The sequence below is a fragment of the Tinamus guttatus genome, unplaced genomic scaffold, assembly GCF_059628265.1.
Source record: "Tinamus guttatus ecotype Peru unplaced genomic scaffold, ASM5962826v1 Tinamus_guttatus_pri_ptg000639l, whole genome shotgun sequence".
NCBI classification, from domain to species: Eukaryota; Metazoa; Chordata; class Aves; order Tinamiformes; family Tinamidae; genus Tinamus; species Tinamus guttatus.
The window spans coordinates 2,645,981-2,718,069 of NW_028289173.1; the positions used below are offsets into that span (position 1 = coordinate 2,645,981).

Consider the following 72,089-nt stretch of genomic DNA (forward strand, 5'->3'; position numbering starts at 1 on the left):
AGGCTTATTTCTTGCCAATAAAATATTAATAGCTAAATCAATCAGTCCCAAATCAATACAACCAACTCAATTGTTCCTACTAATACCTAAACAGTCCAAATGATTTAAAATATGATAATAGATTTACCTTGTCAAGGCAGAAGCAGGAGAAAGTCAACAGTATCTGCACTCTTAGAATTCCTCTCGCAAATCTGGGAAACAAGATGTTACACAACTCAGTCCAAAGCCATCAGTCTCCTTTCACATAAGAAACATTGCATTTTACTGTCCAAAGCTGACCAGAGACCTACCCCCGCAAGTAGGTGAGACTTAATGATTTAATTTCCTCCCTTTCTTATTCAGGCAAACTCTTGTAAACTAAAGATCATCACTGTTTTGTCCAGTTGTGGCTACAATGCCAGAAGATTTTGCAGCACATACTTAACCTTTCAGCACTTAAAGTCAACAGACTCAGCAAGGTACATGTCAGTGTTTATACTTCGACTGAAAATATCTTCAGCCCACTAATTAAAATATCAGGATGCCTTGCAGGGGCGAGAATGACTCTTACCAAATACTGATTTTAAATATTGAATCAAACATTTGAACTACATCTGCATCAAGTATTATCTATCTAAAAGAGAGAATCTCTGTATTATATATAAAACTGTAAGCTATTGGTACATTCAAATAAGAATAGAGTAGATGTTTAAACACCCAAAGACAAAATATGCTCATAAGGTTTAAAATTCTTTTTGGGGGAAGAAGTTTTTAAACACTTTGATGGCACACAGCTTTTCACTGGATCTTTTAGCATTTAGTTACATTATCAACTCTTTCTTTTCTCCAGAGCCTTTATATTACATTCTCCTGGATAAAAGCCTGAAAAGTTGATCCCAGAATTATTGAAGATCTGACAAAATTATTTCATCCCCATAATGTTCTCTGCAAGCAGGAAGAGCCTGAAAAAAGACCTGTTCAGCCTTTCGTCTCAGCATGTTCACTGGAGCTTTAGGTTTTGGTTTCTCCTAGGCTCCAGTTTTTCATTTTTTAGACACGTGTTCTGGCTTAACAAAGAGATAATCTCATAGGCAAATCAATTACCTTACTGTATGTGATATTTGTTCCAGGATATACTAGTAACACATAGTATAGTAAAAAGCCAAATGTTGTATTTTGATCTCAAGAGCCTTTTTCCCTCAACTTTCCTGGAAGTCACTAGCCATTTTCAGGCATAGAGTTTAGGCCACAACCTCTAAACTTCCCAGGATTGCTGAGGCAGTGGGCAATTTTTTATCCTTACTCATAACATATGCAAGATTATCAAGCAGCATCTCCCTCCACAAGGCTTCACCTGACTGCCTGTGGAAGTGAACCTACAAAACCTGCCACTGTGGAAGTAAACCTCTTTGGGAGGTTCTTACCTAACTTAATGCTTTTCTGCTCCCTGCATTCTTTAAAACATCCTGCATTGGTCCCGTGCTTCTAATCAATCTATTGGGCATTGTGGTCCACTCACCTCAAGGCATATTGGTTTCTATGGCATTTGGTGACATGTTTTGAAACTAATGTCTGACCTAACTGAGGTCTTCTAGAAAAGCACATTAGAAAAGCTTCAAAACCATCACAGGGTTTGATGACAAAATTAGTAGCTGTGATCAAGCAAATCATTTCCTCCTGTTGGCTGAACACATACAGTCTGTAACCCACCACACTCAATATAGGCTCTTTCTCTTTCTAAGTCAAGACTCAAATAACAATCCTCAAATCTGAGGCCAGGAGAACAGTGGCGTCTCCAAGTACTTGCCTTTCTGCCAACTGTTGATTTTGAGGTCCAACACAACCACTCCATGATTTTTGGTGAACCATCAATGCAGAGCATCCATAAAAAAAAGGAAAAAATGAGTCCACAGAACTCACTTTTTATGGTATTTGAATGTAAGGGATTTGAGAGCAGCTGGGGTTGCTGCCTCCAACACTGGGAATTGTCTTCAGCTATGGCTCCTGCATACAGTTCCCACCTGTGCTACAGCTCCCACCATGGTCCTGCCCCACCATCTCCCCTCAGCCCAAAACCCAGCCCATGGCTGCTGGCCTGGGCCAGTTTAAGTCCATCATATCCTATGACAATGCCTGATATCCTCCTGGGGTTGGGGCTGCCTTGACTTCCCCAGAGGCATCACCAGGAGCTCCCAGTCCCAGTCCCCCAGCTACAGGGAGCCTCTGGCCTGCAGGGTATCCTGAGGTTGATTAATGATTCTGGGCCACAAGCCTTACCCATGGCAATATTGCAGATAAAGCACTAAAGCTGTGGTTAAAAAAAAAAAAAAAAAAAAAGAATAGGACCAAACTTATTTAGACCAATCACAAGAAAAAATATGCCTCTGTACAGTATATCTGTGAAGTGATCTCCAACTTATGTAATTATGCACTGATAGTCAGCCTTCATAGCAATAATACTGTAAACCTACTCTAAACCTCAAGTAGATTTGTTAAAGATTTGTAAAAGAAATGATATGTGAATCACTATGTAAATCCTTTAAAATAGTGCTTATTTAAATATAATTCTAGGAAGAGCAGAGTAGCAGTCACCACAAACAAAACATGACCTAAAGGCAGCCAAAAGGATTCAGTTTGGAAGGAATTCTTAAAAAAATCAAGAAATATGTGATAGAATCATAGAGTGTTTAAGGTTGGAAGGGACCTCCAGAGGTCATCTAGTCCAACCCCCTGCACACGCAGGGTCACCTAGAGCACGTGGCACAGGGTGGCATCCAGGCGGGTTTTGAAGATATCCAGAGAAGGAGACTCCACAACCTCTCTGGGCAGCCTGTTCCAGGGCTCTGTCACCCTCACTGTTAAGAAATTTTTCCTTAAGTTTCTGTAGAACTTTTGATGCTTCAGTTTGTGGCCATTACCTCTAGATCTATCAGTGGCCACCACTGAAAAGAGGCCAGCACCATCCTCCTTGCTGGCTCCCTTGACATTGATCAGGTCTCCTCTCAGCCTTCTCTTCTCCAGGCTGAACAGGCCCAGCTCCCTCAGCCTCTCCTCATAGGGCAGATGTTCCAGGCCCTTGATCATCCTTGTAGCCCTGCGCTGGACTCTCTCCAGCAGCTCCACATCCCTCTTATACTGTGGGTCCCAGAACTGGACACAATACTCCAGATGTGGCCTCACTAGGGCTGAGTAGAGGGGCAGGATCACCTCCCTCGACCTGCTGGAGACGCTCTTCTTAACGCACCCAAGGATGCCATTGGCATTCTTGGCCAGGAGGGCACACTGCTGGCTCATGGTCAACTTGTCATCCACCATGACACCCAGGTCCCTCTCCGTAGAGCTGCTCTCCAGAAGGTCGGTCCCCAGCCTGTACTGGTGTCTGGGGTTATTCCTCCCCAGGTGCAGAACCTTGCACTTGGCCTTGTTGAATTTTTACTTATGCTCAGTAAAGATACTACTGGTAACAACCTTGCAGCAGAAACATGCTCCACTCCTCCTCAAGAAAGCAAAAACAGAAAGAGCAGTTGATGTGTGTTCCCCAGAACTTACTGGTATCAGATTGTTTCCATCTTGCAAGAAATCCCCTGCAGAGGTAGCTCCTGTCTCCCTCTGAGTAAAAGCATTTGTGCAGAAAATACAGTTTGAGCCATTAAAGAAGGAAGACGAAAATAATTATCACCCTATTACCCTCTAATAACACTCTTGTCAGAAGTCAGCAGAAAAACAAAAGCCCTCTTTCCTGTAAGGCATGAATTACAGGATCCCCTTGATTTCAGACAATTCAAAGTGATGACTGCAAGAGATGCAGTTTTTGTCCAGGAGTCAGCCTGAAATAAAACACAAGATGGTTTAGCTCAAGAAGCAGCTATGACACCCAGGGGAAACACAAAGAGAAAGCAAACCATAGGCACATTTTGTTTCTTTTCTTTTTCTACTTTCCCCTCCTATTTACAAATACTGCTTTAGCTCAGTATTTGCTCCTTTTCTTTCAGAGTACACAAATCAACTAACAAGCCATGTATCCTCAACCTTCCCCATAGCTGCTATGAGCTCATGCACATGCTTGATTTACAGTAGGTCAGTGTTGCTGGGCTCACAGCACCAATGACTCACCAGCATGAGACACTGGGCTCTTAGCAGCACAGGGATGGCAAACAGGTGGCAGGATATTACATACCCAGGCCTAAAATTTATGAAGCTGAGGGAAAGGACTTCCCATAGCAACTGATCATTTCTGAGGAATACAGAAACCTAATTTGTCAAAAACAATCAAGAGAAACCCAAGGGACACCGTGAGGACTTAATAGCGAGTATTCCCTGTCCTCTGTGGCATCCCTGCTGGGCACCACTGCTCTGACTTGATGATCTTGATGGTTGTGGATATGAGAGTGGGAATAGAGGAAATTCACACGCAGGAGAGTTTTATTCACATGCAAGTCAGTAAAATTACCTTAGGGATTTTGCAAATATTTATCATCTTCCTTTTCTGTAAGATCTCATCCTATGTTCTACCATAGTGATTTTCCTACATGGAAACAGATGAATCTCGACTGCAACCCCTGGCTCACTGGCTGCTAAAACCCAAAACTCCCCAGGTAGACTTATCCATTTATGCAGACCATCAGCAAATAAGAAGCTGTGGTCTGAAGGTAGAAGCTGTGTCTAAAGTCTGTATTCCTGGGAAAACAGGGAATGAATTTGAATATGCACTTGAGAAGAACAAAGGGTACCTACTGTGGGAAGCCTGGATATGGTTGGAGCAGTCCATGATGTCACTTTTTTAATCTCTTAGTTGGAATACTCTGTGGAGCACATGCAATTTGTGCTAAAATACTACAAGCCCTCAAACTAGGGCTTTAGGCACTGTTTAAAGAAAAAAAAAGTCTTCATTCATGTTTTTTTTTAGTTAGAAATGTAGAAATGTCACATCTCTCATGTTAACATATAATTGTTTAAATTAAATTGTAAATTGTTTACTGCATGTGAATTGTGTGAAATACATGAGCAAGGCACTGTTTCCAGAACAGGAATATGTGTATCACTCACTTAAAAAAAATCAAAATATTTTATTTTGAAGGATAAAATCTCTAAATATGCAGATTTAGTTACTTAGCCAAATGAACTCCTATAATCTAATTATGTTTGGCAAACTAGAAAGATCGGCTTTAGCAACACAATTATAATTACATTAAAAGCTTATTATTACTTACTTGAGTAAAAACATTTTAGAAAAAATATACATTTTTAAAAAAATAAATTTAACTTCTGTAGAATGCATAAAGTATCCACAGAACCATTTTCCATGGATTTCCGCTTGAACCCAGACACCTGTAGACCTTCTTCTAATACTGGACAACACTGGAAAAGAAAAACTGGAATAAATCTAAAGTATCAACTTCAGATCCATTGGATTTATGAATGGAAATTAAATAGCCTCAGAAAGATCATTATACTGTGACAATTCTGCATATGAATAAGAAAGTAACAGCAACCATAAAGTATTTGTGACACATCATTTCTCAAAGCCCACAAGATGACAGTTAAGAATTTGATATACACATTAAGATAGTATCAAATAGGTACATTTCAAAATAGGTACATTTCAATCTTTCCTGGCTTTCTTTTGAAATATGGTAAATTGCTACTACTTCTTTTTTTTTTTTTCTGAATAAGACATATGATGGAAGGCTATGTGGTTTGCACAGTCAGAATAAGATCACAGGAAACATGAAGTCATACATCTCAATCACTGTGGGGGGAAGCAAACTTGAAAAGCCTCCAGAAAAAAAAACCAAAACAAACAAACAAACAAAAAACTTAACACGAAGAGGCACTTCATTATATGCCATAATTGTTCAAGGCAGAATATCTCCTATTCAGATTTTGGAAAAGCCAAACAAGTGCTTTGCTAAGCACTAAAATAAAATAAAATAAAAAAGCAATATTTGCAATATTTAGATTCCCTAAGTGACTATTTCAACCTTTCCTTTCAGAACACTGTGAGCTGGAGACCTGGGACAGCCACCTTGCTCAGGAGGCACAGAAAGTCTTACCATTGAAAAGCAATAAGGAAAAACAGAACACAATCTGTGTTTTCCCTTCGGGAAAAAGAAAAGGAAAAGGAAAAAATGCCAATAGCAGAGACAGTGTCAGAGGGATAAACAATCTCATTCTAGTTCAAGGATGGGCAGCAATAACAACATCTGGATCCTGAGAAGCAAGCCCCAGCACTCAGCATAAAACTCTGCTCAAAATACAGCTTTAGATACCCTTTCTCATATCAGCTTTTACTGAACCACGTTTTGGGAGTGAGCAATCTTACTGCAAAATGAAAACAAAACTAAGCAAAATCATCACCAGAGCTAGCCACAAAACTTGTGAGGGGATGCTGGGAGATACTGCACAACAAGAGGTCTCTAGCCCAACCTCACACGCAGAACCGGGTCAGCTCTGAGGTCAGGCCTGACTGCTCAGGGCTTTGTCCAGCTGAATCTTGAAAGGCTTCAAGGAACAGGTAGCTGGGCTGGACAGGCCTGGCAGTCTCTCTGCAAAATGCCAGACCTGAGCCCCTCGCAAGCTGCAAACTTAACCTCCCTACGGAGGGGTCAGGTCAGCATCTGACGAGCTTTCAGCAGCTCCCAGGGCTGCTGGAGGCCCATCAGGCCAGGGGAGCCCTAGAGCTGGACCTCATGGAGCCTCATGGTGCAGCACCACTCAAGAGGAGCTGAGAGCAGTCTCATGCCATCTTCAGCAAAGTTCAGTCAATCTCTCCTTGCTTGAAGATTATGGGATTTCATTACGCAGATTCCTCCTCCAAACTAAGGGGTAATGCTGCCCTGATGGAAGCAGACCCTGAAATAAACGGGGCTCATTCTTGTCCAGGGCAGCAGCCCCCAGTGTAGTTTTGCTCAGAGCAAGGCCCATAAATAAGCAGTGATGAGGGGAGCACTGTGACCGTGCATGGATAAGAGCAGGACAAATAAAGGAAAAGTCTAGAGAACAGAGTCAGGGAGCTCCAGCAATCAAACATAAGATTTATATTTGTGGTGTAGTGGAGGACACAAGGTGACAATAAAGAGTGGGATCAAGAAAATGTAATGGTACAGTTTATGACTTTAAGTGCAGTGTCTCTGATCTTTTTTTTTTACGAGAGCTTTTCTGCTCTGTTGAAATCTGTTCCAACTATTTCTTCTCCTCTCCATTATACTCAGCACTTCAGCTTTACTTTACGTCTGCCCTTCACACGTATTCCAGTCTTATTTTAATCTGCAACATAGAATTTCCTACCACTGTGCTTTATATTCTGCATTTGTTCCTCAATATCACACCTAGACCAGGAAGGTCCTGTCCCTTCACACCGTTTCCTCTTTGAGTCAGAAATAAGCATTATCTGTTTTTTTTTTTTTTTTTTTTTTTCCAGCTTTTCAGTGTGATGATAACTGATGCAGAAGTGGAAGATCAAATGACCTGAATGGTGATAAATATAAATCCACGCAGGATGTCTTAGGCAAGGATCCTATCTGATGAGCCTCCAGTTCTACTTTCTCCAAGATAATCTTTTGTGAAACAGCTACAGAGCAGGACGCTCAGCGAGGCATCAAGCAGAGACACACAAAAAAGGCACGTGCCTCCAGCGGCTGCAGTTCTGGCCCTCAGCTGAGGATGACTAATAAATAAAACTATTCAAGAATGCCAAGCTAAAACAAGCTTCTTACAAAGCAACATGGAACACAGTGTCCAATTTACCTTGCACACTCTGCCTTTCAAGGCAGATATCCTGGTGGGAGAGCTGCAGCCCTTCCAGTGGCTCAGATCATAAGGATAGCTTGCTAAGGGCAAACACCAAAACCTTCAAAGAAGGCAAGGTTTACAAAAGCCCCAATTCTTTGTGTTTTATCCTTTTTCAAGTTCTTAGTTTGACTTCTGTTTTGACAGGAAGTAAGTTTCAAAAATAGTAAAGTATATGAAGAGAAGAAAGCGAGTATAGAAGATTAAAAAAAAAAAAAAGTATAAATTGAGGTGAAAAGTAGGAGTAAACTTTTCATCTTTGACATGTCACAGCTCCAGTTTCTCAGAGACAATGTACCTGGAAAATTTACATCAGGAGTAGGAGATATCTCCCAGTTTCCATTCTACTACTTAATAATCCATAAAAGTTTATAATTTCAAAAAGAAACCTGTGTAAAACTATGTACACTTGTTTTTCCACCCTAACTGAAAGCTGGTAGGAAAAAAAAAAAAAAAAGGAAAGAGGAAAAAGATGGAAAGAGGAAAAGGCAGGTTTGGGAAGTTTAGTTTCAGTTAAAACAAAACAACAGTATATAGCTATGAAACAACCCTTGTTCACAGAGGCCATTCAGACAGGAGCTTTGATCCCATGAGAAAGCATGTGCATGAAGAGATGCTTTTAAAAAACATCAAAAATTCACATAATCATTCTTTTTCAGCAAAGATTAAGGCTCACACAGTTTTTATAGGTAAATAGATACAGATAGATACACTGTTTATTCCTTCTCCTTTGCTTTTACCTATTTTTTTCTCAGTTTAAAATGCTAGATTTCTTTTTAGAGTTTTTTTAAATTTTCCTTTCCTCTGCTCCGTAAATCATGCTTCCACAGAACATGTTGCTTTTATAAACCAAAAAAAAAAAAGAAACAAAGAAACAAAGAAAACATTGCAATATTACAATATTAGGTGCTGCCTGTTCCTAAGTTTGCATTTCCTTATGTAGGTTTCTCAGGCCACTTTGCAATTCCAGTGCTAGCATGAGGAAAAAGCAAATTTTAAAGCTTTTTTTTCATGTAAAAACCTTGTAAGCCTGAATGACAAGGAGACTTTTTCATCTAGACCCCTTCTTCTACAACCTAAGTTGCAACACACAAACACTGAGCAGTGGATTTCATTCTCCCTGAAATATACCCAGCTGCAAATTTCTAGGGGTTAATACAGGGGCCAACTCTGTTCAACACCTTAATCAATGACTCTCGGGATGGCACTGGATGCCCTCTCATGAAGCTTTCAGAGGACACCACGCCACAGGGAGGGGCTGCTAAGCTGAAGGACAGGGCTGCCATTCAGAGACATCTCGACAAGCTGGAGAAACAGGGCACCAGGAGCCTCACAAATTCCAGCAAAGGCAAATGCAAAGCCCTGCACTTAGGGCAGAACAGCCCCCTGCACCAGAAGATGCTGAGGGGTACCAGGCCGTGGAGCAGGTCTGGAGAAGAGGTTCTGGTGGATGAAAATTGGAGGCACCAGTCAGCCGTTGCCATGGTGCTCTGACCACCTGCTGGCCTCCACCAGCAAGGCAGTAGATTCAAAGGGAGTGATAACTTCCCTCTGTACAGCACTTAACGAACAGTTTGGGGCCCTCTGTACAGGGCAGACACAATTTGGAGCCAGGTCAGCAGAGGGACCCTGGCATATTTAAGGCATCGAAGCACAGGCCATGAACCAGGAGCTACTGAAGGAACTGGCTATCTTTGGCCTGGAGACATGGTGGCCAACAGAGGACCAAACTGCCGCCTTCAACTCACTAACAAGCGGTTAACGAGCCACAGTTTTCTCAGGTGGGCACAATGAAGGAACTGAGGCAGCAGCCACAAGCTGCAACTTACAACTAGATGAAACAAGAAAAGTGAGATACTGCAGAAAAGCAGTGGGACTGGTCAACCAGAGAGGTCTGGGATCTCCAATCAGAATTCAACAGGACAAGGCCCTGAGTCACCTTACTTTGAAATCAGTCCTGTTTTATTTTAAACAGGCACTTAATATTTATGGTTTTGCCTGCTCCCCTCCAAACTAAACACTTCTGTAAATTGGAAAAACTGTTTTGAAAGATGCAAAACTTCCTTCTACTGCAAACTACATCAAGGCATAATACCAGTAACAGGACCCTTGGTCTTAAATATGCAAAGGGTGAAATGTTTCACTCCCAATCGTGGCAGGCTATGTGGTTGTGGGAGCCCTAACTTCAGGAAGGGCCAGCAAACACTAAAGGCTATTTTTAATAATTCTGAAACACTGATATTTCCTCCTGTCCCAAATGCCATTGAAAAGGCCTCTTTCATATACTGGATTTAATGTTCACTCTCTAATATACATATATTTTATACACACATTGATATATAACAATGTTAATACACTTGCTGTTTTCTTTGAAAGATTAAAAAAAAAAGCTTCCCACAAAACATTTCACACTGAAGTTGAGTAAGCACTTCACAGTACAAAGTGCTCTACTGAGACTTTAACTGAGTTCTAAATTCAATTTCTACCATAAGAAACTTGGTGTTTTCTGTTTCCTGACTTTGATTAGCTCAATTGTAGACATTTTGGTTATTCTTGTTCCTGCAAATTTATTTCACAGACTCTACTGAAGACCATTCAAAATGTCAACATTGTTAGCTGAGCTGAACACACACTGCTCGGAGAAAAAATATCAGCCTTTTGGAGATATCAATGCAAGGCACATGCTACATAGTAAAACACAAGGTGGAGGATAGGTCAAACAGCTTATTTCTCGTTTTTTTTCACTGAAAAATCCACACCTGTTCCCTGTTCCTTAACTAATATGCTGATTGGAAAGAGGCACAGTTACAAATAGTTTCCTAAATGCCATCAAACTAGTCCTAACATGACAGCGTAACCAGAAAAACTTGAAGAAACACAGAATGCTTTCTTGAGTCCCTCTCCTTCCCACTTTCCTCTCTGTGAGAGCTATCAAGGAGGTACAGTAAATATTAAGAAAACCCTTTCCAGTGAAAAAATACAAAGAGATACCACACATTCTCTGCCAAGCTGAAAAACATTCCATCTTTAGAGACAGAGACCGTTGCAGGTTTCTGAACTAATGAAGTGAGAGTGTGAAATAGATGTGCCAGATGTGATGGCTGGCAGAGCTGATAAGACAGTGCTTTCTGGAGCTTATACAGCAAGGTGCAAAAACCACTTTCATCCAAACAAGTGTGGTGCTCATTCACAGATTAGCAACCCTCATCTTTCCATCAATATATTAGTTTTAACATGTTTTCCTTGTTATATGGACATTCACGTAGTTGCTTTGGTGGGCCTGAGAGGGATTGCTGGGCATATTGCCAGATTGAGGAAGACACCGGTACGTAACCCCAGCCTGGCCAAAGGAGATCACAAACACAGTTATTTTCCTGATAACTCATTTGGCAGATCAGTCTTTTTAGGGACTCTTTCTCTGGAATAACGAAATATCTTTGAAAGTACTTCTGTGATTTAAACATTTAAAAGCCTAAACCAGTAGGCACTGGATACACAGAAGGAGCAGGCTCGGGGTTTGCAAACTGTCCTTTGCCTTTTTGTCATGCCATTGCCTTACTTAAAACACCAGCATTAAGACTAACCTGTCTATCTTGTGCCCTGCACGAACTCATGTTCCCACTCTACATTTCTCACAAAAAAAAAAAAATAGGGAAAAAAAAAGTGTGTCCTTGTAAAGTCAGCTTTTACATTTCCAAACAAGATGTTGTAACTGATCTTTTCTGTGCTGTGCCATAATAGTCACTAACAGCCACAGAAAACCTTTAAAAAGCCTCAGGGTAAAAAACTGTATTTGTTATGACTATGACCCTTTGAAAACTTTAAAACAGTACTCAGGAAGTAGGAAGTCTTTCATAAATAAATAAATAAATAAATAAAAGTATCATCTAATTCTGTTCTTAAATTCACAGTTCTGGCTGCTTTCCAAGTGCGGAAAAAAACATGAACTTCATAAGAGTGAGAACTATTCTGAATACTGATGGATGAATTTTTCACTTACAATCCAAACAAACCCATTTACACATGAGCCTCATAAATGAGAGAATAACTGATTCTTCTTTGAAAATGAAAATTTGGTATTTTAGAAACTCAAATTTGATTTTTTTCCCCAGTGATACAGCAAAAATTCCTACTTATATCCAATTTCAATGATAAAAAGATAATTACAAAATATTAATCCATTTTATTAGATTTGAGAGGCACTTAATTTTGTGCTGTACACATGGGAAAACTTAAACATTATGAAACACATTTTTTCACTATTTAGTTTGAATAAAGAATAGTAGCAATATGTTAATTCTGAATACAAGTTAAACCAAAGTTAAGCCTACTAATCTGGAAAACAGTATTCACTTGCATGTGATTTCACTCACCCTTTACCATCCTTTATTTAAAACACAATCATTACATATGATATCCCTTCCCTCATAATACCCTTTCCTTCATGATCTCTCAGTTTCTGTATTTTATGTGATATTTTTTATCCTTGTGTGACCTTAAGAAACAAAATAGGAACAAACAAAATAAAAAATAAGAACAAACAAGCAAAATGAAAGACCAGCATGCAAACCTTCAGATTATTTTGAAGGGTACTTTATGGTTTTGAATTGAAAAGCACAGAGATTAGTATGAATTTTTGTCTGCATTTTTTTGTTGTTGTTATTACTATCAATTACACAGTATTTTAGAAGGTTGATAGTAATTGAAGGAAAAAAGACACTGCAAAAGTTAATGGACTTAAAAGCAACAAACTAGAAAAAATAATAATAAAATATTGTGATTTTTGTGATATTGTGATATTCATGCACTCAGCTTAGTATTTGTAGCTGCAGAGAGCAGTCCACTAATAAAAAACAACTTTCCTGCCTACCCCAACTAGTTAATCATGGGAAGACAGTCAAAAACAAGCAAAAGAAAATTGCACATAAGTTTGAAGATACAGACTATGGGTGACAAAATTAGTAAATGTTCTTCTGTCAAAAGACAGAATTCCTAAAGCAGTTTTCCAGTTTACTAGACAAGAACATTTTTCCACCACACTCACTATGGAAATGTAAGAGCAAGATAAAACATACGGGTTTGTATCAATAAATACATTTTAGAAGTATGTAGCATAAGGAAATTAATTTCAACTTGGTGTGCTACACTCAGAGAAAATCAGCCTGAAAGTGGAGTCTGAAGGTATTAAAAAAATCAGTTATGAGCTAGACCTTCAGCTCATTTGCACTGGGAATCTCAATCATATGCTTGTGCAACCACTGGTGTTGCTTTATTGCCATGGTGCTACATAAGAGTAATAAACTTCTCTACTTGGGATTCTTGATTATCTTGATTGATCACAAAGTATAAATCACTACCTTGTTGCAATATCAGAACCCCCAAGATATAATCCATCATGCCTCCATCCTACTGTTAGGCATAGTAGAAGGTATGATTTATCACAGTCATTTATGAGCATGATACTTCCTACTATTGGAATAAAAAATTAGCGACACGTTTGTCTTGTGTTTTGCTTTCCTCCGTTCTTCCACCAGTGCCTGTAACATTTTGCACTGATATCATTTGATATCCATTCTCTGCAAGGATAAAAGGATGACAAGGTACAAGACATTGGAGAAGCAAATACTGGATCTTATTACAAAATAATTCCATGGAATATTTGCTCATTTATAGAATAGTCTTATTCATTAATTTGTATGAACTAAAAAGGTCACGGTATTTGAGTACATTTAAATATAACAACATTCTGTTTTATAGCAATGCATAAAACACTCAGAAATACTACTGTGACTACCAACATGAAGCTGCATGCTGCTACTGAAGAGAGAAAGGTAGAGATTTAAAGTATAGCCAAACAGAAGAAAAAAAAAATCCCAGTCTAGACTAAGTCTACTCGCATTAAAAAGCCAATGAAAAATGTTTGGTTGTTGCCTGTGAGAAAATCTCTTTATATAAAGAGTATTCAGTGCCCAATAACAAAAAAACGCCGTGTATTTACGATAGGCCTGAAGCCCTGCAAACAGTAGTATGGGTATATGCCAACATGTTAGCGTTTTGACCACACAAATCCAATACTTAAAACATCCCACAGATATCACACATCTGAGCAAAACTGTCAACAGCGTAAGATTACTGAGAAAAGCAACCAACAATAATAGCACAGCTACTTCAAAAAAGAAAAAAAAGAAAACTTCAAAAAAGAAAAAAAAGAAAAAAAAATCAAGGCTTCAATGTGATGTATATCTCACAAGAAACCTGATAATGCTGATGATAGAGTGGAGCTTCACTGAAAACAGCAGCAACTTTACACTGCAGATTAATTCTCCATAACAGTCCAGGAAGGGATAGTAGCTTCTTTTGTGCAGAAACAAATAGGAGACTACATGCAACTTGCTTTCAAATACATATTAGTTAAATTATAAGATAAAATTGAAGCCTTACTGCAAAAGATCAGATGTCCTAAGGCTGAGGTTGCGGAAAAAACCTGAAAGCATTGCAGCACTACCTACCACTTACCTTCCCTCCCCATCTCATAGAGGGCCAAAATCTGTTGGGGTACCTCAGAAGATGAATGTTCATGATATTAGCGGTTCTCATATCATTTCTAGCACCAGAATGACATAAGATTTTCAGTTTGAGTATGAGCGTTGTCTTTAGAACAAGATACGTATAATACTCATGATTCTTTTCTCCATCCCTCGTGACTTGGTTTTAAGCCTCAGAAAACTCTGTACTCAGAGAAGATAGGAAACATGTGAGGTTATTACTAACTTGATAAGTTTGGTGATCTACAGCAGCTTTCAAAAGATGCTAAGTACTTTTCAAGCTTTATCTTTTTGTTTTAACATTTCTTCTGAAAGATTTTCTTTCTACTGTAGGCTTGGCAAACACACACCAGGCACAGCTCCTTGTCTGCATAGGCACCAGACTGCAGCAGTCCCTCTCATCCCACAACTCTCTACTAGATTCACTGCGTAGAAGGATTTAGGAAACACCCAGCACATGTAATGTCCAAAAACACATACGTAATGTCAGGAACACGCATGTAATGTCAAGAAAAAAACCAGCCACACTTAACTTCAACAGGCAATCTGTGTGTTTAGACAAAGTAGACACACACATGCTGGAGGATTGGACCACCAGAATAGTAAAATCCCACAAGGATGCTCCCCAAGACAAAAATCTAAAAACATGCACTACTGAAGGTATTAAAGACTTTTTTTTTTTTTTTATAAAGGAATACTGGTAGGTTTTACCTCAATGCTGATCAAAGAAATTTTGTACTTGTTTACCTTCCTAAATTAAAGCATTTTCATAATGTTTTTTTCCTCCGGAAATGGGATTAGTTAAGTAATTAGTTCAGTAATTTAACATCAGGTTCATTCTCTTTGAAAACGCACACATAAGGTACATTCAGTAATTCATCCTTGCTCTATTTACACATGCACACAATTATCTCCTACAATCAAAAATTACAGAACATTAGCGGGTACTCTGCTGTGTGGCACATACTGCATAATTTATTGTTTCACAGTTCACTCACTGCAAGGATGCTCTGGGGCATGTTTATTATCTGTATCTATTCATTTCTGCATATGTACAAACCTCACAGGATTTACAAGACAGACTTCAACTATTAGAGGAAATCCAGTCACTGACTTTCACCTCAAAGAAGCCCTGAAAGCAGGGGCAATAAGAAGTACTGGTTTAGAAACTACACCAGGGTTGCACCGCAGCGAAATACCTGAATAAATCTTCAGCAGATTGCAGAATGATTGCAGATCCTCCATCAACATCTGATAACACATATCCTATTAAATAAACAAACTAAATCCAGCTTTAGATGTCCTAGAGCCAGAATGACTAGCAGGTGGAAGAATAGTCTGTAAAGTATAGATAAAATATAATTTTGTCATTATATACTTGCTCTAGTCTTCTATTCCTTCCAAAGCTCCCTTTTCAAGCCACTGTTCCAGGCTGTGGAGAAGAAAAGAAGGAAATGAACTAGACAGTCTCCTTCTCTGGAGAAAAATCCACCTGGATGCAATCAGGTGCAACAAGCCCGTGAGACTGCTTGTGAAGGGGGGTGTCCAAAGTCCCTTCCAACCTTAATCATTCTGTGATTCTGTACTGATACGTAGTTACTGCATAATACTTCATACTAGATCCTTAGCTTCAATTTGATAGAAAAAAGTAAAATAAACTGAACTTGAAAGGAATAAAAACCTGAAGAAATTATGTGGTTTACAACCATCTTACAGAAGCCAAAAGAAAATAAATATTTACTGGCTCTAAGATCAGGTATTCAGCTAAAATTCATCCCGAAGAAAGATTTTTCAGAAAAGTTCTGCCCTTCCAGAAAGAGGTTTTATTGTTGAGAATTGCTGAAATAACCCCACCAACAGCTTTCTAAATGGCATTTCTGCAATCATCTTCCAGTTCTGAAGGAAGTCCTGTTGTCCTATCAAACTCCAGAGCTATCTACTTCAATATCCCCTTCACTCATGTAATTCTCTTGCATCTGAACAGCACTCAAGAACTTTAAACCTATATAGTAGGTGCTGAATGAGGATATGAAAGTTCATTATTTATTTCACATTTAGTTTCTATGCAATTCTAGCCAAATGCTGAGCCAGAACAGCAACATTCTAAGCAAACACTTTTGTAAATGAATGCCTTTGCAATTTCAAAACAGGCTTCTGTCTTTTTCTGCTTTTCTTTTTAAAAATTTAAAGATTGGCCAGACAAATACTTTTGTGTTATGGAAAAAAATAAATACAAGTTTTAATTCCCAGTCTAACCTTCCTTTTGCAGTTCCGTAAGAGCACATCAGACCAGAACAGTTCTCTTTAATATATATAAATGCATAACATCACATTCCCAGGAAAAAAACATGGAGGATCAAAATTGGCAAAGTTTTAGCCAAAATTAAACATATATTAATATACAAAAAAATACAAAAACTACAATTAAAACACCACTCTGTAAATATATATATATTCTTTTATATTTTTATACTTAATATATATATTTTACAGAGTTATTGTACTAGTCGAGTTCAGCAAACTAATCTGGAAAGTTTTGCCATTACAGAATAATTTACAAGGTGGATCTTCCCAATCTCCAACAAAGAAATGACATTTGTCATGCTCTAAATATAGAGAAGCATCTGAGATTACAAGCAAAGTATTAAAAATTCAAATGGCAAATACAGAATATTCGACCTTGAGCAAAAAAAATAATGTAAAGCAGGATGAATTGTAGATGAAAGTCTAGGTCTGGTATTTTTCCTTGTTAAACATCAGTTGTCTCATTTTTTTCCATGACTAAAGCTTAGTATCCTCAGTGAAGGAAAAAAGATACCCTGCAGTCCCATGTACTCACAAGCAATCTAAGAAAAAAAGTATAAAAAAATGATGCAATACAGTATGCCACCAATATTAACTTAAATCAGGAGAGTAAAGGATTAATCATTTCCCTCTGTCTGCTGGCCACAGACTTGCAAATGCAACCCAACAGGTGGTTCAGCTTTCTTCAGCAGAAGTTGTTGACTTAGTGCATATATTCAATGCAAAGTGAGACACATAAGAGAAAAGTTATGCACACGTAGTTAGGAGCTCTAAACGACTTTATCACTCAGAAATGAGTTAGCTGCAACAGATTCCGTGTTCTCTATGAAAATCTCATCCCAATTATGACAGTGAAATAAAAGCAAGCAAGTCAGATGTTGACCAGCATCTGAAAGGCAGCTGAAAGATATCTATAAAGTTGTGAATAGCACAGGTACAGTCTTCTCCAGAGGAAGTCTCTCATCTCTGATACCGAGAAGTATCATCAAACATTTGCCACCTCCACGTCCATGTGAGGAAGAACTTCTGTCCTGTGAGGGTGACAGAGCCCTGGCACAGGCTGCCCAGAGAGGTTGTGGAGTCTCCTTCTCTGGAGATCTTCCAAACCCGCCTGGATGCCACCCTGTGTCACGTGCTCTAGGTGTCCCTGCTGGAGCAGGAGGGTTGGACTAGATGATCTCTAGAGGTCCCTTCCAACCTCAACCATCCGGTGATTCTGTGATTCTTAAAAAACTTATGTAGGCATTTACTAAAATCAGAGTAATGACAGAGTAATGGATAAATGAAATTCTGGACACAACATTGATTTGCAAATAGGTTTATCAGGTTTAACCAGGTTTATCAGGTTTTGCAGCTGCAGCGTTCCTGATCCCTACGGCACAAGGAAGCCAAAACAAGCTGGATAACCCAAGAGGAGAGCACACAGGGACTGCAGGGACTACACTACAACAGGACGAGATGGCCAAGGCTGAGGAAAGAGCTGGAGGCAGAGCAGGGAGAACAGCAGCACGCTACCAGCACACCATGCCCTCACCCTTCACCCTGGAGGATCCTGAAAACCACATGATGTCAGGTTGCATGGACTGGGGTTACCGGGGCCTTCCAGCCCAGCTAAGAGTCTGCAAATATTTCTAGGGGTGGCTGCAAAGAAAATAATGGGACAGAAGCAAGTAGATATTTGAAGTGTTCATTGAACAGCACAGATCACAACTGGAGTTAAAATTTGAGTTATACCTTAATATGCATAACTTCAGTACTTCTGTACAATATAAGAACTCAAGAATTCAGTGATCTGAGACTTCATTTGCCCTGATTTGAGACATTGTCCTAAGTAAAGACATATCTGTACGACCTTATACATTTTATATTCAAAATTATTCTATTTTGATAATTGGCATCATCTAAAAAAATATTGATGAGAAAAGTCATGCTTCATCAGATAATGAACTGTCTCAGAAATCATAATTTCTAGAATTAGAACAGCATTTTTGAGACTAAAGTTCTGCTTTGCTCTAGGTATGTCTTGTCCTAAATTAAAATAATTTCATTTTAATGAGTTCATTTTGTTAGAGGAGGAAAAATCATCTTCAAACAGACCTTCACAGCTGATACTCAGCAAGAAGTTCTGTTTGCTGAATGTCAATGTGGTAAAAGCAACCAGGATGATATTATCCAAAACTGAAAATTCAATCCCTACCAAAACCACTGTATAGGACCTGCACGTAATAAAGATAAAGCAGGGACACATTTCAAAACTGAACAAATTTCTCATTCTGCAGGGTGACTCCACTGAGACCATAACATCTGACAGAGAAGGACAGAGAGTTTGTGAAATAATTTTGTATACTGTAGGCTATTTCCATGTTGAGGCCTAATTATATGAGCTATAAACTGTATAATAATGTATTTTGAAAGTCATAATCAATTTTTTAAAATCAGAAAGCTATAATCCATCAATGGCATGAAAATGACAGATTATGATTTATTTTGAGACTATTCAGATGTCAACTCTTTAGGTGTGCTGGGAATTGTAGTATAAAACACCCGTCAGCTCAAGTATTAAAACTGAGGCAAGGTAAGGATGAAAGTCACCCTGAAAATGTGTGTAAGTGCTATCAATGTGGAGAGGATTGCTCTTCAACAATCTTTAATTGGAGTTACTTCTCATATGGCCATCTGCATTGTAAGAGCTTTGTACACACTTTTGACCGGAACACATATATTGATGAACATGTCCACAAATTCATTCTTTGTTTCCAACTCTTACAAAATAAAAACGAGAAAACAGGAAACAAAAATGTATCTGCCTCCTGCCTCCATGAATCTATCATTACTTGCAATTAGGATCTATTCCTACAAGATATTGGTCACTAAGAGAATCTATCTAGAAATAAAGCATTGCCAAATTAATTTGCGCCTGTTCCACAAAATGTGGCTTGAATTTGAGATACCTTTGGCATGGTCCCTTCCTTTATGGAGAACTAAGCACATTTACTTCAAGATTTCTGTGGATTTTGCACTGATGCTTCATTATTCTTTCAGCAACTGAGAGAAGTTCAAAGTGTAGTTAGATGGGCTGCTGCACCCTACCTGCTTTGAGCTGGATGTCAGCAGCCAGTTTAGTTTCTTCAAGATACAGAGACTTTTTCTCTACCTCTGCTAAAATATTTTGAGAAACACCGACAATGCAAATAGAGGGTAGCAATACAAATTACAAAAATAGCAGAATTAGTATCATGTACATCATATTAGACATAGTAGATATTATTGTTGGCAGGATTTTTTTTTTAATTTCCCCTCCATGTCAGACTTCTTGGAATCAATTCATCTCACCAGACCAGTATTTGAAAGCCTTAATGAAGCTGATTTACTTCTATTATAGTATTTTTATGTTCTGATTGCTCACATTTTATGGTTCATCTTTTCCTGGATAGGGAAAGATTAGAAATTAATCTAAAGGAGGGAAGGACTCGTAGGCAGATACACTATGCATTCACATAGCTAAAAAAAATGCTCCAGATATTTATTTTATATAGCCTTGATTATTTATTCCATAACAGTTATTTTGATCGAAATATTATTATACTGCTATTCAGTTATTTCATTAGCTTAGACTGGACGGTTTTTGGGCCCCCACCGCCTGCTCCGCAAATATTCCTTTTTTCCCTGCTGGCCATAGATAAAACTGCAGCATGCAATAGAGTATTCCCATGAGGTACAACCTGACAACAAGGTTCTCTACTTTGCAGACAGTAACATCTGCAAGATTTATGTAGTACAGATAATTACAAAGCCTTTGCACTGTCTGTACCTACCCATTTATTCAAATACACACCAAAAGTAACAGGGTGCAGTGAAGAGATCCAACTGAGCCTACAACAAAAACACTGTTCTACATCCCCTGGAAGGAACATTTACTGCTGTGAATAATTCAAAGCTTTGAAATGCCATCAGCATGCAAGAAAACAGAAGATTACAGGTCAATTTACACCACAGACTCAAGTGCACTTTCCAGCTGTTACAATAAATTATTACTTTATGCATAACAAAGAGCATTTAAAGCAAACTATGTCCTCTAAATGTCTGATTAAAACCATCTCTGCTGTGTATATTGTACAGCATGCAGCAAGTTCCAAACACTGGAACATAAAATGCCCTTTGCTGAGAAGGACTATAGCACAGACTATAGCACAGAATGACCATAATTATTGCAATTTTCCTTTATCTTTTCTACCAAAAATAATAATAATTACAAAACTTACAAGCCATTCAGCAATAATGGCTTTTTCCATAACAATGAATTGCTCCCAGTTTCAATCTTACTAGAAGTTAGCTGCTATGGTGCACAACTTTCTTGACTTACAGAAGTCTGCATGTCCCACCGTTGGCTGGAATCATCTTTCATGCATCACAGTGGCCCTGCATGTCAGGTCTAATCACTTACTGCAAACAGCAGCTCCTGGCCATCTTGCTGGTCATCAACACAGGCCGAGCCATTATTGTCCATCAGATATTAGAAACGTTGTAGGGTCTCTGTTAAAGTTGTATCTCATTTTACCTCATGCCACACCTAACATACTAGCTCTTGGCCTTAGGATACTTCACATCAATTCCAAAGTGACTGGAGCCTGTAGGTTTAGTTTTATGTATTTATTTACTTTATTCAGGAGAAGGACTGTCTGAGAACCTTCACAGACTGACTTTCAGCTTTGGAGTTGCTTTTTATTATTAAATCATTTAATACTTTGTTGTGTTCCATGCAGCAACACTCAAAGATCCTCAGAACTGTACTATCCAGTTCCAGAACTGTATCAGCACAGCCCTACCCCAACATGTTCATCTCATGTTGTCGTAGCTCTCATAACTTGCACGAAGATCTCTGAATGTCCTTGCTCAATGCAGTTTCAACACCCATCTCAGAGTCATCCTAGGTATTGCATTGCCAAAATCAGCAATGTATCACATGGAGCTAACATGCCCTCAGGGAGACTTAGGTCTCCGCTGCACAGTTACCACACAAGAGTAGTGAATAAAGGATATACTGATGCACTTTTCTGCAAACCCTGTCACTCCGTAGGATGCCATTACAGCTTGCAAAGATCTTCTTAGGCTGTTTGTTTCACTAACTGCTGGTTAAACAGATGCAGCTGAGATAAGGACATCTTCAATCATTTTGAGCTTCTAAAGTTTGGCACTTAAGAAGCTTCTGTGCATTTACTTCATTGTAAATAACAAGAAAAGGTGGTCAGCTTATCTAAGATGCTGCCAGTTGTACTTGTAGGCTGCTGACTCTCACCAAGTAACAGAAATTCCAGGTCAACATGTAGGCATGAGAGAAACAAGGTCATCACCTCCAAAGCTAAGGACACAAAGTGTTTTTTCCAACAGTAACTCTGTAGTATCTCAAAGAGCTACAACAGGCTTTGGAAATGAAATGACGAAAACCTCAAAATAGCTGAAAGGAGCAGATAAACCTGGAAGAGGGGCTTTAAAACACCAAAACTACAGCATTGTCAAAGACATAAATACAAATGACCTCATCTTTCAAACTCCACAGTAAAAATAATACAGGATTATTCCCTAACAGACTTTGCTGTTTGAGCTTTTGTTGTTGTTATATTTTTTTGTTGTTAAAACCGGAACGTTTTTCTAAGTTTTTGTTATTTTGGGGCTCTGTAGAAAACTGAGCAGTTCTAAGGAAGCACCAAACAACACCAGAAATAATTGCAATTTTTTTTTGATACTGAAGTCGAACATATAGCTGATCGTACAGTGTGGGTGACAGCTTTGAAATCCATACAGACTGTTGAGTTTCAGTTCCTCAATCAAAGACTGCTGGCGCAAGAAACTTATTTCAAAGCAACCTCCTTTTTCAGCTTAGATGAAGAGTTCTGTTTTCTACATAACAATTAACCAAGAGGAACACTACAATCCATTTTTAATGCGTAACATAGGAAAGTCCATCTCTGACCTCACTCCCATGCTGGGAGTGTCCAAGGCAAGTGACTTTCTATGCATTACAGAAGTTAATGCTGCATCATATAAAAAGACGGGGATGGACACACGAATGATGATAACAAGGAGCCTGGAATATAATTCACAGGAGAGGCTAAAACTGCTAGATGGTAGCTAGAGTGCTACTGAAAAAAACATTAAAACAAAATGTGAAGAAGCCCAACGGGGGATGAGCCTGACCTAAGACTGCACGTTCAATAGCTTTTCATTGCTTGACTCTAGGGCAATAGCCCTAGCACATATAATCAAATTAATCCTGACCTACAAACTAAAGATTGCTGACTAGCATGACCACATGGGGAGAGCAGCTACTAGGAATGGATAGTTGGGGGACTATCCCTAGACTTACTACAACAGTTTCAAGATGTGCTGGCTGGAGGGGGGAAAAAAAGGAAAGGACATGAACTTCATACTACTCAGTTCAGCAAAAGCAGCTCTGCACTCCAGTTACTCTTGGGATTTCTTTCAACACACTTTCAAATCACTAAAAAAAAAAAAAAAAAAAATCTGTGTGAAAGAGAGGAAACGCACAAAATTATCTGTGACAGTAGCGTGATTATGAACCATTCCAAGGAAATGCATCTTAGGACATGTGCTTTTTAAGTGTCTGCAGGTTCTTTAACACAGGAACGCTGCTGGAAAGCCAAAAATATTCCAATGAGTGTGCTGGGTAGGAATAAACCTTCTCATAAAGGCAATGAGAGAAATAAGGAATGCGAAAAGCAAATGATGCAGTAACAAACATTTAGACTTTCTAATGCACGCTCACATGTTTAACTACTGCTGCCACCTAAGCTCTGCTGGTACCAAACCCCTTCCCACTGTCAACATTCTCACTAAAAAGTATGGGACTATGGGAGAAATAGCTGGCGATCTAATTCCCGAAAAGACAAGGTATGCATAGATACTTTAAGTGAAATTTTGTAGTAAAAATGTTTCAAGTCTGGTTAAAATTCAGCAAAAGGAATTCGACATATCCCTCCGTCATTATCATTATTAGATAAGTTATGTTACATTACAGGTATCCCGAAACAGCAGGTTACCATCAGCCGCATAACTGGAAACACAAATATAAACTGCTTGCACATCAAAACTCTTTCCTCTCCAGTTACCGAGGACTAACCAAATTGGTGGCTTTACCCCATTTTGGGATGAAACTGCAGAACTGACGGGGCCAGCCAGTTGCATCACCCCAAGCACCTCCGGAGGCAGCAGGGCTGCAAGGGCGGGAGGGCCGAGCTACCTGCACGGCCCTGAGGCGGCACCGGCGCCCAGGGCGCAGCAGCCCCCGCTGCTCTGCTCGGTGCCACCCGCGCCAGGTCCTGCTCTAGGAACGTGTCTCTGCCCGAGGGAAGCACTTTCCACAGCCTTAAGCCACTTCAAATGCAAGCTGGGAAAAGCATCGCCTATGATATCAACACTGACTTTTCAAACCTAATGAATAACATTAACCAATTTCAGGGCGAATTACAAAATTATTTCAGTTAAACTAAATAATTGACCTCTATTACATGCTAACGTTCTTTTCTGGCTAAATATGCGATTTCTACTATTGAATCTGAAAGCTACACCATCAGTTAAGCTAAATATTTCTACGAATGCTCCCTCTCTTTCCTCCCTTCCTCATTTTACACACTGAAGATGCTACTAGCTGGGACGGATGTCACATCTTTGAGATTCCCCTCACTGTATGTCACAAGAGCATAATGTGAAAATCAGCATTAATGAAAGTGGGAGGGAAAGGTGCTGATTTGTGACCTTTACATAATAGATGGTTAGAAAGTTCACTTAGTTCCTCTTTCCAGATTGCAGCTAACATACACAGTATATATCAAATTCATGCTTCAGTTCACATTTTCCTTAATAGCTGAAATCTGTTCTCTAATCTGCTATGTTTCTGCCCACAGCAAGCAGATGTTACCAGTGCTGACCTATTCCGTGTAACCTCTGCTGTTTTACAAGTTTCTACGACAGCTGGAATCTTCTCCCCATTGCATTAACCCCTGGTCTACTGGACAGTTACTGTTGTGGCAACCACTGGTGTCAGGACTGACCACAGCATTATAAAATACTCAGGTTCCATAATTATTAGAAGAGTTCAGACAGGATTTATTGTAAACTGTTTGGTAGCATCATTTGCCTGATATTGATGAAGCTAGGAAGAGTCCTGGCAGTTCCCAGCAGCAGACTTGCCAAATATTGGCCTGTGGTTTCCACTGGGATGAAGAAAAACAGTTCCTGAGGGTGAAAAGCATGGCAAGAAAAGCTAGACCAAAACTCTAGCTGAGATTACCAGCTCATGAGTTATTTTTGCATTTGAAGAGTTTTCCTGAAAATAAAATAAATTACCTACACGTAAGGATTACAGCTACCAGTGAGTTTCAAGGGTCATCCAAGCCTCCTTTTGGCTTCCTCCCAAATACCAACCCCCTTTGGGACTACTCATGACAATTTCTTTGACAAAGATAATCCATGCTCTAACTTGAGGCAAAAAACAGGACATGGATTCAAAGGCCTAGATTTGTCTCACCTGTTTCTCTGCACCACCCTGAGGCATCTGGGGTTGAAATCTTGTTCCTGCAGCCTCTCCCCACCTCCAGCAGCAGGGAGGCTGGAGTGGGAGCAACGTTTTGTTTCCCTGCTGATGGCAGAGCTCAGTGCTGCTCTCCAGGTCCTGCATGGTTTGAGACTTAGCTTGTACCTGGCAAACACCAGTAGCGACCACATCCTTATTTGGGTGCTTTGAGAAAAATCAACCTAAAGAAATAATAAAACCTAAAAAAAATAATAAAAGTGCTTATCTGCAGGTGACCTTGCACAAATTCCAGCTGCCCACCAGAAAAATGGAGTGAGCTACTGTGGGCCATTCACTATGGACAAAACCTCATGTGTGCTATTTTATATATCACACTGAAATGAGAAAAGGAAACGAAAGGGATACTAATGCTCTCCATGCAACCTGTCTGGAATGCAAAATGCACACCAAGGTTAGTAAAAGGTGATGTGTGCTTCCAGGGGCATAGGGGGAGAGCAAAAAAATAAATAAAAGGAATAAAATGAGAAAGTGCCCTGTCTGAAATCCCCTTAGAATGCTTGTGGCATAGGACTCAATTAAAAAAAAAAAAAAAAGTGATATCCACATCCTTAAAATTCGTCCTTAAAATCTTTTGTCTTTTGTTTCTAAGCCAATTTTTTCAAAAGGCTCAGTCCTTGGAAAAACATTCAAGCTATAAATTTAAAGGAGGCAGCATGTTAAAACTCCAGCTAGTCATAACACCTTTTTTATTTGGGAATAAACAAGTTTGTGCGCACACATATACTTTCCATCTAGGTAAGCATGTCCACATTATAATCTCAGGAACGTTCTGAAATCCCTGCAAAAATTGTTAAGGAAAGGGCCACACCGGCTTCCAGTATTCTTATCTCTAGAAGATAAGACATTACTGAATCAGAAGAACAAGTAGCTGCAGCAGCAGGCAAACTCTGTGCATTATTTCAGTCAGATTAAACAACCATATATCTGGTGCAGTCTGGAAAAGTCTGAGAATTAGTTTCCCTATAATTTTCTGGGAGGAGAAAAAAAAAAGCAAGCATGAAGACTTTTAATGCTAATTCCCAGGCATTAGCTGTAGCATGAGCATATTTGATTAAACCAGATTTTTAATAGTCAAGGCAGAACTATCAATATGAATCACAAAACTTAAATTTTCTTCTTCCTTTTACTGGATTTACTTCTGCTCAGTTTCGCAGCAAAAAGAATTACTGCACTTCTTGTAGAGATACATTATAAGTGGCATTTACGTTGTAAGTTGTTACTGCTGAATTAGTAAGAATGACCATAAAGAGAGGAGCCAGATAAAAGTAATCCTCAATAGACTGAAAATCCAGTTATGATAAATCCTGGAATAAATGTCTTGTGTAACACAAATATAGGTGCTGCTGGGTCTCTACTCGAGTTTAGAACATGCAGAACTGATTGTTTCGCATCCAACTTTTATTGCACACAATTACTGCAGGTGCAAAATTAGGGAGCAAGGCACAGACATAGAATGGTCTCAGAGAGCTCTGTGACAGAGAATTAAAACTGAACTTATGGAGTGTGTCTATCATATTGGTAACTTCAATGGAAGGCACCCAGTCCATTTGAACTATGCTATATTTGTAAGCAGTCACTGCAGGAAGATGAAGAAAAAAAAAAAAAAAAAAAAAAGGCAGGCTTCTTTTTTCTTCAAAAGCAGCCAGCTCTGTAACAGTGTCTGGAATTTGTCTTTTCATGGAATAGAACCGCATGAAAAATGCAAGCTGCGTTCACATGCAGACATGTTAACCAGCCTTCAGTTCCAAAGAACCAACCACCAACCCCACACAAAGATCTTTGCCTGCACAAAACCAGGCCCCAGGGAGCTTTGGTCCCATGTGTCTTGTGTTTATTGGGATAAGGTATCATCATGGCAGCTGATTTACTTGTGCGTGCCTGACATGGAGCAGGAAAAAAAAAAAAAAAAAAGAAAAAAAAAGTTGTACATGGAAAATGGCCTAGATGCAAAACAAAAAGAAACCTACCTGCTAATATGTGATTAATAACTGACTCACTAGTGCATCTTCCTCTGAATGTTCATAGGCCTCATACAGAAAAGATGTTCTTGGGAGATAAACTTAAAATCAAATCCCGAAAAAACAACTTTTCCAGTTCTGTTTTCTCCAATGATGTGTTTAAAAGCTCCATACTTTTCTACTTCATTGTAACCACTCATTTAAGTGGCAAGAAGTACAAAGTTATATTATTCCTTTTTCGCAGACATTTTAGAAAAGTCACAGCATGAGAAAGACTCCTAAATGGGCTTGAAGAACAGAACAAGCAATGCTTTGGCAGCCAGTGCACCCTTCCTCGTGGCATACAGTTCACCACAGCCACCCGCGTTGCCCCCTTTTCCTATTCTGATTCACAGCAGGAGCCATGAAACCGGCTGATGTTCAACATGCCCTACCAACATGCTTCCAACCTACTACAGAGACTGAAGCTCATAGCTTTTTTCATTACGGTGTGTAGAAACACTGCTTTGTCTGAGCAGTTTCTAATACAATTATATCTGAGCTCAGATTCAGATACCACATCTTACTCAATCACTCCATGTTAGCTTAGCTGTAGCAATGCCCCGGCCAGGCAGAAAAGCAAACGCTGCTGCCTGCATCCCCTCCGGCACTCCCAGGCAGCACAAGTTAGTGCTACGGCAAGTTTCCTGTTGTGCAGCAACTCATCCAGATATAGCAAGCACATATAGGAACTTGTCTAAGCCTTTAGTACAAAATAATATTAATCCATTTCAGCTTATGCTAATCTTGGTATACTCTTTTTTTTCCTTTTTGTTACGTACTCAGTCAGTATACCCTGAACAACAACAAAAAAAGCAGTGCTTGTCTCAAAAAGCATGCACACCGTGACATTGAGAGTAGTACACCACAAGGGAGACCACACACAGGTAAACGGTGGATGGATCCGAACCTGCCTGTGATGAGGTGTCTATCACAGAACAGCTTTATGTGCACAATCAGATGTAGAACTGCTTTCTGTGCACCATCAGACATAGCAAAAACACATGTGCAACAGAAACACACTGTGGAGGCAGAACAGGTTCTCTACGGTGGTGGTCAAAGGCTGGGCAGGAAAAAAAAAAACCCACAACTGTAAGGCCAATTTGAGGAAGAAATATCTCCATTATCAGCCTATACTACAAAGACTTCAGAAATATACAGCCGCTATTAGCTCGCCGCTAAAGCTGGTAAAGACCACCAATCCCAGTGTGACAGTGTTACAACTAAGGACAATTCTTCAGATGGTGTAAAGTAAAATAGTTCTAATTATTATCAATAAAAAATATGTTAAGAGCCCAAAATTATTAATGAATTATCTAAAAGGTTTGCCATTACAAGCACCAGTCTCCATACCACCAAAAAAGCCAAAATAAAACAAAATCAAACCCCACAAGAACATAGAACAAAGAAGCATTTGTGTATAGAGTAAACATCTGGCAAACCAATGACAAATGGGAGGATTAACATTTTGATGTAGTTCCATAAAGGAAAAAACCTCCTCCACTGTTAGAATATTTAAAAAAAAAAACTCATTAAATCAGTCTTTCATACTATCAGTTTCTTCGCAATGCAATTTAAGCTCATTATGTTAAATGAACACTATTATATGTGCAATAAAATAAACACGAGTACTACTTTTATGCTTGCCTACCAGGTAAATCACCCTTTTAAAGATATTACAGTTCTATCTGATTCGAAGTACTTAAACATCCACATTTAAAAGTTGTTGGTGGTTTCTTGCTTTTCACTTTGATGAGTTGGTCCCTGAAGCATACTTTTTTTTTTTTTTTCAAAAAAAAAAAAAAAGCACCTAACTACCTAATTTGTCTTCCACTTTCCAGAAACTGTCCTAATACATGGCTATTAGGACCCAGTCCTGTCTTCAGTACGAATACTTACAAAACCATTAAAAGCAGCTGCAAGAAACCAAGAAACCATAAGATAGTTGGACAATAATGTTGTCTAAGGGCACAGTGTCACTGTTAGGTATTCTGATCAGATTTCAACTGATGCTTTTAATTTTCCCCATTTCACTTACATAAAGCAAGAAGGATAGGAACTGAAGAGATGGAAGTTTAAATAAAGTTCATTTCTAAATGACAGAAAGGAGACAGAATAAAGCTAATCATACTTGCTACACTGGCTAGCCATCAAAAATAGAAATGTTTTTATTTCTTCATTAGGCAAGATTACAAGTCAAACTGGAACTGAATCACTCAAATTTATTACCTTTGAAAGTTACATTAGGAAACAATTCATATCAAGTGCTTACACACAGCCATTGTTTACATGAATGAATAAATCTACTTAAATAAACAAAAGAACACAGACAAATTATCTTGTATGCAAGTCATTTCATTAAAGTCACAGAAACCAACAGCACAGCTGGGCTTTTTTCGTAACAGTGTGCTGTGAAACTGCACAGATTTACCCTGGCTTGGAACAAACCGCAAAAAATGACACTGTCATCACTCTTTTCACCAGGGAGTAGATTAGGTCCCAGAGTTACCTCAAGCAATGTGAGAAATGAGGCAGGTAAGCCCGCTGCTTCTGCGGATACCCACTGTCAGGTAAACCATGCCAGGTAATTCATTGTTTCTGAAGCAATCCAATGTCAGCTCCGTTCAGGAGGCCCAGCTGCCAGCTCAGCTCTTCTGATAATCAGGACAATTATTCAAGGGCCCAAACATGAGGCAAGTGCCTAGGTTTGCATCGGAGAGAAGGTCAGAACAAGGGAAAACGAGCACAGCACACAGACGCTTAGGCATTTCACAGGAGATCTCACCCAAGTGCCTCCCTGGGCGATTATTCAGATCTCTGAGTTCCAGTCTACCTTTAAATGCTCTACTGTAGCATATTAAAGTATTTGGGCTTTCAAATATAGTTTGTCTCCATTTACCAAGAACAGACATTTATCAATAATTCTCTGGGTGAATGAGAAGGGACAATACACATGGTCTTTAACTGTTTTAGGCATAAAGTTCATCGTTCTCAGAAATTTATTCACATATATTAAAAGGAATGTATAAAAATAATTACTCCTAAAATAATCTGTAATATGCCAAAACAGACTAAACACAAGATGTTCAATAGGGAAGACCACCACTGACCTGTTAAACATCTCTCTTCCATCCTTCAAATTGCAATTAAAATAAATATATGGAACTGTACTTTGGCTACTGGAAATGTAAAAGCCACAAAACTTGCAGCAACAGTGCTGCTAATTAACATCAATCTTAAACATTACATACATATATATATATATGTATGTATATATACATACATATACATATATATATATATGAACAAGGAAATTAAACACTCAGTTAACTCAGTAATTTGTTCCATACCAGCTGTTAACCTTTTTGGTGCTTATGTAAAGAACCAGGCTGACTACATAATATTCCTTGGTTTCTTCCAACCACACCAAGTCAACACTGACTTTACCCTCTGAATCTGCATACTCTGTGGTGTAGATGTGACCCATGTAGTCATAAAGACCAGATGTCTTGGAAGACAGTTCCATGCTGACTGGGGCACTGAAACACCAGAAGGGCTTTCGGGTTTCATCCAAGACAGTAACATCCATCAAGTAGCAGTCCTACAAACACAAGCAGAAGAGATTAGTTTCCTATGCCAGGCCACAATCAGGAAAATCTGTCACAGATTTTAGGAGAAATAATAGGGGTTCAGCATACACTCAATTTTAGTATGAAGGCTAAAAAATTAAAAATGCTGCATAATGCTCCACTGCCCACTGCAAAACAATAGATATGTACTTAGAAGTTCCCCAGACTTTAAATACTGCAGCCTACGAACAGCAAAAATTGTGTCTTGTCAAACTGAAGGCAGCACTGCCAGTCAGATCTGCTGTTATCCAGAAGACCTAGCCTTAAAAAATAATCTTTGTTTCCAAAGAATTATTTACCTTACCACCCAAGTAATGATAGTCCTGTCAATACAAGGAAGAAGGTTACGTTTAAACTCAGGTGCCAGACCTCTGCAAGAGCAGCAGTGCATGCAAAGAGAGGCGAGTGTTCGTGTGCACAGGCAACAACTGCCCTCACATGCCCGCTGTAAGGAAGGGAAAGGCATGCAACACTTTCTCAACTGATGCAGTATACTGCTGATAAAGGCTTTCCTCCTAGTAATTCTTCTTGGTAAAAATTATTTGAAATAATTCCTTAAATCACTATATAATGGCATCATTTTATAGTACTAAAGTCAGCCTGTCAGTTCTCGGGCACTGCAACACAAAGGTTTCAAATATGAACACACAGGCTGTGCTCCATTGTTCACATCAGCTGTTACCTATTTTCATGAGTTCTGAATCTCTAAAGAAATAAAACTTAATTAAATGTAGTATATATGCATTATTCCCAAGAGAATCGCTTGTCCCAAAGGCATAACTATCCAACATTGCATACTGAATGCCAAAACATTAATTTAGAAATGCTTCAGTTTCACTGTGCTCCTACTGCTTGAACAATTCTTTCAATACTGCTGTACTTCGGTCAACCAGTGCAAAGCAGATTGCACAGAACCTTATGAAACATTTTCTACAAATCTGATTCTACAGATTGCTGAAAATATGAAATTCAACTCAAACCTCTAGTTCAGCATAATAATTTATATGAGCTATGTATTAATTCCAGCAAGAAATAAAAACCCTCTACTATTCTCTGGCATCCTTTATAAAAGATGTCTATTACAACAAAGGTCGATTATGAAGAATATAGGATGGCCTCGACTGAAGAGGGTTCTTTCTTCACACATATCCTGAACTCCCTGTACTGCAACAGTTAACCTTCACTCAAAAACAAAAAAAAAAATCCAGAATTATCAGAGGAAGGTTTTTTTTTTTTTTTTAAAGTATCAGCAAAATCCCAGGGCTTCTTATTTTGTTATACATTCTCAATTCCAAATATTGGTATATTCTGCTGCTGTGGATGATTTCCCTTGGTCTTCATATGTTTTAAGAGTTTGATGGAGATTGATAGAGATTTATGTTAAAAGCTAAATTGAGCTCCATCTATAGCTATTTCTTGACATGCACAATTTCTCACCCAAAAATAAATAAATAAGTAAATAAGATAGTTTATATTGAATTTTTTTTGGGGGGTGGGGGGAGGAGAAATAAAACACAAAAACTTATGGTGTAAGCACAAGGGACAGAACTAAACTAAAGACTGCTGCCTTAGCACTCTGCTTCCTCTGACAGCTAATGTCTCAGATTTTTGTGGTACCCATGATTATTTTCCACAGAAGAAAAAAAATCTGGCCCAGCAACTGTCAATCACATAATCTTCTGCTATCTACCTAGCTACCTAGTACTGCAGCAAGCTTTCCCACTTCCTACTGTACATTTTTTTTTAATCAAATGAAGTATTTTCTCTAGTTATGTGTTAAAATCCTATTAACCTTAAACACATATTTCTTCTGAAATTAGGATACGAAATAAATAGCTCTGTAGGAACTGACAAAATCGGGTCTGAAGGTTCTCAGAAACCTTAACAGCATATTTTCTACTTTTGTTTCTGAATAAGTACTCACAGAAACAAAAATATATATATTTCAAATGACTGTCTTTAAAGTGATTTTTTTTATTAGTTGAATTCATTTTATTTTGCAATGCACAATACTTCTATTGACATGCATAGAGGAAGGATTTGTTCTTCTGAAAATGACCACCTTCTTTTCTCAAAGATAAATTTAGCACAAGCTGAGAAAAAAGTGCAAAGAAAATTGATTGTTTGTAGCATTTTTTTTTCCTTCAAACTCCTCTTGTTTGCACAGAAACAATTAGAAAGGGAGGACTGTATGGGAACAGTATTTCAAGCTAAGCTATAACTGATGTCCACAAAAGCAACAGCAGATTACTAAGCTTGATGACGTATTTTATATACCCCATTGCCCAGGACTGCAAACCAATACTGTAAACCATAAAACAAGTATATTAATGTCATTGAACAAAACATTAGGCTATTAAACATTACTCCACTTTGCAGTTATGCCAGATTAGCAAAAGAGCAGTTTTATTAACTATGGGTTTTTTTTTTTCTTTTTTCAAAGTATTTTTGAAGTGTCAAAACTGAAAGCAACTCTACCAAAATCATTTTTCAGTAGGGCTGAAGTTATGCTTACCAGAATTTTTGGTAGTTCTGAAGTGTGAATAAAACATGCACACTCACCACTACTGTAAAAACTGCAGGAAAATCACTCTTGTAGGAAAGTGATAGGAGAGAAGGAAGGCACAGTTCTATAGATCGGGGACACTCAAAACAGGACAGTGAATCCAGCTGTCCCACTTGCAAGGCTCGGGAGTCAGCCTGTTAACATGAACAGGGGCCTTCCTTTCTGCCCATGCCCACGGACACTTTAATGCTCTCCAGCAGTCCCCTGTGTTTCACTATACACATACACCACAGCAGAAAAGCACAGTACTTCCCTGGAGTTCCAGAATTACTGCCCACACCACAACAAAAATGTATTTGTAGTACATTTTTTGTCCAGCCTTTCCAAGAGTTGTTGGTCCCAGGCAGTACTCCTGAGCTGAAAACACTGCAGTCATTGTGCATGAAAAGTGGGTCTATCATACAATCTATCCCCTAAGACAGAAAGCACAACATTATTTTTTCTAGAAATTCATAATTTTAGCAATATTTGATTTTTAAGAGATTTTTGCTATGCTTTCACCAAGAAAACCTTTAAAAACATTGCACTGTTGGGATGCACAAAGATCATTCTTCTTTGAGATAAGCAATTCAAGAAACGAACACACACACCAAAAAAAAAAAAAAAAAAAAAAAAAAAGAAATCACTGACTGACCTTTACATTGCCTTTAAGCACATCTGTTCTCCAGGATAAGCCAACTGTCCCAATAATAGGCAAGTGTTTCGCGTTATCCTTTACGCTTACAACCGTTAGCCTCAAATACCCATTTTGAATGTCACCTGAAAATATTAACAATATATAGTACAGCATTACTGCAAGTCAAATTAAGCCAACACACTCCGAACGTGCTGCCTGCTTCTCTCCCCATCTTCTGGTCCCTGATGACAAGTGTGAGGCAAGTCTGACACACAACAACAGCTACATATCTCAGTTATAGACAAAAGATACTAACTTTCTTTAAAGGCAGAAAGAAAGCATGAGAGATTTGGAAGAAGACCAGAACTAAGCATCTGGGGCTTGCAGGAGGCAGGTGGGAAAGGACAGAAGGAATTCCTCACAAAAATACAGTTCGCTAGGGTCTAGAAGCGGGCTCTGAATGTTAACTTAAACCACCTCACTCTACAAGCTCCTTAAGATGCAAAAGTGAATAAGAGAGAAGTAGTTTTCCGCTGGTTCTCCTTCAGTCTTTAGCAGCCAAAGACTGAAGGACAATCAAGAGCAGAAGGGCTGGCCCGTTGACACCCCATGCTGAAAGCCCAAGCGCAGGAGCAGCCAAGCTTTGTGCGGGGCTGCTGAAGGCAGCCAGAGGCAGAGCACCAAAGAAAGGCCGAGCCTAAAGCTTGAGAACGGCCGAGCCTAAAGCTCGCCACAAAAGCCAGAAGCTTCTTGCAAACCGGCCACAGGAGGAAGTGGAAGCCACAATGGGCCCGAGCACAAACCACTGCCAGGGAAGTGTCAGCACAAGCAGAGATCCCAAGAGCACTAGCTGGGCCAAGTGAGAGGGTCTCCATGTTAGGAAGTGTGAGGCTTCTGCGGAAGATTTTGTATGGGTGAAGGCAAAACACATCACTCCAGAGAGCGACTCCCAGCCTCCCTGCAGAAACATCCCAGAGAATTCAGCGGAGAAAACACAAGCAGAACCCGCAGCCAGAACACAGCTCAAAGCCTGAAGGCAGCGGTATTAGGTATGGGTGACACTTAACCTAGTCGTGAAGTCTTAAGCCTCAGTATACTAAATCAACGATGAGATTTCATTCAAGATAATAGATTTTAGATAAACAGTCAAGCTTTACTGAACGAACACTCAGAGCTTCCTTTTGAAGATGAGCTTTTATATGTGTTCAATGGAAACAGTCAACAAGCATTTTTTCCACAGGGCTACTCAGTTATCTGCAATTCAGATGCAAATAGAAGCAGCTATTCTTCTCACTCATTTAAAATAAATGAAAATTGTAATGGAATTAAGAAAAAAAAAATAGAGAGAGGAAGAGACTGGAAAAATAATACTGCTAGCAAATTAAAGAAGCCCAGGATATCACCATTATTGTAACATATTACAATATCATCAACTACCACAGCGCCGGATGGGCTGCCTGGCCAAGGTGCAAGTTACAAACCTCCTTTTTGCATCTACTCAGCAACCTCAAGACAGAGCGTAAGAGGTAACATAGAACCAGGAACCTGAAAACTAATTATTAATCCAGTATTTAATCTTTTTTTTTTCCTTTCTTAACTATAAAAGCTCCAACCCATTCCTCATAACCAGAAGAGAAGAAAGGTGTACCTAGAAGTTAGTAAGAGTCAGTGCTGTGTAGGCAAGTACTGAGATCCCCCCTTCTCACCTCAGTCTGACAAAAATCAGAAATCAAAGGCAAGCTACGTTATAAATATCAACGGAAACTTGGAGAGAGCAAGTCCCATCAGCCTGACCTACAATTTGCTTCATTAGCCCCATTATGATATTTATGGTCCAGGGGTTCTGCAAGACAGTAAAGAAGCCCTTCAATCAGCACAGTTTATAGAGAAAAGGTATTTCCAAACAAAGAAAATGCCAGTAAAGAGAATCATGTAGTCAAACATCAGGTGAAAGACACAAATAGTCCAATAACAGTTCAAAAAGCCCCGTAGTTTATGCTGTAAATTGATTTGCTAGCCAAACCTTTCTTTGTTGAAAGACATAATTTGGTTGATATTTTGACAAGGAATGCTGTGGTTAACACTAATTCTGGCTGGCAACAGACAACCTTCCCATGATGAAATGGACATTTAAATTTGCTAATCAATCTTCAAGTACACAAAATCATCCTGCTACATTTTGCAAGCACAAATACATTAATTTATACTAATCAGAAATAATATTGGAAAGATTAGACTACTATACATCTATAAAGTTACGTTTGAAAAGTTATAAAACTAGATAAACACATTTCAAGAATATTTGTTAAAAAGATAGATGTGGTATTCATGACTTCTGTATGAGTTGTATGAAAAGTCCGCCAGTTTCCTGAAAACGGGAACAGTCTTCTAATAAATACATTCAAAATATTCAAAATGAAAATATTTAGCATATTCGTCCTCTCCTATCTGTAAACAAAACATTACCAATCCTATTTAAATGAAAGTAAGAAAAAAAAAAGGCCAAAAAAAAACACAGTCAAAACACCTATGTAAAGTAGCACAAGTATTAATAAGAAAGAAAAGCTACGAAGTCAAAGATATTCTCTCTACTTGGTTCAATGAAGTGTGATATAGCTTTTTTTTCCCCCCCGAATTTAATGTTAGGGATTTTACAGAAAGAAATGAGATCAGAGCAGTAAGAATGAAGCACAGTATTCATGAAGACTAATGAAAAAAAAAAGACAAAAATCAACTGATTTGTTTGCATTTATTTTTTTTTCTGCAGAGTAACATATGGCAATCCCTTAGTGACCTTGGAGTGTCTACAGCTTTTTAATGTAAATAAATAACCCAGTGTGAAAGCTGACAACTGCTCTGTGAAACAGGTGGTGAAAGCTGCTAGTGGCACCATCACATTCATATTTTAAAACAAATCAGAGAGCTTCAAGAAACAGCAAGGGTTCTCACTCCATGCTCAGAGGCATCCTGGAGAGCAAGGCACAGATTGCTGTTAGAGTGGAGACTGAAAATAAAGACTAAACTAGCAAAGACAACCAGTTTGGGCAAATCCACCCCATTGGCCACACTGAGAAGTATCAGTCCCCAAGAGAGGAAATTGAGTGACCCAAAATGTAGAACTAACAGTAACTTACCACAAAGCTGAGTGACAGTGGACTGCCACCAAATGCTACACCTCATCATTTCTGAAAAGAAAACAAGCCATTTTCCAAAGGGGACTCTTAGGCAAGCACAAGGAAGAGGAGATGATGAAGGGGCTGACTGCCTGCAGAAGCCACGTGCCAGCCTGCTGACATGCTCAGGAGGAGGACCCAGTGTGGTGACACCCAGTTAGAGCACTCAAAATCCACGTGGTTCAGCAAATGCTTGTGATCGTGAAACAAATTTTCTACTATTCAGAGTGAGATGGCCTTAAAACATCACCTGCTGGACCTGCTTTAACAACCTGTCTAAAGATCAGCTTCATCTGTGGCAAAAAAGCACAACACCAACAAAGACAAATATACCACATGCTGCTTTCCCTTGTGCAGCTGTATTACTAGAAGTGAACAAAATTTCAATTTAGAAAACAAACCATAAAATTCACCACTTCTCCTACCAAAAACAAACAAACAAACAAATAAATCTCCTAAACAAGAACGCAACCCTCTATCAATTCACAGCAAAACTGAGTCTGAGCACATAAAGAGGACTCCTTTATCGACTAACACTTCAGGGCAGGTCTCTATGGTTACAGCTGCAGAATTTCACTGAAGTTTTATGCATGTGAGTGCTCCTCTATTTCAAGCTTGCGGGCTTTCTGAGGATCTGAAACATGTATGTTTCAAGATCATGGGACTACAACAGTCCACACTGAGCTAGGCCTACAGCCTAACATCAGTTTTGAGTAAAGTACAGATCTTAAAAATAAATAAACGGAAAGTCCCCAAGCTACTGCACAGTAAAGCATTCTAGCCTGACAGCAGTGCCCTCTACTGCCTTCATCAAAACAGTTCCTAAAATGAACAGATGGTTCATCAGCACTCTTCCTAGAAAAAAAATAGAAAAAAAATGCAGGAAGCAATAATTGATTTATGCTGTTTAAAACCGACAACAAATGACTTTTAAAACTTGAATAAATACCTATTTTCTGTGTTCCATATAAATGCATTCAACACCTGTGCTGGCAAAAATATGAGATCTGAAGGGCTTACTATTTAAAAAAATGTATTCACAGAAATTCTCAATTTAAAACAGTAAACCAATAAAATTTAAGTTTTCCAAAGAGTTTCATTGTTACTGTAATTTTAATTATCTTGTGGTATTACATTTTTCAGTGGGCATGTTATGCTTATAAGACACAGCTCTTGAATATTACTATATTTACTTACAAACATGTATGTATCAACATTGCATTAATCAGTATCTCTAGCTAGATTCTAGCTAGTTTTTGGCACAGCATGAATCAAGAATAAACACAAATCAGCCCTACCACCATATAAATAGTACCATGGGGGCAAAACTGCTTTAGTGAATGTAGGATGCCAGCAGAAAAGATCTTGTTACTTAAGCTTGTACAGGATCACAATAGCTACTCCAGCAGCAGAACTCCTGCTCTCAGATCACCACTTGTATCCCCAGAGTCTTTGCTAAGAGGGTTGTGTAATTTGATAGTTGTTATATACAGAGTAAACTTATGATACCTCATGATATATCCATGCAGTTATAAACTGAATAATGAATATATATATATATTCATTTTTATAGCTTAAACAAAAAAAGCAAAACAAAAAAAACAGTTTCTCCCCTTGAAAGAGAGGGGAAAACAGAAGACAAGTAACAGCAGGACTTGGTTTACAAACAGACATTACAGTCAACTACCTTTTCTGCAGAAGAGGCTCTTGAACGTTCCACACATACAAGTATGGGTCCCACTGTGCATATCTAGATGTAGGTTGTAGTCATGCAGTCCATACTCTGGGTCAACATCATCCAGTACAGGTTCATTAGGTGAAAGGACATATTGTCTTCAAAAATATATACAGAGAGATAAAATTAAGGGAAAAGGACTTAATAGAAAGAGATATGGTAAGCAGCCAGCACTAAAAGGCTGCTAGGAGAGGCTACAAGATGGCAAAAATCATTAGCACACACCACTTTTATTCTTTACTAATGTTTTTGAAAGTCAAATATCATACTATCTTTATAGTTCACAAATAAGATGTCTAGCCTAGCCAAAGGCAGAAAAAAATGACAGTCAACTTGTACATCTACAGAACATGTTTATACTAATAAAAAAATACATCATCTTAAGTTCAAATCTAAAAGTCAACTGGCCATAGGTTTCTTTGGAATGGAAATTATCGAATATTTTTCCTTGTACCTAACCTACCAGAGTAACTATTGCATATAAATGACCAGAAGGGTCAGAATTCCAGAGGCACTGAGCAGTTCTGACAAACTCAAAAAATCAAATATTTCCTATTAAGTGAGATGGTATTAACTTTTATCTCCTGTGCAACAAGGGCCATACTGAGTGAAAGCTGTCAAATTAAAGACTACAGGCACATACAACAAGGCCTGACCCAAATGTGTGACAGGAAGGAAAAGGGGAAATAAATCCCAGCAGTCATCCGCTAAAGCTTAAAAAAGAAAAAAGTTACAGTGTGCAAGGAAAAAATGTGCTATATTATACAAAGGAAGAGAATGAAGGATAAGCAAGCTATTTTACTAGCTTGTTTTACCCCTATTGCACTCCTAAAATTTTTTTTTGCTATCTCCTAAAACGCTGCCTTCTTCCGATCTTTCAAATAGGAGAAGGGAGTAAAAGGACTGGCTGTGAAAAGGAAGGAAGGAAGTACTTGCAAGGACAGCACATTTCTGTCTTTCTTAGTACAGCAAGTACTTTTACGACATGCATGATTAGATTATGTCCTTGAAAGGATAACAAGGGCAACATTTTAGTATGAAAATACTTCTTCTACATCTCAGTATATAGTTATTCTAATATTTACTTAGATTGGATTGAGCATGAAACGTTAATTATTGCCTAAATATTAACCACTTTCCAGCAATCACTTTCCAGCAAAACTCAAAAGTTTAGTGTAGAGATCAGCTTTACCACCCACAAAGAAAAACCCAGACTTACAGAGTAGCAGAACCCAAAGTGCTTCTCTCAAGAAGTTGATGATAATGAAGACTCGCCGTAACAAAAGCAATTTCATTTTTTCCCTGAAAGGTTAGTCAAGGTAGATGAATTTTCATCTGGAACATTTAGGGCTTTTTTTTTTTTTTTTCTCTCTCCCACAAGGTCATCTATGCATTAAAATTTAGAGATAAATGTTGCTGCTTACTACTCTGACACATGTTACAGTAAGATTAAAAATGGTTTGTTTTAATACATGGACAAATGTTCTTGTAACTGCTATTGTCCTTTCACCAGAGTACGGAATGTATGTAAAAGACCACTGTATTTCCATACAATAGAAGGAGAAGTCTAGCTTCCTATGGCACAGAAAAATTATCAACAACAGAAAGATTATTAGCAACAATCCATGAATTTTACTTCTCTATTTTCTTGTTATCATTTGATTCTTAGCTAAGAAGAATCCAGCGGACCTTACTTTCAGCTGCGAAAGACCTAAGCATCAGGGTTACCTAGCTATTTAGTGAAGTGTTTACAAAGAGAGCTAACGTGAGTGAGAAACACACAGCTATTCACTAGAAGAAAGACTAGTGAAGTTAAGATCCTAGGTCTCTTCATCAGATGATGTACTCTTAGCCAAGTGTTAAGATACACCTCGCTACAGGCCTGTAAAGCTCAAAGAAAACTTTTGAGATCAATATCAGAACTAAACAAAGCTACTTGGATGCTTGGATTCCAGCTCTTTCTTTAGAAAAATAGAACTGCATTTTTAACTCCTATATTTCCAAACATAAGCCAATATTGAAACTACTCACTGCCAGCAATCTCCTTGAGTCCTATAAAGTGAGAAAAATTTTTTTCCTCCTCTCTAGGTTACTAAATAGAAAATTAACCTGCCACCACCTTTACCCCACAATCGTGGCTATTTCTCTATTTCTGTGGTGCTAAGTTGCAACCAAAAGGTATAATGACTGATAAGTCAATCTATGTCATACTGAGTGCCTCAGTCTTTCTCTGTCTAAACAGAAAGTCCAGATAACCCATTCTGGGCTGTCAAGACTACTGTCATAAACATCTTCTGTTAGGCAGCTAAGCTCTGTGTAAAGAACAAGACGTGTGTCGCTTATGACTGTCACCCTCATCTACAGTTGCACTTTGCCCATAGAGGGAAGAGAAACACATGTTCAAAAAAAGTAAGCAGGAAAAAATATCCTAGAGCGGGACATTCAGTAGCTAACAACTTTATGAAGCTTAATTAAAACTGATCTATTTCCAGGTGCTGAAAGAGTTAATATTTCCAAGCACAGGAAGAGTTAATACTGCTCTCAAGATCAAGAAGGCAAGTCACAAGAACACCAATCTACCAAACTTCTAAAGAAGAGCTTTTCACGAGTTTTGTGGACTTAGAGATTCCATAACAAGCTTGCACAAGTCAGCCAGGCCCAGGACTTCCAGGTAATGGATATCTTTGATCAAGATTCAAGTATATATCCCTCCTATGGGAAACAATTCTTCTGGTCACTGTGCATATTTGAGGTATCAAACGTTTTCTGCTAGAAAGCAAGAGTTTTCAGCAACTGTTGGTAGAATCCTCAAGGGAAGTCCATGCCAAATAGTATGTTTATGTCTACCACATTAGCATTGCTGGGGAAGCGAGGAGGACTGCCGCCCCAAATTCAATCCGGAACCTGTCTGAATCCTTGGGATAGGCTACAAAGAGCTCTAAGCCAGGTTTTCCAAATACCTAACTATGTGATTTTAGGCGAACTTCCAGTTCCCAGTGTATTCACTGCAAAGACAGATTTCCTCAGAGCATAGCAGTCTGCTTCAGATGTTTTGCACTGCTCTCTAAAGCTGTCCATCTCTACACACAGTTTACAGAAACTTAACTGTTAAATTCAACAGAGGGTAACCTCTTAAAGAGGGTAACCTCTTAATACCAAAAACCAAATATCCCCCGAAGGGTATCAGTTTCAGTGTTCCAATGAAACAGTACATGATAACATGGTGATATAAACTAAAAGAAACAACAACTAGCAAAGTTGCCTCAGGGGAACTCAACACTGAGTGCTATGGATAGCAGAAAGGGAGAAAGAGAACATCTCTCCTCAACCTGAGCTATTTATAACTTCTCTGAAGTATCTTTGTAACTTTGGTATATAAGGACTCCAAAACAAATAGCATATCTACTATATTATGATATGTAATTGACTTTTTACATTTCTTCTTAGTATATGGAAAATACAGATACTCCAATTACACCTTTCTACAATACAATGAAAAAAAACCTTTCCCTGTCTGTATTTTCTGTCCTTAGAGTTTATGCAAGATCTTCTAAAATTTTAAGAACAAGGAACATTCAAAAAAGTAAAAGGCAAAGAAACTGTTTTCTTCAAATCAGCCATAAGGATGAACCTGAAGTTAAACATCATCTTACCTTCCAAAGTCCTAGTAAGAGTCCTGGATTCAAATAAAAGATTTGAACAAGCTTATCAGCACCAATTGCTACACTGGTGTTAGTCAGGTTAGAAAGGCTGTACTTAGCAATCAGGGAACGTCGACGAGGTCTTTGGAAAGAACATAGAGAATATATATATATATATATATATATATATGTAAAAAGAAAAACACTATGGCCCCTTACTATGTAGAATTTCACCTACATTTCAATTTTAGTTTGATCAACAGCACATAACTAAAACTATTTTGAAAGTATTCAGCATAGAATCAAAGACTCGTTAAGGTTGGAAGGGACCTCTAGAGATCATCTAGTCCAACCCCCCTGCACACGCAGGGTCACCTAGAGCACGTGGCGCAGAACTGCATCCAAGCGGGTTTTGAAGGTCTCCAAAGCAGGAGACTCCACAACCTCTCTGGGCAGCCTGTTCCAGTGCTCTGTCACCCTCACTGTTAAGAAATTTCCTCTTCAGTTCCTGTGGAACTTTTGGTGTTTCAGTTTGTGGCCACTTCCTCTAGTTCTGTTGGTGGCCACCTGAAAAGAGGCAGGCCCCATCCTCTTCACTCCCTCCCTTGAGGTATTTGTATACACTGATTAGATCCCCTCTCAGCCTTCTCTTCTTCAGGCTGAACAGACATAGATTTTTATTCCAGATAGTCTAATTACTGCTGACAATAAATAAATAAATTGAAAATAGATTGATACGCTTGCCCTATTTTTAAGATATTTGCAGAATTACCTTAGTAACATACATTTATTTATCAGCATGAAGCAGGCTACTTAGAAGGCAATTTTTTCCCCTACAGAAATGAAATTGCACAAAAAGGATCAATCTGAATACAAGAGGGTTCTTTTAGAGGAAACTTTCCTTTTTCCAGGAAATTATTTCTAAATTTTACCCCTCAATTCAAGTGATTTTGCTCCATAAACACCCTTTTATTCAAATTCATATTTTACAGGCATTCCTATTGACTAAGCAGGAAAAAAAAAAGAAAGAAAAAAAAAAAAGAAGAACAGCAGAAAGAAGGTTATCTGCTCAGAATGGAGAACCAAGTATTTCTAAAACACTACACAGATTTTGGCCGTTGTATTCAAACCCTTTCTAGATTCCCCAGCAGAATCGGGGCACTATGTTGGCAAAACAGCAGCAGATGGGCACTTCTTAACATTATCTCAGGAACTATATGGTTTGGACCAGGAAAGAGATATAGGCCTTTCCGTCTTTAAGCTGGTCAAGCTGGTGTAAATACAGGGAGTTTCATCTACATTGGGTGTTAGCTTTCCCTTTACAATGAAGGGATCAAAATCCTCACTTATGTGGGACTTGCTCTCTCAAACTTATTGTGCCCATAAAAAAGATAGGCCATATGAACACAATGCCATAGTAAATCCTTTTCTGATCAGGGCTTTTTTAGTAGTTAGGGTTTTATTTCAAGATTGTGGACAATAAGGAAAAGAACAACTACAGTCTTTCTACAGGGCATATAAAGAGGTCAAAAAATATCCTTCAATTGAATTAACTTGTAATTAATATTGTCTTCTGGAAATTTTGAAGCTTTATAATCTTGCTCTTAACATTCTGATAGTATTTGTGAAATACATTATCCTCGTGTATACTCAAAATCTCTTTAACATCTTATGATTATGTTAAACAAATACACCAACTGCCTGAAATTTTTCTTTTACTATATTCTCCTTATGAATCATCATCTCTATAAAAATAAACTTTCCACACAATTAGACTGCAAGACTCCCTCGAGGCTAGGCTGCTTTGCTGACTTCCCACAGCAGGCCCATCTCATTGTTAGGCAAAGATTTTCTTCCTTTATGAGGAAACTTGTTTGCTGCAAGTGAAAAGCTCTACCAGTGAGGAACAGGACACAGACTTTGGAAGAAATATTAGAGACGTTTTCAAGGAAACAATTTGCTCATTAAGCCAAATCAAATTCACATAGCTCCTGCACAGACATTATCAATCTGTTAAAAAAAAAAAAAAAAAAAAAAAACTCAAAAATCCTGTGTTCCTGTGTTAAGACTCACCCATTTGTGTTGGTACCTCTGTTTTGGTCAGGAAGCAGAGGAGTCACTCCACATAGCTCTAGGGTTGATAAGATGTTTTAAGCATGGCCAGTATGCACTATACCAGAATATAGTAACAGATGTGTCCTTAAATGATAGATCTGCCTGCTCCATTACGTGTTCCTTTCCATTTTTGTCCTTCAGAACAATGATCCAACTCAAGCCAGATGCTCTGTTATTTAGGAATTGAATTTAAGGGGTGAGGAGTTTAAAATAAATAAATAAATAGTAAAACTGCTATTAACTGTTACTTATATTTCTTGGACTAGACTATTTACAGGCTATACTCATCTCTTCCCATCACCATATACATTTACAGTTCTATTTTCCCATCCCTCCAGCTATTCCAAAGCCATTAATATTCCCTACATATTTAAGTAAGCATCTTCTGTGACTAGGTATTGCTTACCTTATAGCTTCTCTGTTTTTGCATGGAAGACCTGTTTGAGGATCTACAGGTTTAACAAGCTGCATTACTCTAGTTTTGACAGCAGCTATTTGTCTGAAGATGTATTCTTTCTTCCAGTATCCAGGCCTTCTATCCTGTAGAGTGGCACAGCCCAAGGAAATGGTTTCTGTCTCAGCAGGATTTATTTTCCAAAACATTCTTTTTGGTGGAAAACAACTGGAGTATAATTTCAGCCAGATTCCACTGAAAATTGTTAGAATGAAGAGGAAAAAATATAGAAATATCAAAAGAGTTATTTATTTAAAGGCACAGGCCAAAGCATTGAATTACTTTACCAGTACAATATAAAGCACATGTAGCATGGGGATCTTGGGTACCACAAAACTTAGGTTAGCGGAAACATAAAGTCCAAGTTGATCAGCAAATGGGGTCTGATTTAAGACTAAGTTTACGGAGGTCCAGAATGCCCTGTTAGGCTCTAGCCAAGGAGAAGAAAAAGGCACAGTTTCCTCCATTCCGATGTTCAGAGAGCTTGTATGAGCTCAGTTCCTTGCAGCAAACAGGAAGGCTCAGGAATGCAGACAAGCTAGACATCAGCATTCCTCATGGCCTACTGTATACTAGGTTATCTTGAAGAATAGGGACTCTCAATATATTTTTCCTTCTGGAATACATGTCCTGAATGAGATTCACTTATGACTCTACTATGCTCTTCTATGGCAAAAATGATATGTAATTCAATTAAACTCTGCAGTACATCAGTGAGGGTGAGAAATGTAACTATCTACACAGAAAATGCTCGATAAGTGCTCCATCAAGTAGGATCACTACAACTGGGGAACTTCCTACCATTTTATGCCTCTCAATAGCATATTGAGTATACAACTTCTAAAAAGATTTCCTCCTCCCTATGCTAGTTACTTCCTCCACTTAGGCCAAGTGCAGGGTTCTGCACCTGGGGAGGAATAACCCTAGACACCAGTACAGACTGGGGACTGACCTTCTGGAAAGCAGTTCTGCGGAGAAAGACCTGGGTGTCATGATGGACGACAAGTGGACCATGAGGCAGCAGTGTGCCCTCGTGGCCAAGAAGGCCAATGGAATCCTGGGCTGCATTAAGAAGAGTGTCTCCAGCAGGTCGAGGGAGGTGATCCTGCCCCTCTACTCAGTCCTGGTGAGGCCGCATCTGGAGTATTGTGTCCAGTTCTGGGCTCCACAGTACAAGAGGGATGTGGAGCTGCTGGAGAGAGTCCAGCGCAGGGCCACAAGGATGATCAGGGGCCTGGAACATCTGCCCTACGAGGAGAGGCTGAGGGAGCTGGGCCTGTTCAGCCTGGAGAAGAGAAGGCTGAGAGGGGATCTGATCAGTGTCTATAAGTACCTCAAGGGAGGGAGTGCAGAGGATGGTGCTGGTCTCTTTTCAGTGGTGGCCACTGACAGAACTAGAGGTAATAGCCACAAATGGAAGCACCAAAAGTTCCACAGGAACTTAAGGGGAAATTTCTTAACAGTGAGGGTGACAGCACTGGAACAGGCTGCCCAAAGAGGTTGTGGAGTCTCCTTCTCTGGATATCTTCAAAACCCGCTTGGACGCAGCCCTGTGACACATGCTCTGGGTGACCCTGCGTGTGCGGGAGGGTTGGACTAGATGACCTCTAGAGGTCCGTTCCAACCTTAAGCATTCTATGATTCTATGATTCCATAGACTACCCCTTAAACAAACTGAAGCAGATTTAAAAGAAATGGTACAGATTAGAGTAGAAATAAGCAACAGGGGAAAAAAGAGTCAAGTTTTGGCTATCTTCCAGAAATGCAGATTCTAAGAAGCTCAGAGATTCTCAGAGTTGGCCTAGACAAGCTCACAAGGAGATGCAAGTATAATGAAAACTAAACATGTCTAAGCAGTTAAAAAACTTCAGCCTGAAACAACAATGCAAGATTATCTAGTCAAAATAAAAGCATTTTGATACCTCTGACTGGACAATCGGGACCCCTCAAGTTTCTCATAAAGATCCAACTGAAAATGGGGTGTTAACTAGTACTCCACTCCCAGGAGGGACATTCTCTTTTTAAAAGGGAGGAATATTCAGCATCTGGCTACAGGGTGCAGTTAGCAGGAGGCATTTCCTACGTTCTCTGGCAGCATAAGCTGAATGAAGCCTGATTTGTCACTTGTGCTTAACACTTTTCTCCCCACTCTCAGCTACATAATCCTTCTTTCATGTAACTGCATTGTGCAAGAATACAGGAAGCTAATACATCAACTCAGGCAGAGAGAGAGGAGGGAAAAAAAAAAAAAAAAAAGAAAGAGTGGCACTTGGAACCACAAATGTCTGGGAAGGCACCCTTGTCTTGTCATCCTCCTTCTACTCTCGACTTCTGAAGAACTTAGGGTAGGCAGATCAAAAAGGTATCCAACAGGGAAGCATGGAACGGTCTCTTTCACAACAGAATACCTGCCACTTTTGCCTCACAAAGCTAAGCTCACGACTCATCTCAAGGTCTCTTATTAGAGCTCGGGCCATTGGCTTGGGGCATCGCCACTGCCAGTCATCACCCGGCCACAACAGCAACAAGCGCTGGGCAAGGGCCAAAGATCCTTCTGTGCACTCCAGGTCCTAGTTCTCCTGTCAGACCAGCACTATCAGCTGGTGAGCAAAATCCTCGCAATTTCAGATCTTCCATGTAAGCTTATTACACGATGGGGCAGAGGAGAAGGCAACAGGGAGGTAGAAAGAGGATCAGAAACATTTCCTTACCCTCACCAGTTATACTGAAGACATCAGTCCCAAGGAACAGCTAAAGCCCAAAGACAAAGCATATATATCACTAGGAGTCACAAACACATGCAGAGAGAGACTGCATTGAGAGCTATTGAACACAATGACAATAACTACACCTAGAATAGCAGAATGAGTCTCAAGAAGATACTTTCTGCCTAAAAACAAGACCAGATCTGTCAAAGAAATATCCAGGGACTTCAATCAAGGCTTCTGTTGATTCACGGAAAGATGCAGACTCAACGAGGTCCACAAGACCCAGAGAAAAGTGGTCTCCTCCACTGAATACATCTCATAAATAACAGAAGACATCTCTTCTTGAGATCACACTTGTGCATATACAGTGATATTACTTCAAATTAAAACAATGGAAACAGACATGGCTGAGATGGATACATATGGATCACTTTCCCTTGAACAGCTTCAATGATGTTACCTCCTGTCTACCTGGTTATCCTGCACTGGAAAAAGCACATAAATAACATCAATTATTTCATTTACATGCACCTGCTGACAGACTCAAAAAACAAATCTGGACTATAGCCTTCCCCTTAAATTCATCATTCTAAAGGTGCCAACACTGACAGTAACCAGTTCACTGTTCAAATTTTGACAAATGAGTGAGAAATGAACAAATAGCAAATACAGGATACATAGGAAGAAATTTTCTCATATAAACACCAATGGAACAGGAACCTGGAAAAAAATAGAAAGAAAAAAAAGCAGCAATACGTAGAGATTCTAGCTATTCTTATATAAGTCAGGTTCTCTCCTCTTGATCATTTTCACAAACTTATCCTGATAAGAGTGGGTGCTTACTGGTGGGTCAATATTTTCTGTGTCCTTTCTGCTTACATTTTAAAATCACCAGAATTTGACTGGAAGAGCTAACACAGCTAAAACCTATCAGCAAATCACCTGACTAAATCACATCCCCTGCCAAAAATCCAAACAAAGAACTAAAGAAGTAGGACTTCAAAAATTATGAGATCTATGACAATGCTACAACACTACAAGCTATACCTGACACGATGGACTGCTTGAGCCTGTGCACTGCCTGTGCTGGTGAGCACGCACTACAAACAAATGCAAATTTTATATCAAAATAAACACTAATAGCAACATTTCAAGGCAATGCATTTAGCTTTCGCCACGTAAATCCCATTAACTTTAATGGAGCTTGCACAGCTAGAACTCCATGCAACACATTGTACTGTGAGCTATGAGTACATTTTCAACAAAATAATTGCCAGCAGGTACTTGCATCAGTGCTCTGACATCAATGAAACTAAATTAGAATGGCTCATAATTTGGGGAAGCTCAACTGCTGTGAGATTAAGGCCAACACTTACGCTTTCATTTCCTTACTTGTCATTGGCCAGATCATAGAACCGCTTGCTCACGCAACCGGCACACAACAGGGACACGGCGTCCAAATAGGAAAATATCTTCAGCAGCATTTCTGAGGGCATGCTGAGAAAAGAAAAGAAGAAAAAAATAGTTAGACTTACCTATAAACTACAGAAATATCGATGGCTAAGAATTTCAACTCCAAACTACAAAAAAAAAAAAAAAAAATGACAGAGATTATGAGTTTGTGAGCTTACAGATCAAATCATAAGGAGTAATTTGAAGAGTCTTGATTCTGAATTGTTTTGATTTAAAGAATTTGTTTCAAACAATTCACGGCAAGTTATTCAAGTGACCCAGAACATTATGTGGAAGTTACTGCATTTTGCAATTTTGTTATAACTTTGTAAATTTTAACTCATTTTAACATGACACTATCTCATTCAAATTCAATCTCTTGTGCTTGCAGCAGGATTTTACTAGCTGGCCACTAACCATCAGCCTTGACCAGAACTGTGGTATCCGGATGCATCAGCACAGAAATAACATAGGCAGACAGCTGGATCGTGCTACACATCAGCAAAACACCCGGCCCATTTGCACTCAGATGTATCGCACAGTTTACACTTATATCAGCAGAAATATGTAAACTTTAAAATAAGAATAATTGAATATTCCTGTGCATCTGTCTGGCTGCAGGTGCTGGTACCATCTGTGAAATCCCAACACTGCTATTGCTTTGCAGCTGAAGTGCACCATGTGCAGCATAACCTGGAATTAAGTCAGCATGATTTTTGTATTAACAGCCAGAAACCTCATATTCTTAGAACAGTATCTGGTAACTGCACAGAAGTGTTTTTTTTTTTTTTTAAAAAAAAAGGATTTCACACTCAATTTTTAAGCACAGCAATATAATATCAAAACTGACACTGGAAATATAAATTTCTGCAAAAATCAGTATGTCAGCCAAGTCTCTCTCTCTCATTTAAACCTGGGTCATTTACAATATTTGCTGCCTTATAGTAATACTTTATGCCAAAAGCATATATATACACCTTTCAAATACAGAATACTGCCAACGCTCCAGGGTTCGTATTAAAACTCTAGATCTCAGATGCACTAACAGAGAGGCAACCATGCCAAAACTTCTATGCTTCATACGTGAAATAATTATTCAAACACTGTAAGCCCAAAGCAGGTAGTGCCTTTATTCCAGACGGCCTTTCGAAGTAATCAACTGCCTGAAAAAGCCCCAAATAGGCTAAAAATATAATGCTTGATCTAGAATTCTCAACAGTAGTTTTCACAACCACACTATCATTCTGTTGTTGAGGGAAGTAGGAGAAGGGATTTTTTCTTCTTTCTCAAACAGAAAACAAAAATGATTTACACAAATATTCCACAAAGTTCCAAATTATAAATATACCTTTTTCTGTTACAAATATTCCTTTTTCTATACAGAAAAGGATATTAATCTTTCATGCAACGCCATCTTTTCACACAATAGATAAATAAATAAATAGCTATTTTGAAAGTGCCCTTTATTGTCAACACGCAGCTTGCGGCAAATGAGCAATTACTTTATTCCTTCCTCTCATCCCACTCCACCATTCTAAGCTTCCCTTTACAGGGTAGCAAGCATCAAAAGAAATACCGAAAGTTTATTCCAAAGTGGTTTTTCTTGAAGTAATACGGTAATGATTTCGATTTGTGAAGAACACATCATGACTTGCAAAGAGGTTGCTGACAGTCGTGTACAGTTTGCAGAGCTTGTACTACAGGAAGCGAGGAGAACCATGCCTGAAAACTTCAGTGGCTCTACACAAGACCACAGGATAAGCCATGGAGGCAAGTCTTTTCAACAGACAACATCTGCATGGAAATATCCAAGATACGAACACGTATGGACCTATCTTTTTTAAGGCAACTTAAAACCTGCAAGTTTCTTCCACTCTCATCTTAAACTGAAGACACTCTCACCTCTCAATGCACACGTTCGGTTTCCGCTTTATCGACGGTATCCAATATTGACTTTTAACTTCCGCATTTTCAGTTTCAAAAAATTCCATGGGTCTGGCAGCAAAGCTCCTTGATCTATTTCTAGAAAGTAAAAGCTGTTAGGAGTCAAGTTATCATAAAATGTAGAAAAACGTATATTGTGCACACCTAGACAGCACTTGTCAACTCAGGTGAGACTAAGGGGATACACCACACAATAATTAAGGATTAGCCATTCACAAATTTGAGCAGTTACCACTGAGTTCAAATACTTGACATCAAGAAAATGTTAAACTTGGGTGTCTCTTCCATGACCCTTCTCTCATGACAGCCAGAAGCGAACGGCATCATCAACAAATCAATCTGACACTGCTGGAGAGACCTATTCCCATTAGAGACAACCGCATCACTCCAGCCACCATAATCAAGTTCCAGAGAGGCCCCTGCAAGAACTCAAATTCATTGTGTTAATCCTCTGTTTCGCAAGACGACTGGAGACATTTTTTGGAGCTATCCAATACTGCCAAGCCATTAAAAAAATACATAAAAAACAATACTCGTCTTTTCAATTGGAGTAATTGGGTTTTGACGTATTATTTTATTTACTCATTATTACATAACTATTTTGATCCAGATTCCTTTTTCTTACCAAAGTAACTTTGCATATTCCTAGAACAAATAAAATTGTACAAGCTAACTTGCCACACAAATTTCCCAAGGGTTTCACACAGGAATAATCTTTTAAGTTATAATTACAGATACTATCTTCAAACCGCACACAAACTTCTAGATGGAGTTTGGGAATCAAACCCTGGCGCTTGACACCCGCTGCTCCTCTGCAATCCCGTGGGGCAGGCAGAGCTCCACGAGCGCTACAGGGTCTGCACTACCAGCTGGCTTTAAAACACCTGGTCAATTCAGCACTGGGTTTCTAAGCAACCAACTGATGGTGGAAAAAAAAATGTAAGTTGGAAGTACATACACACCGTGCACATTTAATACATCCATGTACACTTAATAAAACACTATTCCCATTTTATGATGAAGAAAAAAAAAAATCCTTTTTTTTTTTTTTTAAAAAAAAATTTTTTTAAAAAAAAAAAAGAACTCTGGCCTATAATGTCAGAGGTGTTATGTTAGAATCCCTCAAGCTTTACTAGGAATTGTTATAAGCGCCTATCCTCATCACACAGGAAGACACATATATTTTAGTTCAAGTGCTAACTAAAATAGGCAAAGAAAATTAATAGCAGAAGAAGGTAAATGTCAAGTACAACCCTTACGGTCAAGCAAGCGTTTTACTGGTATGTATTTTTATCAACAAGCACACCAAGGAATTCAGATGACATATCAGCTTTAACAACTCAGTAACAAAAGGCATTTTTCAAAAGCCATTTCAGGAACTTAAGAGGCATAAGCCCTGCTCTACAGTAGTGGAAGCGGCACACGTGTACCTGCTGGTGCAACATCTCCCAGCTGCTTCACCGTTATCTGCACTCAAAGCACTGGGATTTTCTGGGCATACCCAACAGCGACGTACCTAGCTCCAGGACTAATTCACCTTGACAGCTAGCCCCTGAATTTTGCATGATACTTTACCAAATATAAGCATATCCTGCACTGCTTGTATTCAGCCTTTGCTCTCATTTTAAACACTCCTTGTTTATTCTGCTTCCCCTCCCCAGGAGCACAGCAAGCTGTCTTCAGGTGCCTGGAAAACTTCCACATCATTTCTACCCCTTTTGTAAGCATCTTTAAAAAAAAAAAAAAAAAAAAAAAAAGTACTGAATTTTTCATTTTCCAAAATGAAACTGTTCTCAGGAAGTTAATAAAATCAGGAGTGCTTGTAAATATGATTAAATAACAGGTCCCTGAGCTGTTGTAGGGTCAACTAAATTAAAAGCACTGAATTAAAGTCGAAAAGGGGCATTGTATACTGAAACATCTTCTCAGCAAACTGAGATTCACAACCCCAAATCCAGTATATAACTTCAAAAAAATTGCATATATATTTCAAATTAAATTGCATAAATATTTCAAATTAAAATGCTTTCATGCCACAAGGACAAAGTTAACGTGCCTATGTTAAAAAATCACTGACAGCCATTGCCGCTGTCTTTAGGGATTTCTCCAGGTAACCATCTAGATGCACAGCAGCCTCCCACGCCATTTCCTCAGCCTTCCACCTGCGGCACACCGTTTTCCAGCAACGCACCCGGGCCCCAAAACCGCAGCCGGGCGCCCCGGGCGGGCAGCAAGGCCGGGCAGCCAGGCTGGGCGAGGCGCTTCCCCGCTCAACCGCGAAGGCGAAAGGCGCCAAGTGAAGAGGAGGAGGAGGAGGAGGGCTCTTGGCTCCTCGGGGCGGGCACCATTACCTGGCCCCGGGGCCGAGGGAGGGCGTCGAGGCCGCGGCGGCAGCGGCGGGGCCCGCCCGCCCGTAGAGCCGCAGCAGGCGCCCGCGGCCCGTCGCCATGGCGCGGCGCCTCCAAGATGGCCGCGAGGCGGCAGCGCCGCCGGGCTCTAAAGCGGCGGTTCGGCCCGCCCGCCCCGCTCCGCTCCCAGGTCCCGCGGGGGACCGCGCTTGCAGGCGCTTGCAGAATGAGCTAAGTGCGCCAAGTCACGTTTTGCACGTTTGAGCGTTCCGTAAACGCGCGCACACACACGGGCACCATTAGTTCACGGGTCACATAGGGCACCGCTGAAAAATCTTAACACTTATTACAGAATAATTAAAACAGTAGTAAGGTAGAGCGTGCGGGACGGCCGGTGCGAGCGGGGCGGGTCGTGGCTCGTCCCGCCCCGCGCCGCCCTCTCCGCTCTGCATGGCGGTCGCGGTAGTCACTTGCCCGCCCGGCAGCGGGCGCGGGGGCAGCTGCTGAAACTACCACTCCCGGCGCGCCGGGCCGGGCCGGGCCGGGCCGTTTCCGCCAGAGCCGCGGCCGGAGCGGGGCGCGCAGGGCCGGGGCGCGGCATGGCCGCCGCGAGCCTCGCGCGCGCCCGGCGCTGCGGGCAGCGCCTCCTCCTGCCCGCGCCCGCCTGGCTGCTCGCGCCCTGCGGCGCCTGGCCCTGCGCGGCCGCGCTGCGGCCCGCCGCGCCGCTGCAGGCCTCCGCGCGGCGCCTGTGGACGCGGGCGGCGGGGCTGCGGGCGGGCCGGGCCGGCGGCGGCGGCGCCAAGCAGGTGTCGGTGCCGAGCGAGCGGCGGGACGAAGGCCTCGTGTCGGCCGCCCGCAAAGGTAAGAGGGCGGCAGCGGCCGGGCGAGCGCCCGTGCCCGGGGAGGGCGCCTTCCCCGCCCCGAGCGCGCGGAGCGGAGCGGAGGCGTCACCGTTCCCGGAAAAGCAACGCGTTTCTGTTTACATCGTGCCCCTTCCAGGCGCCGATACGCCCTGGGAGCCCGTTGCACACCCGTCCTAAAAATGCTCTTAACTAAACTTTGTAACTTCTGGTGGAAGTTGTAACTTTTCCCACTCCCTTCCAAGAGTTAAAATCTGTTATCTCTAACATTAGTAATGCAAGAGGACAGTTTTTTAACCGTATACAAAAACAGTTTGCTCATTAAACGTTACTGTTCCTTCTGCTCTTCTGTAACATTACAGGGTCATCTATAACGTAATAACATCATATTTGTCATATACCCAGATGATCTAACCTGTGCCCAGTATGGGACAAACATTTACATTTCTGCTAGAAGTCCTTAGGCTCCCACAAATCTCCCAGAAGGCTACAAGACTTGATGTGTTCTCACTAGCAACTTTTTAAATTCACAGATCATTTTGAAGGGCTATGGGAAAAGAGAGGGACCAGATAAATTATTCCGTTTCATCATCTTTAGTTCAGCTGTAGTTGAAACATTGTGTTTGGGGATGAAGAGGGGTGAAGAAGAGAAATTTCTTATAGATTATAGTGATTCACTCAGGTATGTATAATTTTATTGCTTTGGTAATTGTTTAGTTTGTTATAGGATGGCTGTTGTTTAGGTTCTTCTTATTCATTTCAGCAAAAAGAGATTCTACATAACTAACTTCAGAAAGTCAAAGCAGTTAGAAAAGATTTGTGAAAATCTTTAACTGGTGAGAAGGTTGCTGGCAAAGAGGGTTATTAAGATTTCCTCACTAATTTGCACTTTGCTAAAAGGCATACTTTCCTACTTAAATCAGTAGTCTTTTTCTCGATTCCCAAATAATACTCCATTGCAGAGTCTCTCTTTTTTTTCCCCCAGCGTGTATACTGACACTTTTGCTAGTTTTCTTAGAACAACTTACATTGTAAACTGCAGTTGACTCTCTTAATAAATACATATTTTGGTGTGATAGTTCTCCCTTTTTGCTCACTTGACTGAGAATTCATTAAATCAAATCTTTTAAATTAGTTAGTGCAATTTATAATAATATACTTTTCTGCTTTTCACATCTCTTTCTTTGATTAAGGATTGTCATAAGTATAGGTTTTTATGGTAACTTGAAAACACTGATGCTAATACCTAGTTACGGTTTTTGAAAAACTCCTTTTCATGTCAGCATGAGAACTGCAGCAGATGTTACTGTCCATCTTTAAACACCTGTTAGGAAAAGAGGGAAGTAATAAGGCCTAATATAGGAATTAAAATATTCCATGCAAAACAGACATCTGTGAACTCTTTCTTTTAGTTTTGAAGTTAAGAACTTGCTAGTGGAGTTTTTTTCTTCTGCAAATACGAAGTTTACCATATGGTATTTAAACTATAGACTAATAGAAGATAATGTAGAAGATAGAACCTTCAAGTTTTATTATCCAGTTTATAACTCCCACATTTTTTTTCTGTCTGTTTCAGTCAAAGAAGCAGGAAGAGACTTCACCTATTTTATAGTGGTGCTTGTTGGAATTAGTGTTACAGGTTTGTTATTGTTTAATTGTATGCTTTATCAGAAGAGACTTTTCATGAATTCCGTCTGGTTGGACTAGTATTCATTTCAGCATAATTCCTGTTTCTATTTCAGGTGGTTTGTTTTATGTGATTTTTAAAGAGCTATTCTCTTCTTCCAGTCCAAATAAGATCTATGGAGATGCCTTGGAGAAGTGCAGATCTCATCCTGAGGTTGGTTTCTGGACCTTAGTTATAAGGGTTTTTTCCTCCCTAATTATTGTCACTTTGAAGTCAAAAGTTTGCACCCAAAATCTTGCAACAAAAATACAGACCTGTCTGCAAGGCACTTTAGCAGACAAACAAGAGCAAGGTCTGCTTGTATTTTAGCTGGCCAGAGGAGGGTCAGCTTCAAATCAGAACTTGTACTAGGTCAGTTTAATCTAAGTATTGCACCCAAGTGCATTAGTTTGCTAAGAGGCAAGTATATTGAGTGTATTGTGACGCATACAGTAAGAATTGAGATTAAAATGGCATAATCTCAGCGCATTGTACATGTCGAATATAATGATAGGATTTCTAATAGTATTTATATGCCTGTAAAGAATTTCACTTGAAATACAGAAATGGTGTTGAAGAATTTTTGACACACAGCTCTCTAATAAACTTGCCTTCTTGACATATCAGACTCACAAGGGCCGTTCTGTTGAAATAAAACATACAGCAGGGACATGAGCTGATCCTAGAACGTCTGTTTGAATGTGATACCTTCTGACAACTCAAACCTCTTTTCTCTTGTAGATAATTGCTGTTTTTGGTGAACCCATTAAAGGTTATGGAGAGGCAACACGGCGAGGAAGGCGACAGTTTGTCAGGTGTCCTTTCATATTTGCCCTGTACAGATGCTGTTTTTTTCACAGCAAAAACTCTAGGTTACTTTGTTGCAAGTTAGATCTAGATTACTGAATTGTCAGTGTGTGTGACATACCTTGTCACTTTTGAGTGGAAACGAAGGGAGTATTTCTGTGGGACCTTTTGTGTAGTAGGTATCAACATTCTAAAAATGGTCAGAGTTTTTAGATGAAAGAGTTTTTGTTTGGTATGTTAGAGGATGTAAAATAAGAGACTGTACTTGGAATCATTTAGTGTTAACATGTTGACATCACCCCAGAGTTAGTCTTACAAAATCTAAATACTAGGCTCTTATTTAGTGAGAGATTAGCGCTATTACCTGAACATCAAACCTTATGTTTACAGGACAAGAAAACAAGCTGGATAGGGGTGTTGAAAGTGAGAGAAGTCAGCCAGAGTTAGGCTTATTTCTTTGCTGTAAGTATAAAGAGGCACAAAAGGCACTACAGTGATGTTTGAGCTCTTGGCATTGGCTGTTAGTGGTGGATTTCACCACAGACACCTGAATTCGTTACTAAATGTAGTGTGTATACAAAATAAAATTCCAATTCTGGGTGCCTCAGAACAAGAAATGGCCAGCATGCTAAAGGGAGAGCTGCTCTCCAAAGAACAGGACGACTCTTAATAGATGAGAATTTTTCTGCCTTTGAAACTACAGTTCCCGTCAGGCCAGAAAGAATAGGAGAGATGCTGACTTTCAGGCTTGCACGATCCACACTGGTCAGTTTAAAGCACTTTGAGTTTGTCTGCACAGGTTATGTCTCCAACTGACTTGCAGCATTGTCTACCCTCTGCTTCTATTGCTTTCTGGTACTTAAGACTGCAGGTCTATAGAGTATTTAACCAAAAAACTCTCATCTAAACCTTTTGTGAGTATGTTAGTTGCTCTCCTGATAAGGTGAAAAAACAGAACTAATTCTTAACATAAATCTTCTCTTCTCTATAGCCCATTAGGGACTTTGTCTTCCTGGGTTTTTTGACTTGAATTTATGCAAGCAGGTTTCATACCGTGTTGGGTACATAAGCCCAAACATAACATTTGAAGCATGAAATTGAGCATTTTAGGAGAAGGGTTTTTTTGAACTGGAAAAAATGTTTTCCTCAGACTCTGTGAAATGGCGGTGTTCAAAGTGGAACTGCCTAACAAAAAGAATACAAACAATAGTTTTAAGCGTCTATCTATAAAACAAGCTACCTGGAAAACTGGATGTACTGCCAGTGTTTTTCTAGTATTTAATTTCCATCTTTCTGAAAGCCTGTTTTAAGTTTTTTGAACCAATGACTTGGTAAGATGGTAGAGCTCATGTCTGTGATATGAAGATTACGCTAGATATTATCCAAACTGGGACGTAGATTTCGTCCCAAAATATGTACAGATTTATTATGCGTGCATATGCTGAACAGGAATTTACCTTGGCAAAACTCTTGATTCATATTTGTTACCTTCCATATCACCTTAAACTGTATTGAAAGTTTAAATTATGATGTGTGTTTAGGTGTGCCTACTGGCAATAAGAGGTTGGTAGTGTGCAGCAGTTAGTAATTTCAGTAGGAAGCCTAAACCAGCAAAGAATTGTCACTGGAGCATTAGTTTCTAAAAGTGACCTGAGCTTTCTATTTATGTAGTATTTGGCTGTAAATTAAGTACCAGGTTTTTGACTGGAGGTCTGATACGAATGCTGAAGATATATAATTCAAGGAAAATAAAATTATTGCCAAAATAAGTAAAGTTTATAGTAAATCGCATGGTATGGCTCAATTAACTTGGTAATTACATTGATTAACAGAGTTCTTTTTGCATATTTTGGCTTGGTAACTTAGTTTAGGTGCCTAAAGAAACCTGCCAGCCTGGGTGAGTTTTTTCCTCAAGGTCAGGTCTGAATCTAAAGATTGTTTAGAATAAATGCAGGAATATCCTAGAATCATAAACTGTCAGATTTGAGCTCTCCAGGGGAGGATTTGGATATGAAGTTTCTTTTAGTAAGCAGTGAGCACATGTAAGCACTTGTATGTTAACCATTTGTCTAACCAGTCTAACCTGTCTAACCATCTCTGCTTAACCAACTCTGTCTTCTAACTCTGCTGCTCCCAGTGTACCTACTGTAAAGCTTGGGAAGAAAGTGGAGAAGGAAGGAAGTCATGGTAGCATGTAGACTGTACAATAAGCATTGAAACACAATTTCTCACAAAGCAGTTCAGCAGTTCCTTCTAGATTTGAAGTTCAACTAGCACATAATATGTAGCCTTTCCTGGTGTGCTGAATTTTTGTTCTACTATTTTTAGTCACATTGAATACGTAAAGGATGGACTGAAACATATGCGTTTGAAGTTCTATATTGAGGGCTCAGAAGCAGCAAAGCGGGGAACAGTCCACGTGGAGGTCAAAGAGGTACGTTCACTTGCTACGTAGAGCTGACGAGCTTCATCTCTCGTGAATCACTGAAGAGAAAACCAGCCTGAAGTGTATTTCCTAATTACAGAATCCCGAGAGAGGAAGATTTGAGGTCCGCTACATATTTGTGGATGTTGACGCCTTTCCTAGAAGAACCATTATCATTGAAGACAACAGATAGCCAAAGGTCAAAGCTACTCAGAGTTGCTCTCCCATCTCCCTGAATACCAGATGTGTACCCTGCATACGGGCCTGCATGGTGCTCTGACAACATTGGGGTTGTGCTGCAGGGCCCCCATTAAGGTCCTCCCTAATAACAGATACAGGACCTAAAGTGAAGGAAGTGAAAAATGGAGCCATCGCTTATGGCAACTAATTTTGATATAGGAAAATAATGACATGTAAGGAACCCTTTAGTGATAGCTGATATGTCTACACACCCTAAAACTAAGTCTTCCAACGTTTGAGGTCTGGGAAGGTTTTTGTCTTCTTTTGCTTGGATTTTCCACTACTTTGCAATAAATAAAGTGATACTGAAAGTGTAGACAAACTCGTTGTTTTCATTCTGGATGTCCTTGTTCAGGTAAGGTAAAATAAGAACGTGTTTACAAAAGCAGCAGAGGCCTAACCCAGGAAGGTCTAAGAATATGAGTTTTGAAGATTCACAGCACATAACTAGAGATGAAGAATGATGAATATTAGTGTCCTATATATAAATTAACAGCACATAAGTACTGTCTACTCTTTCCAGGGCTTGCCATTCTGCTCCTCTAACTATGATGGTGTAGTTGCTCTCTCTGTTCCATAGTTTTGCTCTTAGCTAACCTACATCTTCCAGGAATCAGATTTGTATAGTTTTACCCAAGCTCAAAAGGTCAATTTTAAGACTGAATTTATTATCTGGTTTTCTTACCTAGTTGAAATGGCAGACAGCAAACACAACTCTGGGTATTAATCAGACTTGTTCAGTGGTATCCATCTGTCAAACAGGACTCCAGAGAAATTCAAGCTCAGCTTTGTTCTTGATAACCATTTTCTTAAACACAAATTAATGCATTATCCAGTAATTATCTCCCATATGCCAGAGCTTATTATTATTTATATTTATTCACTTTTTCATCTCTGCATTAAGCATATGCTGACATTCAGTTACCAGCCTGTCTTACCGGTTCATTTATTAGTACATTTGCATGATTTTAAGCTGTAGACAGTATTTTCTCATGCAATACCACAAATGTCATTAATAGACCCTAAGTAATACTTCACTTGACTTCAGCCATCGTGTAGTGTATTTATTTATTTATTTATGTGACAGCTTATCAGTGTCTCTATTTGCTTTGTAAAATAATTAGACATAATTGTTTTTTAGACTTGGATAGATACGCTTTATATTAAGCACTACAACTTGAGCTTCGGTCAGATGCTCATGTTGTTCAAGAGCGTTCAACAAAGTGGAGTTGTGTTCTTCCCAAATCTGTAAGCAGAGAAGAGGAGCTACATACAGCAGAGCAGCTGCCAGGGATAATCTGAATGATGAACTACAAGATCTTTTGGAGCTTCTGTGTTGTATTAATATAACTGACTAGTGCCAAAGGGACTTTACAAAACTTCCCAAATCAGTTAAGACTGACCAGACAGATTTCACATTCTCTAATTCCAGCAGAGTGATAGATATACCTGCTTTATTTTATGCCTTAATGGGTGCATGTGAAAACTAACAAACCTACAATTCTATCCATAGTCAAAAGCTATGAAGGTCAAAGTTTGTACTGTATCGGTAGTTCCCTATTTTAAGTATGGGAAATTACTGTGTTATTTGATGTATCACCATGAAGTAATGATAAACCTACAGTTTTTGCTAACATTTTTCAAAAACATTAATGCAAGTCTGGAAGGGTGTCTTTAAAGAATGAATACAGTTGATTCCAAGTGTTCATGTCATTTTTTAAAGCAGTCAATAAGACCTTTTGGTTCCACTTAGGACTTCCTAATTCTTAGCATGCGCTTTGCCAAAACTTTTGTTTCAGAAGTAATTTTCAAACCAATCTGATGGTCATAACATAGTACAAAACAATAAAAGTAGGGGTCCTTCTTGTGTCATTAAAAGCTGCTGCATTTATGATTGATAGTATGTGTATAAATACCTGAGGGGAAGCTGTAGAGAAGGTGGAGCTGAAGTCTTTGGTGGTGGCCGGTGACAGGACAACGGTAGCGGGTGTAAGTTGAAACCCAGGAAGTTCCATCTCCATGTGAGCAAGAACAACTTTCCTGTGAGGGTGACAGAGCACTGGAACAGGCTGCCCAGAGAGGTTGTGGAGTCTCCTTCTCTGGAGATCTTCAAAACCTGCCTAAATGTAGTCCTGTGCCCCGTGCTCTAGGTGACACTGTGTGTGCAGGGGGGTTGGACTAGATGATCTCTAGAGGTCCCTTCCAACCGCAACCATTCTGTGAGTCCGTGATAGCACATTTTGTTGACTCCACTTATGTCCAGTTACTTACAAGCATTTGCCATACCATGGCTTTTACTGAAAACTTCTGCAAGAGATTTGACATGAATACAAGTGGCAAGTTAATTGGAGCATTTTAAAATAGTGCAATCTCTAATAAAGTTTATGATCTAATAAACAGGCTTACTAGTGTTAAGCCTGTACTATAACTTGATAAAATGTAATCATTCTTCGCCCTTTATAAAACAAGCCTATATAGAAATACTGTTTAGTCTAGAAAATATGATATTGTTTTTGCTCTTTTTCTGTGAGTTTTTCCAATACTGAGCTGCCTGAAAGCTGTTGTAAAATTCCATATTAGTAGCAGAAGTGACAGGCTAGATTTTTTTTCTTTTTTCCTGTATCTGTGTTCCTGTTTGGCTGTCTTGCCAATCTGACTGTGGCTTGTTTTCAGTGTTTCCCTCCTGGAAAGAGGAGTACTTCCTAAAGCAAGATATATCAAAACAAAAACATATTCTTTAATAGTAAGTGGTACAGGAAAAACATTGTGCCTAATCCAGGCCTTGAGGGGGAAAAAAGCCTGTCACAAGTCAGGGCTCAAAATACATTTAGAAAATGATAACCCAACTGTTAGGTTTACTTCACAAAAGTGAAAGTATTTGTAAAAGTCATGTTTTAGAACCTTGTTTGCACTGAGGAAAGCAACTGTCAGGGCTAGGAACTATTTCTAGGAAGAGAAGGGCATTAACCTCACAAAATGATGCTTTTTCAAGTGTCCAAGTAAGCTATATATCATGTTAGGCTTGTGGTAAAACCCTAAGGAATTAGCTATTAAGATTAATTTTTATGTTTGCCCTCAGCTTGAGAAAATGGACTAGGAATTTGATTCTTTATTTACATGCAGATTCCTTCACGCTGTTCTCAGTAGCAAAGAATTTCTAATATGCCCAGAAATACCGTGTGTTTTAGGGGTTATATAAAAGAACCGTGTGGCTGGGATGCAGTCCCTTCGCTGCCAAGGCAGACGTTGGAGCGGAAGCTTTCCTGGTACCGCAGTTCAGCGGGCACAACAGCAACGCAGAATTGCCCTCCGTGCCCTCCTTGTCACTTCGGAGCTTGTGTCAGACCCCCCTGCTCTTGCCCTGTACCTGGGAATGAATGCAGCAGCAGGAAACGTGTCAGGAAAAGTCTTTGGCAATCAGGCCAGGCCCAAGTGAGAAATGCAGACATGGCATAACCGGTTGCCTAACTAATAAGGCGGAGACACAAGTTCAGTTTTAAGGACAGTCATGGAGATACAGTGCAACTTGCTTTCATGATTTGTTTTCCATGATGCTCTGAGTGTCTAAAAGCAAAGCAAGAAGAGCGATGTTCTGCCTTAAAATGAACTGGACAATTCAGAGAAACAGAGATGACTCCCAAGCTATTTTTGGTCAGAAGTAGCCACAATATGACAGGGTAAAATATGAAAGTAAACTTTGTCTTACCCTTACTCACATGCAGTATACACTGTTGTAATTTTTGTGCTCATCTAACATGGTGCTATAGGGAATCGGGCAGCTGAGCACGTTTAAGCAGGAGGCTCCATTCTCCATACACTTTGTAACAAGCAACACAGGCTGCAGAGAAGCTGCAGAGGAGGAATGCATTATACATACAGCATCTTCATGCCTCCTCCTGTGTTGCGCCTAGCAGAACACTAGGGAGACAGAACAATATTTTGGTTTTACAAAGCAGGAAAAAAATAAAAAGTAATTATAAATTGCTATTTCCACAAGGAAGTGCTACTCACTCTTTTCTAATTAAAGCTTAACCAACTGTAGTTTTGCCTAAGGAACAGAACAATCCTATCAGTCCCCTGCGGAAAGGGGTACAGAGCCTTCTCGGAGTACCTTCTTGCAGTATTCTCTGCTGAAGCGAAAGCTGCATTACGCGCCCCATCATGGGTAGGACTAAAAGTTATTGCCAGACTAGTGGAGCTGCAAGTGTTGTGGCCCAGCAGGGTCTTTTCCCCTTGACCTATCCCATCAACCTTCCACAAACCCCACCTGGAAAAAAAAAAAAAAAAGATCAAAAAGAAATTTGTCTTTACACAGGCATAGGTTTTAGGTATGCCAGCATTTTTAATTTGGGCAAATGATAGACATAAGGCTCAAATGCTTTCAGATCTCAGTGGAGAAAAGCTTTTGGGAATCATTCTTCAATAAAATCTCTTCAGTGAAAAACACAAACTTCATAGCTTAATTTATTGTCCTCCTCCTAGCAAAATGCCTGTCACCAGCAAGATAACTTAATCTCCATGAGATTTCAAGGGTACTAAGAATGTGTATGTATGTTTAGCTCAAAAAAAAGAAAGAAAGAAAAAAAAAAGCTATGTTCTTGCTAACACAGAAGTTTTACAACAACTAGTTCTTTCATTCCAGATTCTTTCGAGAATGAAGTCACTAATAAAAAACCCACAGGCAAAGCCTTCATCTCTTCATTTATTGTGGTTAATGACGATGCATTGCTTTGGCAGGACTGCCAATACCCAGTGCTTCACACTGCAGCCCTTCAGTGGGAGTAAGTAGGGCAACAATCATGAAGCCAAAGGCTTCTGGCATCCATGAATCTGGGGCCGTAATACCCTATTTCTATGTGCTCAGCTCCCAGGGCGGCTCCCAGCAGCCACCTTTGCATGTGCTGGGAGTGAATGCGCACAGTGGGACGGGGCGCAGAGCCCAAAGGCTGCTCGAGCAGAAGTGTAGAGCATGAAATCCTCTGCACATCTGCAAAGTTTAGGGCCACCAAAGTGGTGAGGCTGTTAAGACCCCAGCAAGACCTTTGTCCTATCAGCACAAAGTACTTCCAGCGACGCAGCAGCAGTGTTAAGAATGAGATTCATTTACCATTTTAAGTTTAGTCCTGTCCCAGTGGTTATTCACCCAGGAGGCTTATGAGATCAGTGCCATCCAGACAGTCTGCCCATATGCAAAGGCAACCCGTAGACACTGAGGTGGCCAAAGAGCAGCAAGGCTCGTGAAAATGCAAAATTTGCAACTCCCAGTGGACATTTAAGTGAGGAGCGTGTCTTGTGTCTTGTGCGTGTCAAGAGGGTTAGCATTGCAGTTTTGCCTTTCACACTGCATTTCCACTTACTTATGTTCTGATTCAGGGAGTTGGGTCTTTATTGGATCCAGCCTGAGTGACGAATGCGAAGTTTTACAATGAACTCAGAACAGAGAAAGCTTCTTTATTCTGTTGGTCTCTATGGACCAAGCTTGGATTCATATTTAAAAGCCAATTTCTCAAACGTTGCTTAAAGCAGACAAATACATACAGGAACGTTTATCAAAGTTCAGTGAAGACGGTTAGTCAGCAAGTCCCGTTGATCTAATGTGTAATAGCACTTTGCCTGCTGGTAGCTTTGCACTGAAGAACAAATACATTCACTGATTTTTAATGTAACATTTTAGAACACCCTGTTGTAATTTTGAAGAATGTTTCTTTAAATTGTTCCTTAAAAAGTTCTCTCCACTTCACTGGATTGTCGCACCAAAAGTAGCTGTCACAAAGCTCCTTCTGATGGCAGAGTTGAGTGCATTCAGGTCACTCACAGAATCATGTTCAGCTAGAGAGAAAACAAAGTAACTGGGAGGTTTACATTTCAGCCCAGACGTGATGGAGTCAACCTATGCAAGTAATAAATATTTCACTGTTTCCATTTCAAACAGCTTTCCTCTTTTTCTCCAAGAAAGAACAAAATTATAGCTTATGCCAGTTACTTCCTCATGCAGAACTGTCATGTTATTATTACTAAAGTTATGGAACAACAAGAAAAAAAATCACTGCCAGAAAGTCAGAGCCAAAACAATTACATTTTCATGGAAATTAAACATATTTTCCCAAGTTAGCTTTGATTGCTGCATATATATTTATATATTCAAAGCCATATTCTCCTTTAGGAAATGAAAACATGTCACTTACAAGTGAAATGCTGTTTTTCCCGAAACACTGTGTTACAGAACGTATACAGTTCATTTGAGGTAGGTGTGCAACTTTTTTAGTCTTAAATCAACTTTCATGCCTGTGCCCTTATTCTTGTGAATGCCAGAACTTGTGTTTAGGCAGCTTGTGTCTAGTGTAGGCAACCAGCATCCCCAGAACTGGTTTTGTGAAAATAGTAAAGTTACTCTGACATCTAGATGGTCGTTATTTGAGTGTAGGTCCTATGTATACATAGTTACTGTATTGTGACTAAAAGAAAGATTGCTTTGGGGAAATCATTTTGTTAAAACTTTAAAATCTTAGAAACTATCCAACTATTCTTTCATTATGCTTCAGTAAACAGAAGGTCATGTAAACAATTTAGAATTTTAGATTGGAATAGAAAAATGTTCTTGTGCACGACTAATTTGATCAAGTTTTAAGTGACCTGGGTACATAAATAACTCAAGCAGAGACATCAAGTTGCAACAAGCTATTTAGGCAACAAACTCATGATCTGGGAGTGCTTACAAATGAATATACAATCGATACAAGAAAGTTGGAACAGGCTCACCTAACAGCATCAGAGAAGGCCTAAAACCCCTCTCTCGCTAGAGATGGTCACTTGCTCAGTGCAGAGAATAATAAAACTCTAGTGCACATTCTCCCTACGCAGCTGGGAATATGTAGAATTATGATATGATAAACCAAAGTTTATGAAACATCAGTTTCAAATAAGGCTATAAATAACTGAATGGTAGAAGTGTTAGTTGAATTTTCTTAGTAAGCTTTTTATTATCATTATTTTGTTTGTCTTATGCAGAAAATTCTAAATGAATTGTAAAAGAATGTGAATACCTTCCCATGCATAAGCATGCCATACTAACAATTTCTTAAGAATGGTGCATGGTTTAAAGTTGAATATAGCATGAATGCTTTGCAAGAAAAAAAACAAAACAAAACAAAAAAAACTTGTTTGGAAGTCTTGTCTAGGAGGAGTACATTTGATTCCCTTCTTCTCACACAGGTCAGCAGGGATATATAAGACTTCTAAAAGTGTAAGAAAAAAGTGCAATGATGTGTTTCAATAAAGAAGTTTTGTTTAGAAAGCCTGTGTTTGCTGGGAGGCATATAAAGGTTTATATTCTCTCTGTGTGTTCAGTATCAAAATACATTTCAAATTGAATATCCACATTAAAAAAAGGGCCAGTTATGGAAATAACATACTAAGTAAGCTTATAATCTCCTGCATAAAGGAGATGACACAGTACTTCATCTTAGCTTAAGATATATCTGAGGGTCTCCCTAACTTACTTTCTAGCTGCTCTGCTTTCTAGCTGAAATCTAACAGCACTTAAAACTTAAAACGTAGGAGGCTGATCATAGAATCATAGACTCATAGAATCATTAAGGTTGGAAGGGACCTCTAGAGATCATCTAGTCCAACACCCCTGGACACACAGGGTCACCTAGAGCACGTGGCACAGGGTGGCATCCAGGCGGGTTTTGAAGATCTCCAGAGAAGGAGATTCCACAACCTCTCTGGGCAGCCTGTTCCTGTGCTCTGTCACCCCCACTGTCAAGAAATTTTTCCTTAAGTTCCCGTGGATCTTTTGGTGCTTCAGTTTGTGGCCATTTCCTCTAGTCCTATCGGTGGCCACCATTGAAAAGAGGCCAGCCCTTTCACTCCCTCCCTTGAGGGAGCCACTGAGTACTATCCCCTCTCAGCCTTCTCTTCTCCAGGCTGAACAGGGCCAGGAATGACGCCGGAACTCGGTCCCGCGGAGGCCTCACTGCAGCGCACTGCTGAGGCGGGGTGCTCGCGCGCTCTGCAGGACGGCGCTCGCCTGCCCGCGGGCTCTTCCGAGACGCGTTGACTCCAGTATAAGCAGATACCTGTGCAATGTTAGAGTACCCACGGAGACTATTTCTGATGACCGTCTAATTCCAGATCACGTATATGTGTCTGCTTACACAGACACATATAAAACTTCCTGTCACCGTGCTGAGAAACCTTTACAGCATAATCGTGTTTATCCAACCCCCATTTAATTACAATTCCTCTTTATCTGAATCATAATTAAGTTCTCTAGCATGATTTGCCTTTTTGTCTTGCTCCCCACAATTAACTCCATTAACCTTTATTTATCTAAGCGTGTTTTCTTTGCGATTTTTTATATGAACAGGATTGTTTTGCAATTTCAATACTAATTGCTTTTTCCACTAAAAGAAATAACAATTTCAGCCATAACAATGTCTTATTACAGCTTTTATGCACACACTAAATATATGGCTGTATTCTCTTAAGATCTGTGGTGCTTTATTAGTATTACAACATCAGCAGAGAGGCTAGAAGTGAACTGTTATTTTGTAAGCTGTCTAGGGTCATCCATTATCCCACATTTAATAGCACCAAACCAAATCCCAGTGGAGCAGTGCAGGTTTTTAGGACGACACTAATTGCTTTTCACCATTGCCATTGCTAAGCCCTGTGCACCTCCTCCTCTTCTGTATGGCTACAAAATCACCGAATTGTCTGAGACAGATTAGGATAAAGGAGGCAGAGAAAAATAGATGAGAAAATAAGCCACAGCTATTTTTTCTTTGAAAACATCCATGAAAGGTGTCCTACTTCACTTATTTTTTGTATTCTTCCCACATCTTTTCCCTGTTTTTCTCCTTTCACACAGATTCAGAAGTACTGCTAGGTTTCTCATATTTTCCTCTTTTTCTTCAGAACATTACATCTAACTTCCATGTCTCATCTTTACCTATATTTAATTTAGTAGAATGAAAGCTGAGGAAGAAATATTGCATCTTCAGAATCCAAGGTTTCTGGAGCTGGCAGCTTTTCTCCTGTAGCTTTCTCTAACTCTTCCATCATGCCGACTCACTGAAAAGGTGGTGTGAAGTCAATTTCTGCAGCCTCTCTTTCAGGGCAATTTGGATGATAAGTAACCACATAGCTACCAGTCAAATACCTCACCATAATTTGAGGTAAAATATAGTGAAATGATTTCAGGGAAATTATTTTAATTTGACTGAATGTCTGATTTTTACATAAAAACACAGCAGTATAACATGTAACACATTGCCTATTAAGATTTGAAGGCATGATTAGATCAATTTACAATAGTATATACAATGTTTTATATCCAAAGTGAAAGCCAAAGAATTCAGCCCTGGTCCATCAAATACTAAACAATAAATCCCCCCCAAACAATATTATCATATCATCCAAACAGGCCTTTGTGCCCCTAATGCAACTGGGCATTTGGCATCTAGGTATATAAATATCTACATATAAGTATATATATGTTCTTGACCTCATCTTTGAAACCCCTTGTTGTAATATTGAAATAACCGAGCTTCTGAGGCCATTTCAAAATAGACACCGTTACCAATCCAGTCATCTCTAGTGCTGTCCCTGAGATCGTGGCGATCTGCTTAAACTGTGCAGAACTCGCACGTGGTGAATTCTGGACGATGGGTCAGATCAGTCCCTGCTGAAGCGAATTTTTGAAGTGTTCTCCAACACCCCAATCTAGAGCTCAAATCTAAACATCTCAGAAAGATCAAGGTATCTCCCAGTGTCAAACACTTTAAAGGAAGAAGAATTCCGGTAAGTATTACAAGGATGTAGCTTTTGTTAAGGTTAAAGCCAGTTAACTTTAATCTCTTCTCCTGGGTAGAGGGAATCATGATGGCAGTTTCTCCTGGATAATCCCTCATGCCATCCTGCGTTGAAATGAGAAAGGCCAGAAAAATATGGCTTCATTTGCTGGAGGCTGCCAGCCTTTGGGATGGAATACCAACGTGCAAGCATTTGGGTATGTATTTATTTTGTGCTCTTGTAAAAACATTATTTTTTCATGCAGAAAGTATTAATTATAAACAAACTGCAGATGTCACAGTCAGCCCAAGTATCCACAGGATAGCTATCATGCTCTACTACTGACATGAGAAACATGATATAATGACTTATTTTCACAGAGAACTGCTGTTGCATTTCCTAAGTGAAATGTTGCTACATGTCATCTTCAAAAGGCTTATCAAACACTGGTGGCACAATGGTGGCATGCACACACACACACACACACACAACCAAAAGTTCCCTAATACTCTAACAATAGACACCTCATAATGTCATGAAAATGAACATGTATTCCACAGTGAAGTCCACGTTTTTACATTTAGCACATTCTATGAACGTGGTCAGGCCAAACAACAATCCTTCTCTGGGAGAGCGCTAGTTTTGCTACATGCATAATCTGATAGGATTTCATTGCTGTACTTTGTTCGAGAGCTCAGGAGGAACCACCACATACAGACCCATGCTGAGGTCATTGCAATCAGCTATAAATGGCTTTGCTTTTGCAGCTACTGGTATCATACTGCCAGTCATGCCAGGGCCCACCTTTAGAAGGGCAGACATTAGATAGCTTTCTAAAAATCTTATTTTATGCAAATGAGAACCCTTGATCTTGGAGCTCTGCTGAAGTTTCCTGGCTTGGTCACATAAAAGGCTATGCTTAGGTGCTCATCTGGTCTAAAACCTATAAAATTGAGAAATCCCCTTCTGTTGTGCTGAAAAGGTAAGGTATAGGTCAGGTATATATACAATGAGACACAAATCTCTTTCTTTTTTCCTCTTTCTCCCCACAGTAGTGTTGAATTTGTGACTAGAGAAAGGAAAAAAAAAAAAAGTTGTAGTAGCCCATGCTTATGGGCTTAATGAACTTAATGAACTTAATGAACTTAATGAACTTAATGACTTAATCATTTCTTTGCCTCTCTAACAAACAAAGAGTAAAGCTGCTCTAGCAGCTAGAGGCTAGAACTAGCCTCTAATTCTAGGGTCGTTTATGTCTCCCCTGTGAACACAAGTTAAGATCTGGAGGCTGGGGGAGGCTCTATTTCAGGTCTCTGGCTACCAGCCGTGCTCCGCTGCAGCTGTGTGACTCTGGGAATTTCCATGGGATTTCAAAGGCAAGACATGGCATAAATATTTTGGGAGCTGCAGGAGAAACATACTTTCCCACTGAAATATTTTATTTGGTAGAAGTAAGGGCTTGTCAATAACAGTACAAGTATTTTCTGCATCACATAAGAGAGTTGTTAAGCGGAGAGGTGGGATTCAGGAGATACTGATTCTACACTAAATCCTGTCATTCATCAATCCTGTGGATCTGAAATGAGTATTTTCATCACTCTCCTTGCTACAAAAATCACTTGCCTCAAAAGAATGTTGTAAAACTCAGTTAATGACTACAAGTTTCACAAAGCTTGAAACCAGAGGTAGAAGTCCACAAAACAAAATCCTGCGTTTATGAACTCCTTCTGAGAAACCCAGAGGGTTTCTGACAAGAGAAAGAAGCTCACTTTTAGGTTCAGATTATTTTTTTTTAAAAAAAGGAAAAAAAGGCACAACAAAATAAACAGCCTTGTGAATAATAAATAAACTCATCACTCTAGATTAGTATGTTTTTTTTCTATTCCTACAAAGAATAGAATACACTTTGTTGGGCTCGATGTAGCTTGTTCTCTCAAGCAAACAGGAGGCATCGCATTGCATATGCTCATGAGTGGGAGCGCACCTCACTCCAGGAAGTAATCGGCTGCATGAATAACAGCAATTAAAAGTCATTAAACTGTGACCCACTGTTAATTATTCTAGTGATAATGCTGTAATTCAAAAAAGCATGATCTGAGAGATCATTTGAAGCCTAGCATTGAACTGAGACATTGAAGCCTAACAGAGTACTGCAGGGTTTTCTTTTTGCCCTATGACAGTGTAACAGGTCAGGACGTTTCCCTTCCCTGGCCCAGGGCCGGGAGAGGAGGTGCAGGAGGTGCTGGAGCACATCCCCGCTGCTGCCTCTCCGTGCAGTCCAGACTAACCGTGCACTCGAATTAACCAGCACCTCACAGCCACTGCCCGGGCCACCGCCTCCCGAGGCAGGTGTGCTGCAAATATTTGCCAGAGAGAACAAGTGTGTGGGAACAGGACAGCAATAACCTGCCCATCACAAGCAAAGAGCACAGCAGTAGTTGATGAGTATCTTCTCACTGGAAATAGCAGGTCCAGCCACATCATACTTCACTCTCCCTTAATGCTTGCTTAAAAGTTTGTGGAAATAACTGGGAAGACTTATGACATCAACGAAGTTTGCCTGGAAGTGCATGGAAGTTTTACGTGACAATCTCTGGCACATGTTAATTACTAATTAAGCTCCTATTTCATAGTAGAATCTCACCAGTCGTAGGAACAAAGCCCCAAAGTAGTGGACATGCCTGAAAC

General features: G+C 39.5%; 2 protein-coding genes across 2 annotated transcripts; one reads left to right on the forward strand and one right to left on the reverse strand.

The window, feature by feature from the left end:
* Nucleotides 1–30,528: 30,528 nt before the first annotated feature.
* FBXO15 (F-box protein 15) lies at nucleotides 30,529–51,352 on the reverse strand. Its single transcript, XM_010224601.2, is given in 10 exon segments — nucleotides 30,529–30,825; nucleotides 34,054–34,178; nucleotides 38,896–39,041; nucleotides 40,163–40,245; nucleotides 42,597–42,726; nucleotides 44,658–44,722; nucleotides 44,724–44,868; nucleotides 45,106–45,348; nucleotides 49,254–49,358; nucleotides 51,216–51,352. Coding segments are annotated over 10 exon segments (1,401 nt in total). The 5' UTR covers nucleotides 51,305–51,352; the 3' UTR covers nucleotides 30,529–30,555.
* A 2,852-nt stretch (nucleotides 51,353–54,204) lies between these two features.
* TIMM21 (translocase of inner mitochondrial membrane 21) lies at nucleotides 54,205–59,620 on the forward strand. The gene is made up of 6 exons (XM_088535654.1): nucleotides 54,205–54,466; nucleotides 56,042–56,104; nucleotides 56,208–56,305; nucleotides 56,873–56,946; nucleotides 59,267–59,372; nucleotides 59,464–59,620. Exons 1-6 carry the CDS (start codon nucleotides 54,205–54,207, stop codon nucleotides 59,554–59,556), a joined length of 696 nt encoding a protein of 231 aa, XP_088391780.1. The 3' UTR covers nucleotides 59,557–59,620.
* Nucleotides 59,621–72,089: the final 12,469 nt, after the last annotated feature.

Coding starts and splice junctions, on each gene's coding strand:
- TIMM21 (XM_088535654.1), top strand. CDS start 54,205: ATGGCCGCCGCGAGCCTCGCGCGCGCCCGGCGCTGCGGGCAGCGCCTC. Junction 56,105..56,207: donor TGTTGGAATTAGTGTTACAG/GTTTGTTATTGT, acceptor TTTCTATTTCAG/GTGGTTTGTTTTATGTGATT. Junction 59,373..59,463: donor TCCACGTGGAGGTCAAAGAG/GTACGTTCACTT, acceptor TCCTAATTACAG/AATCCCGAGAGAGGAAGATT.